Source organism: Glycine max, chromosome 16, assembly GCF_000004515.6.
Source record: "Glycine max cultivar Williams 82 chromosome 16, Glycine_max_v4.0, whole genome shotgun sequence".
Taxonomy (NCBI): domain Eukaryota; kingdom Viridiplantae; phylum Streptophyta; class Magnoliopsida; order Fabales; family Fabaceae; genus Glycine; species Glycine max.
Genome location: NC_038252.2, coordinates 28,302,605 through 28,372,636, shown reverse-complemented (window position 1 = coordinate 28,372,636; position 70,032 = coordinate 28,302,605). Strand labels below are relative to the sequence as shown.

At 31.8% G+C, this 70,032-nt stretch overlaps 5 protein-coding genes across 6 annotated transcripts; 1 reads left to right on the top strand and 4 right to left on the bottom strand.

Annotated features, from left to right (window-relative positions):
* Positions 1-25,134: 25,134 nt before the first annotated feature.
* On the bottom strand, positions 25,135-32,528 carry LOC100801613 (uncharacterized). 2 transcript variants are annotated; one of them, XM_003547895.5, is made up of 3 exons: positions 32,304-32,528; positions 29,760-30,616; positions 25,135-25,557 (listed from the first exon to the last, which is right to left on the bottom strand). In XM_003547895.5, exons 2-3 carry the CDS (start codon positions 30,611-30,613, stop codon positions 25,383-25,385), a joined length of 1,029 nt encoding a protein of 342 aa, XP_003547943.1. In that variant the 5' UTR covers positions 30,614-30,616; positions 32,304-32,528; the 3' UTR covers positions 25,135-25,382. The 2 variants fall into 2 exon arrangements, with proteins under 2 accessions (XP_003547943.1, XP_040866411.1); XM_041010477.1 differs by lacking the exon at positions 32,304-32,528 and having other exon boundaries at positions 29,760-30,622.
* A 14,052-nt stretch (positions 32,529-46,580) lies between these two features.
* LOC100812640 (endoglucanase 24) lies at positions 46,581-49,642 on the bottom strand. The gene is given in 6 exon segments (XM_041010475.1): positions 46,581-47,036; positions 47,308-47,474; positions 47,652-47,799; positions 48,115-48,269; positions 48,272-48,705; positions 48,892-49,642. Coding segments are annotated over 5 exon segments (1,134 nt in total). The 5' UTR covers positions 48,615-48,705; positions 48,892-49,642; the 3' UTR covers positions 46,581-46,715.
* Positions 49,643-51,955: 2,313 nt separating this feature from the next.
* Positions 51,956-55,324, top strand: LOC100801066 (uncharacterized). The gene is made up of 7 exons (XM_003547894.5): positions 51,956-52,309; positions 53,519-53,919; positions 54,020-54,047; positions 54,284-54,357; positions 54,462-54,637; positions 54,798-54,878; positions 55,044-55,324. The coding sequence occupies exons 1-7, from the start codon at positions 52,114-52,116 to the stop codon at positions 55,090-55,092; spliced, it is 1,005 nt and encodes a 334-aa protein (XP_003547942.1). The 5' UTR covers positions 51,956-52,113; the 3' UTR covers positions 55,093-55,324.
* Positions 55,325-56,059: 735 nt separating this feature from the next.
* On the bottom strand, positions 56,060-56,829 carry LOC100800524 (uncharacterized). The gene has a single exon (NM_001252756.3). It carries the CDS (start codon positions 56,798-56,800, stop codon positions 56,261-56,263), a length of 540 nt encoding a protein of 179 aa, NP_001239685.1. The 5' UTR covers positions 56,801-56,829; the 3' UTR covers positions 56,060-56,260.
* Positions 56,830-58,773: 1,944 nt separating this feature from the next.
* On the bottom strand, positions 58,774-60,922 carry LOC100799995 (uncharacterized). The gene is given in 3 exon segments (NM_001254683.2): positions 58,774-59,485; positions 59,939-60,381; positions 60,787-60,922. Coding segments are annotated over 3 exon segments (1,068 nt in total). The 5' UTR covers positions 60,863-60,922; the 3' UTR covers positions 58,774-58,936.
* Between the last annotated feature and the right edge of the window lie 9,110 nt (positions 60,923-70,032).

Below are 70,032 nucleotides of genomic sequence, written 5' to 3'. Positions count from 1 at the left end.
GACATTCAAAATTTTAAAATTGAAAAAAAAAACACATCATATTCTACACATAACTGTCCTGTGTGGGTTCTTTTTTTTTATGTGTGAAGAAATATTGTAAATAAAATTTATTGTGTGTTTCATTTATTTAAGGAGAGATGTATCATATTAATTAAGACCACAAGAAAAAGGTTAATTTGAAGGTTGAACGAGAACAAATAATAATAATTATTGTATTGAGATTTGCACGCTTAGCACGGGTGCTGAATCTTGTGTTTAGCGTCTACTTATCGCTTAGCGCCACTGTTTCCTTTCGCGTTAAGTGCGAGCTGATTTCTTCTTTTCTTCGTTATTTCTCCTGCTTTTTGTTTTTAATCCCTCCAATTTTTACATTTGCAGTCAGGATTTAGAAAAACATCAATTCTTAAACAGTCCGTACAAGTTTGAAAATCTTAAATATTTTTATTCATTAAAATATTGTTGATAATATTTTAATGTTCATATATGTCAAGGATTTTGTGTTGATTTTATGATGTTTTGAGAATATCTACATCTTGAATATATGAATTTATTGGCCCTGGAAAACAGATGATTGGAAATTTGTATAAAAGTAACTTGTTGGCCACCTAATATGATTTTTCTGGAAGAAAACAAAGGAAAACTTGAAAAAGACTCCAGTCATCGCATTATTTAAGATAATAATTATGGAAATTTTTATGAAGTGGCCCCTTTAGAAAAGACTCCAGTCATCGCAATATTATTTAAAATAATAAATGTGGAAATTTTTATAGAGTCGGTGGCTCCTTGTACGACTTTGTAGACAAAACACCAAAAAGCTAGTCTACGAAAATTCCGTCATCGCAATACATAAAACAATAAATTAAACTTTTTATCATGTGCGTTATTTGGTCAATAGTGGACATTACAAATATAAAAAAAAAATTATAAAATTTATGAGGATGAAGTGGTCGTTGTGGAAGGGTTGACTCAAGCTTTGACAACTGACAAACCACTTGGAGGAGTCGGGGTTGATTATCTTATATGTTGTTTCTGTATTTGAAACAACTTCAAGGCAGAAGAAATATGTTGTTCAAAATCATTTAATTTGTGTAATTGATTATGAAAGATTAATTAGGAAAAGAACTTGGTAATTTTTGTTTGTTTTTTTATTCTTTTTTGTGTTTTTTGCTTTATATATTTGAAGTGGAGGAGGAAGTAGTGGTAGGTTCTATATTTATAATTTGAAAAAATATTGTAGACTAAAAATTATCATAAATTAATTATTTTAAAATTTAAAACATAAAAAATGTTAATAATAAATTAATGAAAGGACTAAAATGGTTCACTCCTAAACATAAAACACTAAAATAAGACTTTTAAAAAAAAATCCAAAATGAAAAACACAAAAAACTTATTTACATCAATGTTTTCTGATCATATCATCAATCAATTATCTCTTTGTCTCTATTCTTATCACTCTCAGGATATGATATATACATCAAAGGGTGTTCAATAATATTGGTCAAATAAAAATGATACATATAGCTAGAATGTGAGAGCAGCATGTGCGTCTGATGAACATGTGTCTGCTACCAATAATTAAGTTATAGTCCTTCAATTTTTTATAATTTTCAGATCTGGATTTTTGTCACCGAATAAGTGGTTTTATTTTTATCAGTCGAGAGCTAGCCATGGTTGGGTGAGGAAGCCATTTCTAGCTGTTAAAAACTGCAAACATATCAACTTCATAAAATAATAATGGGAAAAATGACAGGTGGCAGTTTCACAGGACACCACTTCATCATATGACAGGAGCATAAAAGTCGTAACTAAACAAAATTTTGAGGAATTTGACAAGTTAAATATTTATTTAAGAACTAAAATCTAAAATTAAAAAAATTGAAGGACTATATCTTAATTATTCCTTAAAATTGTTAATTGAAGAAGCATACTTGCTTGTGAAGATGCTACCTTGAATTGTGAGAGCATAAAAATAACCTTGAATTGAGAGGAATCAAATTAAGAGAATGGGGTTAGGTTGATATAATTAAAAAGCAGATACCAATTAAAATTCAGCTGTGGAGAAGGCCTTTTTTATTAGTTTTATGTAATTCATTCTTTTGATCCCTTATATTAATAAGCTTTAATTCATTCAAAAATGGCCAATATTGGAGTTGATTAGTAAGTATTCTTGAGTTTTGAAACCACATGTTAGGTCAGTTGCTTAACTTTGAAATTGATCCCTTCGTGGTTGAATCTCTCTTGAAATGAGATTTCAAATATTCATTTATTACTGGGTATTACATCCATTTCCATCCAATTATGAGTGCATATTAGAATTGGCTGCCTTTGGAGCAAATTTGTTTCCAACAATGACGAAGGTGATTGTAGAAGATTGGTAGGAGGAGGTTGGGGTTTCCGTGTGTGCTATGTCCTACCATAAATCTGTAGGTATAAAAGAATCCAACCGATATAAAAAAAAATTATTCACAGTGGATCACTTATGAAAGTGGTTCACCCTTAGACGTCGTCTCTTTTACAAAGTGATCTTTAAAAATTAAATTTTGTATTCATCTTTGCATGTTGAATGTTCCTTCTTTCACAGTGGTCTTTAAACAATTTGATATTTTATAAACATTTGCTGCTTTTTTCTGTCAGTCACTAGAGACTTAGTATTGGAATTAAAGAATTTGGATGTGAAAGGAAGAAAAGTGCAACGTGAAAGTCGTTAATAGGTTGTTACACAGAAAAAAGAAATATTAAAGTTTAAAAAGCACAAACCCCGCGTGAAATGTTAACTTGCTTAATGGTTGGTTAGTGTGAAAATTTGAACTGACTAAAACTATTGTATACATCACTGTTTCAATAATAATAATAATAATATAAACATCCATCCCTCTTCATGATCGAATATTCACAAAGATTAATAATATATTTTTAAATTCTTTTAAGCAATCCTCCGCAAACTAGAGTTTCATATGCATATTTTTAAGTTTCATTAAACACTGGTTCAAATTTTTAATTGATTATGTTATTCAGTTAGGAATAAAGTTGCATGAAATGACCTAGTTCACAGATCCATAGTTAATAATATTCAGAATTTCTGTTTGATCTATTCAAATTTCCCCATCCTATTAATTTAACAGATTAGTTCAGGTTCCTAGCTAGTTTCTGAATGACATACCTTCATCTATGATTAGGTCAGGGATACATCTATCTTAGCATTAAATGAGTAGTCAGAATATTAACTTTTTACAACTATACTTGTTCAGGCATCTCCCCGCTCATAACACTTTAAAATGACCATAACGAGTCATGTGATGAGTTTGTTAGAAATACGTACTGCATTCTATCCTCAGGCTGTGTAACTTCAACATTTTCTTTGGGTTATGTTTTGATTGATGAAAAGGAGAAAAATATAATACTTATTAGTTCCATTGTGAAGGTCGAGCATTAGATTATGGGAGGTGAGGTTGCTGCAGCGAATTCCTTCCCATTGGCAGCAATCAGCAGTGGTCCAAGAAGAGAGCATGCCATAGCGATCCAGAAGGGAAGCCTTGAATTGGAGGAGTTCTTCCCTCTCCCTCTCAATGCACATTATTTCCTCTTCAGCACAAACAACCTGCAACGTACATCATCATCAAACACACCATAATTTTGTCCGAAAAAATAGCATACTTAATCTTTTTATATGTAGAATCAATAAATAGCTTTTTTATTTTTTGTTTTGTTATAAAAGAGTTATTTGAATGTAAATATTCTAAAGCAAAGCAGACTAATGAAGGGAAACAATTAAGAATACATATAGCTTACTCATTAGTTAATCTTGCCACAAAACTTTTACTAAAAGATAAAACTGAATATAGGCACAAATTTTGATGCACTAGTTCAATTATTTTGGGTAAATATTGATATGTCTAATCCTGAATAGGATAAACTCCACAAATATTTAACAAAGATTTTCAAGTGCTCAATATATTTAGTAGTAATTTGGTCAGTGAATTGAATACACATATAAATATTGGTACATTGAGTGTTGACTAGTCATACACTAACCTGCTCAATACAAGTTACAAGAAAATTAATAAATATTTGATGGAGATTTTGAAAAATTTGATATACTTAGTAATAATTTGATCGATGGATTGAATACAAGTATAAATATTAGTACATTGAGCATTGACTAGTTATACATTGATCTGTCTAATACAAGTTATGAGAAACTCAATAAATATCTGATGTAGATTTTGAATAACTCAATCTGCTTAATAATAATTTGATCTATGAATTGAATATAAGTATAAATGTTGGTATAGTGAACATTGACTAGTCATACATTGACCTATCTAGTATAAGTTACGAGAAACTCAATAAATATCTGATGGAGATTTCGAAAAACTTAATATACTTAGTAATAATTTGATTAACAAATATAAGTATAAATATTAGTTCACTTAGCATTGACTCGTCATATATTGACCTATCTAGTACAAGTTACGAGAAACTCAATAATTTTTTTATGTAGACTTTGAAGAACTCAATATACTTAATAATAATAATTTGATCAACGAATTAAATATAAACATAAATATTAGTACACTGAGCACTGACTTGTCTAGTCCAAGTTACGAGAAATTCAATAAATACATGATGAAGATTTCAAAGAACTCGATATACTTAGTAGTAATTTGATCAATGAATTGAATATCAAGCACACATTTTGATACATGGAGTTAACTAGTGATACACTAACCTATTTGGTTCAAGTTACAAGAAAGTCAATAAATACATAACAAAGATTCAAAGAACTAGGTATACTTAGTAGTGAATTGAATATAATTGCACAAATTGTGATGCTCTAAGCATTGGCTAGTCGTACATTGTCCTGATTGGTACAGATTAAGAGTATTTACAATGCATGATTGCTTAAAATGAGTTTTGTGAGTTCTACGGTGTCACCTAAGTTTAAAAATTTTACATAAAAATTTACTCTAATACTAAAGTTGTTAAAATGAGTGCTTAACTTGATTTATATTAAATTTTGTAGTTGAAAAATGATTCTTTAATTGATAATAATAAATCAAGCAACAGTTACCCTTAAGCAATGCACGGCCAAATTGTTCCAATGATAAAAACTTGTTTATAAAAGCTGTTAAAATGTTCTAAGTAAAGCTCAATAATACTCGAAGAAAATTCCAAAGAACTCATTATGCTTAACTAAAGGTAGATGAGTGAATTAAATATAAGGACAAACACATTGATTAAATATCTATCAGAAATTTTTAAAGAACTCAATGTACTTACCGAGATTTTGATAAGCAAATTCAATATAAGCATAACTTCCATCGCACTAAGCATTTACTGGTCATACAAGGAACACAATTGCCTAAAAAGAAAAAAAAAAGAAAAAAAAAGGAACACAATCATATTACAAGAAACTCCATTTACACTGTGAGCATATTACACGCAACTTAATTAATATAATAAGAACTCAATCTATATTTAGCAGAGAATTCAATAACTTTAGTTGGAAATTATTTTTGGAACGTAGCATAGTTCTAAACGCTCAATTTCATCTCCTGCCTTTATTTATTTTATTTTATTTTATTCTTTTTTATACAATCAAATCATTGGAATAATACATCAATAAATCATTACTTTGAGTGATATTTTGTTCAATCCTATCAAATAAGGTTTCAAATTTGAACATTGATAAAAAAAAAACATAATTAAAAGGTGAGAATTCTATTAAAGATGATCAGACAAATTTTTAAATGAAGATTAATGATTATCAACAAAATCCATAAATATTTCATATCAATAACATACTTGGAAAAAAAACATTGTTTAATAATTGCTTAATGTTTAATAATTACTGAATTTCATGATTTTCATCTGCCTTTTTGGCAAACCCACAACATGCCAAACCTCCACCTCTTTTTGGGCTATAGTACCATGCATTACAGGCCCAATCCGAGCCTCTCTCTCTAAATCGAACCCACGCACCCATACACCATTGTTGAGGGTGACTTTTGGGGGAGAGTGAGTGGGGGAGGGAAAGATGTTTCTGCGTGCGGTGGCACAACCGTTGATGGCAAAGGTGAAGTCGTCGACGGGGATTGTGGGGCTGGAGGTGGTGCCTCACGCAAGGGAGGTGCTGATTGGGCTGTATAGCAATTATTTTGAAAATTACAGTCCATGACCTTTATAGTAATTGTACTGTATTATACAAGCATTACTAAGGTAATGTTTGGTAAAGATGGATGAAAGTGTGAGGAACGAAAAGAGAGTGCAAAGAGAGTAGAAAGAGGAGTTGTTTGATTGAGATGAAAGAAAGTGTAAAAGAGACGAAAGATTTGAATTAAAAAGTAGTAGGTAAAGAATAAAAAGAAAAAGTTTAAAAAATAGAGATGGAGCAAATGTCCTTTTTACGCATAATGGGTCATGTTGCAAACCTCAGACCAACTTTATCTAATTTCTGAACGATTCAGTGGATACACAACTAATTATGTTAATAGGATAATCAATTATGTAGTCAACCTGACAACAAAATATTCCAATTCAGTGTCATACCTAATCGACTATGCTAGAAGCATAATTGATTATGTTGGAAATTCAAGAGCAACTCTATTGAATTCAAAAGTTCCAGTGGCTTATATAACCAATTATGTGAATATGATAAATGATTGTGTAGAGATCAAAATGTTCATTGGGACAATTTTGAAAGGATGTCACTTCTTCTCACCGGCCAACACAATGTACTCTCTTTCATCTCATTTTGGGGTGAAAGTTCCACCCCACTTTCACCCCATGTGACCCACTATTTTTTTAAAAAAAATTACATCATACATTCACCCCAAACAAATGATCATCTTACAACTTTCACCCCTAAAAACACTTCAAGTCAATTACATTTCAAATTCACCCCCTTAGACCAAACACACTCCTAACATGTAGGCCATCCAGTTTACGTATGTCAAACCTAGAATACCAAGGGAAAAGGGGTGACGATTCAAAGAATTCACAATATCAATTTAATACATTTTCAAGCTACATGATGTTCTAGAATCACTTCTAAGTTCTAACTATGCTGGGTTTCTCTTATTTTTCGGTGCCCATGAGAATTTTGTATTTTGTTTATATTATCAATGAGTAGTTACACTTACATCTTGTGGGAAACACGTATTCCTTTTTTTTATCCACAGTTCATTGCTATTATGCACAATATGTATAAATCTTTGCGCCATACCAAATTGATGAGTAATACTTAAATGCATAATATTGATACATTTTGAGTCTATTGTATATTATAGGGTTCGAGTATGAGATTTACAGCATTTTTTTTTAACCGTCATGCAACGCTAGCTGAATGAAAGAAAGTTGACAGAAAGAGAATCTTGTATCATTGTCAAATTCAAGAGGGAGGTAGTGACAATTGGAAGGAAAATTCTCTTACCTTTCATTCAGCCGATAATCTATGTTCCCTGGAAATTGCATTAAGTTTCATTACAGTTTGATAAATGAATAATTAGTTATTAATTGCAAAGGTTGAGTAAATTTGCATTAAGGAGAAAAAATACTCGGCAAATTATAGATTCATATGCATATTTTGAAGTTTTATCAGACATGGATACCAATTTTTAATTGATTATGTTGTTTACACTTTACAGAGTGGATGGATTAAATTTTTGTGTGGAACAAACTTATATGTACATTTCATCTTCTCATTTACTTATTCCATTGTGACATATTCTAGGGACACTAGATCCTCTGTTTTTGAATAATAAATTGTAACCTTTTTGGAATCTTTTTTTACAACATTGTTTTCACTTTTATTCAAATTTTTGAGAATACAACACAAAGTAACATTTTTGTAGTAAAAGTGAAAACAAAAAACTCTCACTTGCTCAGAACAAACTATCCTTTATTTGTCTTGCATTCTGCATTCATACAAATATTTATGAAAGACAATTGTTAAATGCATACCTTGGAATGTATTTGCATCAAATATTAGAAAATTTGTTAACATATGTTCAATGTATATTTTGGAGTGCAGAGTGGGATCGATCGTTGGGGTGTTCCCAAGCATGTTCCTCTCTCTACAGAATTTCACAAGACGCTAGAGGCACTAACATCTCAATCAGGGAATCATACCCCTGCTGCCAGCTCTAGTGAATCACCGTCTCACATTAGAGCTTTGGTTTCTCAATTTGAGTATATTTTTATTTTCCTTGTATTGAACTGTTTGCGTGAAGTAGTTTCAGACTCGAAGCAGTTTTTGTGGGATAAAACATGGGCTCCTAAGAATTTTTTGTTTCACTTTACAAGCACATATTATGCATGAAATGATTTAGTTCACAGATCCATAATTAATAATATTCAGAATTTCTGTTTGATCTATTCAAATTTCCCCATCCTATATAATTTAACACATTAGTTCAGGTTCCTAGTTTCTGAAGACGGACCTTCATCTATGATTAGCTCAGGGATACATCTATCATAACATCAAATGAGTGGTCAGAATATAAGCTTTTCACATACTTGTTCAGACATCTCCCCACTCTTAACACTTTAAAATGATCATAACAAGTCAAGTCAGGAGTTTGTTAGAGATCTTGTATTCTATCCTCAGGCTATGTAACTTCAACATTTTCTTTGGATTATATTTTGATTGATGAAAAGGAGCAAAATATAGTACTTAGTTCCATTGTGTTTTTTTTTAAATCACTAAGTTCCATTGCTAGACTAATGAAAGGGACATATTTGGCTTGCATCATAATGTTTTTAACTGGGTTATGAATAGTGCACTATAGTGATACAGAGTAGCTGTGTCCCGTTACAGAATTTGAATGTTGTTGTGTTATTGAATAGCGGTCATAATGGTGTCGGAATGTGAATTTTGGTAAAATCTACTTTTTCCCTTAAAATAACATCGTTTTAGGTGCAGGGGTTGCAATGTTGAGATTTTCCTTGGTTTTAAAATTAAAGACATTCCAAAATAGATATGGTTTTCCATGTTTCTATCTATTATGCAATGCATATACTATTTGACTCACAGTAACTCATCTTTGGCAATATTTTTTTCTACTCTGACCTCTAATTCGTTTTTGTACTGAACTCTGAACCTTCAACTTGCTCTACTTTTCATGTTCAACACTCATTTTATATTTGAATGTTTGAAATGTATGCATATTTGAAATGAGCATTCTTTTTTTAGTTTGAGCATTTATATGTATATAGTATAAGTTATTTAATCTCTATATAGAAGTTTAGAATAGTGATCATCCTGCATGTAAATTGATGCATCGGCATAAGCGTTTGTGGCTTCAGTGTAAATTGATGACCATAAAGAATTAAGTTTATCCAATTGGATATTTTATACAATATCTTGGTCCATCTCCACCATGTGTGGGTGGGTTTACACTGTGCCTTATGGCATCTACTTTTATCATGTATTTTGAAGAGACGTTTGTCTATGCTATGCAACCATATTTTGGTTCAAACATTCTCCAGGAAGTCTCTTCATATACATGACCCATTTATTTGTAAGATAAGAGAATCTTGATGCATATGTCATTTTTGTTGATGATTTCACTCAAAAGTTTGAATTTATTATTATTATAATTAGAGGAGAGAGACACTCCTAATCTTTTTACATATTTTAAATAAAAATAAAGAAAAGGAAAAGGAAAAGTTTAGATGTTAAAATAAAATAACTAACAACATGAGAATGGTGGATAGTTATTAGAAGAGAGTAATAGAAGTTTAAAAATTGATAAAAGATATAATTGTTTATAATTTGTGGAGCTAAAAATTAAGGGGTATTTCTTTTATTAATAACTAGCGGATAGATCGCGCCTCTCCAAATTTTAAATAACAAATAAAAAAACCAGAGGTTAAATACATTTAATAAAAAAAAGTGATAGAATAAAAAAGGTTAGCAATATGGAAGTAGTGGAAAGTTACAATAGGTTAGAAGAAAATTTTCAAAATTTAAGAAGTGATATCAAATGGAGATATTTTATTTATTATTAGTGTAGATTAATAATTAATAATATAGATTATTATTATTATTATTATTATTATTATTATTATTTCTTTCTTAAAATAAAAGGCATGCATAGTTTGGAAATTGGAGTGATCTCCATATAATTTAAGCATATGTGATCAAATTATTTTGTTCTAATTATGACAAAATTATGATGATATATAAATTCATTCATTCAAAATATGTGCATGCAATTTTATAATTTCCTTTATTCTTAAAAAAATTGAAAATGAGGCCCTTATCAAAATGCTTAACTCAACAATGTCTTTGTAAAACCGAAATTTTGATTACGAGAAAGATGCACGTAAATTATTGATATAATACATGGTAAGTTATATTTGATTACAAGCACAATGCTAATAAAATTAGAGTCTTCTTGAAATTATCAAAACATGATATAAGTATCTCAATTGACAGCTAAGAAATGTAAAGCAATCATAATTTCTAACTTATTGCCTTTTCCAAGCATTAGCAAGCTTAGACATTAGAGTCATCCAAGAGGGCTAGTGTCTTCAAGGGGCTGAAAATTATATAAAATAAAATAAAAATAGAACGTTAGATATCAAAATGTGTAAATGAAAATAAATAAAATTCTTATACCTATAAAAACAAATTTCTAGAAATTGAAGTAACCAGAATAATAACATCAAGTTAATGATAGATTAAAATCACAATAGTTTATAAGAAAAATATTTATGGTAATAATGAAGATCTTTAATATCTTAAGATTAAGTATTCAACATCGATAATTATGAGTTTAATGATCATGCAGCGGCAATGAAATTTTTATGGTTAATTAATCTTAATATTACTTTTGTAAAACTCCATGAATTTATCATATACATTGGAAATTATTAGATGTCAGTATAAAATAATTTTAGACATTTAGTGCATAGCTTATTTTCTCTAATTATATCTCTATTTTATTTTATTATGATGAAAACTTTTCATCCAAATTTTCAAAAGGTTCCATAGAACATAGTTTTATTAAAACAAAGTATTGTATGTTAACACCAAATCACCCAACCATTCAACCTTAACTAGTCTGCTGCATTTACACATTTAGTTATTCAAGGCTAATAAATCTCATATTTCTTTTATAATTTACTAAAGCAACTTAGTCATTAATTGTATCACAAAAATAATATCTCTTTCAATGTATAATTTTTTTATTTGAAATCGAAAAATAATATTAAACAATTTACGATGCTTATACATTTTCAATACATTTTAAATTATATATATATATATATATATATGATCTCTCAAATAAACTTAATTAGTTTAACTAATCTTACATATAACTTATGGATCTAACTTTCTAGAAGCTATTGACTTGAAATTATCTCATATCTCTTCAAAATTAATTATATTAAATATATATATATATATATATATATATATGGAAGGGCTACAATATTATTATCTGTTGAATAAGATTGAGTCAAACACCACCCAAAAGCTCATAACAAATCCAAATGTCATACTCATGTAAAATTCACAACTCAAAAGTGAATATTCATCCTCTTGAACTTCAATATTTGGTTCTTGTACTTGCCCCTTATCAATACACAATTTCTCAAGTGGCGGTCCACAAAGATCAAGATTATCTTCATAACTTTAGGCATTGAAACTCTGTAACTGTGTGTTGGTTGGAATTTTCCCAATTAGATGATTATGTGACAAATCTAACACGCTGAGTCCATAAATTGGAGCAAGAGACAGAGGAATTGAACCAACCAACTGGTTTCTTGACAAATCAAGAGATTCAAGTGATGTTAGCTAACCTTTGAACAACTTCAATCACTTTATTTTGAATAATAGTTGAATCCTATATGGTTAATGAAAACAAAAATTAAACTAATGTTAGTAACTAATTTATATATATGTACGAATGTATTAATATATGTTAAACAAAATCAAAATTACCTCATCTAATACCAGTTTTACAAGAGGTGTTGGTCATGCAATGAATGTTTGAAGGGTCTGTCTGACATACTAAATTTCTAACATCGACAACAGGACTTCAGCGTCACCATCAATAATTTTTTCAACACTAACCCTTACGATATCATCTGCATACACCAAGTTGTGTATGGTAAACCCTCCCTCATATATTTTTCCCAAGGCCACCAAGTGTGTAGAATGTTGACGTTGCATATACAACCCCATAGTCAGTATCACATGAGCAACATGTTCTTCCCCGGATGGGTTCACGACAGTTTCAACATTGCTCCCCTTTGTGCCTACACATGCACCTAACACATGTATATCTGGCACAATCGAGGGTGAGAACTGCGATCCCCTTTATGACATCTCAATTTTGATGGCCTCCTTCAACTCTTGTTTCAATTTCTCTAGACTTTGTTTGTTTTCTTCTCTAATCTCATTTCTGACTTCTTCCTTAATCTCATTCCTCCACTCTTCCTTAAGGCTTCCTATTATTTCAACCAGTTGTTGTTGGGTGATGGATGTGGATGAACTGTTGGAGGCACGTGATGCCCTCCCATAGTATTGAGTTATTGTGACACCAGACCCCACTACACGAACACGACCTCCATGATCCGGTTGCCCAATGGCAGTGTTAAGTATGTCGTCACGACCATGGGGAACAAACGTACCTTATGTAGTTTGTTCTTCTAACAAGTCTTTTATCGAGCACCACATGGACAACCATCAATTTAGGTCGTTGTTATTAATAAAAAAACAAGTAATTTTAGCTATATGTAAAACAAACTCACAATTTTATCACATATTTTTTGTGCCGCCTGAGATGTCATCTGCTCATACCGCTTTGTGTGTGTCAACTTCCACTTAACATGTCTTTCAATGGGAGATAGGGGGTCTTCAATCTGTGGTGCATTCTCAGTCATCATTGCCTCATGTTCTCTTTTCTTAATTTTCTTGTATAATAGTTTCTTTTCAAACAAATCATATCCCCCACGAGATAGTAAATGGGGACAGTCATTGTATTTTTGAATTTCATGCATCTTTTTCCTAATTCCCTATCACGTAGCATATATTATTCAAATAAAAACAACTCAAATGGCATGATAATGACAAATACACAGTTAAAGTCAAACATATGAACATCTAACCTGCCAGTTAAGGGTTTTATGGGTTGCAGCAAATTCCTCCCAAGTTTGTGGATCTAGACCATATTTTACCAAAGGATCATGTTTATGTTGCCCCTCAGAGTTAGCACAGACAAACTTGGTGGTGAAGGAAGATTTAAATTGCCTCCATCTAGTGGTCACAATTGACATGACCTTTTTCTTTGCATTTGGTGCTTTTGGGATATCAAATTTGGCCTGCATAACAGATTGTTTTGTAATAGTTGCATAATGTCAGAGCTTTCAACTTTTGTTACCAGGAAAAAAATACACCTCAATGTTAACTTGACTTACCAAAATGTCATCCCATACTAGGTCCTTTAGCGATTCCAATACATCTTTCCAATTGTTACGTAAAATTGGAATCTTTTCTCTAGCTACGACCCCCAGATAGTTGTGGAACTTCTCTTTATGGGGCCCAATCCTTGCCCAGTTGCAGCATCAACGTTAATCGTTGGTCTAGGCTGATCCAAGGTTCTTAAAGTCAAACTTCTTAGCCGTGTGGATTGTCTAGTCTTCCTAGACATAGCTTCTGGCTGAACATCAGACTGCGGAGGGGACCCTTGTGGTGTTCCCATGTGCCTGTGAAAATAAAACAAATTCATTAATCATAAGGACTTACAAATAGAATGCAGTTACGTTAGAATGTTCTCTCATAATCCTTCATCATGATCATTACAATTTGCGTCTACATCATCAACGTCGTGTGACTCATTTATAGAAGGCATTCTTATGGAAAAAGTGGGTGTCTCACAAATGTCAAGTGTTGAATCATCATGTGGGTGATTGAAACCACTTGGTCTTTCTTGTAGAACCACTGAAAATCTTGAATCGCGTGGATCTTAGACGTAAAACACTTATATGGCTTGTTCTGTCATAATGAAAGATTCATCCATGTAAGCCACCTTATTTAGGTCTACTAAAGTAAATCCCAATTGATCTTGATGAACACCGGTATTGGCATTGACCCACTTACACTTAAAAACAGGCACTCTAAATTCATTGTAATCAAGCTCTCAGATTTGTTCAATTACTCCAAAGTATGGCATGGATGCTCAAATCAGATTGTTGTCTAATGCACTGCAAAAGTGATCAAAATCAGCATCTACAGTCACCCCACTATTATGCACCGAACTTTTATCATCTTGTGACTTGGTGTAGAAGGAATAATTGTTGATATCATAACCTTTCCAAGTGGGTACATTGAGATTTGACCCAACAGCTAACAATCTTAATGTTTTGGAAGCACAATCATCAGCAAATATTGTTTCTCTAAACTAATTAATTAAAGTTCCATTGTGATCTTGCAAAACCCTCATCATGTTCATTTTTGGGTTCGTTGTTGTGAGTTTTTTTTGTGAATATCTATGTATGGAATCATCTCTGCTATGTTGTTTGATATATATATATATATATATATATATATATATATATATATATATATATATATGTGTGTGTGTGTGTGTGCGCTTGTGAGACCTCCTACCATGTCATTGTGATAACATTGTGTCCTCGTGTACCCTTACCCCTCCCCCATGTCAGGCCATGACGAGTTTCAGGAAGGCTGACAGATTTACCAGTTTCAATGTACTAAGAGCAAAACTCAATACATTCTTAAGCAACATACCTTTCGACTATCGAAGCTTTTGTTCGGTATTGATTCTTGGTATACCCCTTTAACACCTTCATGTACCACTAAACTGGATACATCCACCGTAAAAAAAAGGACCACACAACCGGATCTCCCTCACCAGATGAACAATTAAGTGAATCATTATGTCAAAAAATAATGGAGGAAAATACATCTCCATTTGACAAAGGACAATGGCAGACTCATTCTCCAATTCATCCAATTTTCTAGGGTCAATGACTTTGCTACAATAGCATTAAAAACAAAGTACAAACGAGTTATGACAACCCTAACTTTGTCAGGCAAGATACCCCGAATCGCTACAAGCAATAGTTATTGCATTAATACATGACAATCATGAGATTTCAAGCCAACCTATTAGAGATCATTGACGGATACAAAGCTCTTGATATTTGAAGAGTATCCTTATGGGACTTTTAGATTACACAAGCATTGACAAAAACTCTTCTTCTCTTTTTTTGACATTGTGTGACATGCTGAGGGTAGATACGTTCACGGACCTTGTGAGATTGGATGCAACTACTCTCGTATACCCATCTCAACCAAGTCTTGACGACACTTCAAATCATCCTTTGTTTTGCCTTTAATGTTAAGAAGGGTGTCAATTAGACTATCACGAACATTTTTCTCCATATGCATGACGTCTATACAGTGTCTAACATCAAGATCAGACCAGTATAGAAGATCAAAGAATATTGACCTTTTCTTCCATATGTTTGTCTCAGATGATGGTTTTTTTGTGTCTTCCCAAAGATAGTTATGATGTCACTTACCTAATCATAAACTTCTTTTCCATCTAATGGTTTCGGCACACTTTCATTTTCCTGAGATCCATTAAAAGCTTTCTTCAATTATCGATATGGATGATAATGTTTGAGAAATCTTTGATGCCTTGTATTTACTGTCTTCTTTTCATGTTTTAGTTGGAAGAAGCTCGTATTTTTCTCACATATAGGACATGCGTGATGACCTTTGACACTATAACCACATAAATTGTCATATGTTGGATAGTCATTAATGGTAAAAAAAAACCATTGCACGCAACCTAAAGGTCTGTTGCAGATTCCCATCCCACTCATCAACCCCGTCTTCCCACAATTTTTTCAAGTCTTCAATCAACGGAGTCAAATAGACGTCAATATCATTTTGTGGCCGCCTTGGACCCACTATCATCATACAAAGCATTATGTACTTTCGCTTGATGCACAACCAAGGAGGGAGGTTGTAAATCATCAGCAAAGCAAGCCATAAATTGTGGTTGGTGCTTAAGTTACCAAAAGGATTCATTCCATCTGAAGCAAGACCAAGCCTTAGATTTCTTGGCTCATCCCCAAAATTAGGATACAAATGATCGATTGCCTTCCATTCCAGACTATCAGTCAGATGTCGAAGCAATCCATCATTTGGAAGATACCAACACAACTTTGTTGGATAACTGTTGTTTATGGTTGCATCATCATTGCATTCGTCATTGTTGACCTTGTACCGTGATACACCACATGTGGGGCACTTACGCATTTCTGCAAAATGATTCTTATACAATATGCAATCATTTGGACATGCATGGATTTTCTGGTACTCCATTCCCACTTGACATAAAATCTTCTTCGCCTTGTATTGATTCTTCGGCAACGTGTTATCTTCATAAGCAATTTTTTCAATAACACAAGCAATTCAATGAAGCTTTTGTCACTCCAGCCAAATCGTGCCTTCAAGTTCACCAAAGCTAACATCGTTGACAACCTTGTGAAAGTTGTGCACCCATAATACAAAGGCTTCTTTGAATCATTTTCTATTTTCTCATACAATGGTGCATGTGTTTCCTGAAATTTGTCTTATCCAAGATCACAAATCATGTCTTCTATATGATCTCTGATGTCTTCATCAACCGACTCAGTGTGACAAACTGTTGGCATGTTTGGCAATTCCCCATGCCATATCCATTTTGTGTAATTCAGAATGATCTTGTAACATACAAGATATGGCCTTATTTCGTTTAGTAAGTGGTGTCTCCCATTCACACATTTAACACATGGACAGAAAAATTTTCCCCCCAAACTCTGTGCATTACATTCAGTAAATTGTAAGAAGTGTTCAACCCTATGCTGATATTCATCACTAGTGCGTGATGTTTTCATCCAACTTTGATCCATGTTTCCCCTTTGTTGTCACACTTCATTAAGTTATTTGTCATGCTTGATAATCTCACTTTTTTTCATTAAAGGTGTGACCCTATCCCATTCTGAAAGACATTTTTATAGTAGATTCATACATAAAGGTTTACTCTCTTTTGTTAGATCTGACGAAATTTCGGCAGCATTTCACATTGATCTCCAGGAACACAACATGAAAGCGGTAACATGTGCCACATCCATTGCAGTCAAGTATGCACCTAAAGAACAAAGTGAACTGCACTACACTAAAGTTTCTTCAAATCTTACAAAAGACAATTTACCTATATGTATGAATCAACTATAAAAATAAGTCTTCCCAAACTGTCTGAACGGACAATGCAAGACTCAATACATCGATTAATCCAAATTGTCCAATACTCAGTTATTCGCAAATTCCAACGGTAAAAGCATGTTTAGTTGAATCACGAACCTCATATCAAAATTTCATGAAAATCCAACGGTTAAAGAAATGGAGATCGTAGTTTTACTTAGACCGTTTTGGATTTCTGCGGGAAAAGAGAAAGCTACGGTGCGAAGGGTATTTCTCTTAGCTCTGACATGTTTTTACAATTCCTAATGGTGAGAATTCTAGGAATTGGGTTTCGAACATAGTTCTCAAATTTAACGACAATCCAACGGTGAATGAGTCCAAGATCATCGTTTTTCTGAGATAGGTTTGGTGGGCTGCGAAAAAAAAAAGGATTTGGAGAGGAGAAGAAAAAAAACAAAAAATGAGGGGAAGGAAAGACACTGTTAATGTGAAAACTAACCTAACGCTATTTATAGCTAGGTTTACTCTATTTATTTATTTCTTATTTTATAAAAATAAACTCTATTTTATTCTCTATCAAACAAATAAATAAAATATCCTTTTTATTTTCTCTCAAATCATTATTTTAGTTAATAATTATATCTTCTTATTTATTTATTTTTAAAATCTCATAGTTTTTCTAAAACTCTATTTATTTATAAATAATAATTATTTTTTAAATTAACTTAAAAAAAATGGAATGTTACATTTACCATCCCAGGTAAGGTTTTGCAGAATAGAGTCCATGTATTTTGCTTCTCTTGTGTTATTTTCAGGAGATCTAACTCGAGTATGAAATTGTAATTTCTTTAACTCTAGTTTCCTTCAGGGACATAGGTTATTATATTAGTTTATAAAATTAATGGTCCGATGTCCCACACGAAAATCTTATTTCTCTCACGAAGGGCTCCAATGGATCCTTTGAGTTTGCTCATTTGTTCACCCTCCTCTAGTCCTAATACCAGTATGATTATTTAACCATTTGTGGTGGTGAGGACACGCATGTTGTTCCGGATAAACAGAACATCAAAACTATCACTCAATTCCAAGGATTAGAGAACCCTTGCCTCACTACTATACTAACTTCTGACAATCTATCTTTCTCTGAAGTTCCTCTATTATCCTTTTTTTATTATGTTCTTCCCCACCCCTTCCCGTTTCCATCTAATCAATTCAGTTAGGGATTCTCACTAGTAACAGAAACTGACTCATTAACTTCACTGTTAGTAACAACTGATTCAGGTCCTACGTACCCTCTATGTTCAGTCCTATTTTGCCTAATATACACCTTATTAATTTGGAAGTTTGCTATTAGCTAACAATATTCCCCCTAGCCCCCAAACTTTCATCTTATAAGTTTTCTGGCAAGGCTTTTCTTTTTATGTTCTTGGTTACTAATTAGAACACTGAGGTATAATATGGGGCTCGAAGTTCAACTTGTTGTTAACAAAATATGTACAGGTTTGTAAAAGTTCCATGACTAAAGCTGTTGCTGTGATGGGAATTATTTTTTAAAGTTGAACCAATTTGAGATGCATCAGTGTGAACTATGAGGAAAAAATTATGAACTACCATGAAAATCACATTTAGTAAGCTAGTGTCCAAAGGTAGCCTTAAGAAGGGAAAGCATAATAAATTTGTAGATAGTTGAAACTTGAAAGCAATACAACCACACGAATAGCAGCTATATAGCTGGAGCGATGCAGTCACTGCAGTGGCTATTCAAAGTTATACATATTAGGTGAATCAACAGCCAAGAAAAGCTCTCAGTTGTACTCTGCTTTGGTAAACTATATTACTTTACCAAGTAGTTAAGAAAATCTTAAGAATCAAGTAATCAAATATAGCGAGAAATGAAACACACATGTATGTCCACACATATACACACATGATTTATATTCTAAGGTAAAAGGGTGAACCAAACGTTATTTGAGTTCGTTTTGTGATAGAGTTTGGAACCCTTGACTTGGGGTCAATGATTGAAGCTAAAGTAACAAAATTGGTACAACAATATTAGAGAAAATGAAAAGAAAGCCATAGTTAGATTTCAGTTCAGCTTTTTCAACATTTATACATATGGATTATATTATATATGAGCATTTTCCAATGATCTTTGCATATGGCAGATGTTGTAATATGCTGCTGGAAATTTATGTATCTATATCTTTAATTAAACTGCTTCGTTGGTGGGAAACAAAGACTAAAGAAGAGGGCACTTAATAAAACAGATCTAATTGCAACACAGATTCATTCCTTAGTATTGGAGGTAACAATCAAAACTCAAATTGTGAAGGGGGTTTTCTAACCCTAACAAAAATAGTTGAAAGAGGATGGCACAGCTCTCCTATCTTAGATAATTAAATTGCCAGTACTTTGTAATGAAAAGAGCTAGTAAGACACTCTTTTCTAATACTCCTATGTCCTAAGTTGTTTTGACCCAAAAACTCGAAGTAGATGTCATTTTCAAACTATTGAAATTTTCAAAGGAGAACCAAAGCTCGCAACCTTGTTTTAATGTTCTCTAATCCTGTTTTGAGACCTCTCAAATGATTGAGCCTTATACAAAGAATTTGGAGGAACAAAACATTTTCTAGAAACATGCTTTTTGCAAACTTGTGATTTATGCCATTTCAAACCAATGAGAGTTTTTGAGTTGAACCAAAACTCATGAGTTTGTTTTTTTATTTCAATATCATAAATCTGTTTTGGGGTTTTAAAATGAGAAGAAGACCGTGTGATATGGTTGCTTCCCATATTCATCTCTTAGAAAGTGTAGCTCAAAGATATTCTTAAGTGATCAACATATTATTGGCTTAGAAACGTATCTAGGGACTACAATTTTTTATGTTGTGTAGATTGAGTTGTGTCTTAGAGATGGCTATATGGCATAACTAGTAGCTTCGATGGATTTCTAGTGAATCACTCTATTTTAGTGATTTCAAACTTGAGGATAGATATTAACTATACCTTTAGGTTAGGAAGGATGTCAAGTTAGAAGCAAATTCCAGTAAGGAGAATATCTTTTTGTAGGGGTTGGATTAAAGAGGACACCTTACTTTAGAAATAAAATAAGACTAAGTTGAAAATGGATGAGTGTTACAAGAATAGATAAGTGTGCTTGTAATCTTGGTCCACCTTACTCTTAGCTTAATTTCAAGGGCGAAATTCCTAAAAGTGTGGGAGTATTGTAACATCCCGACTTTCATATCATGGAAAGTTTCTAATAAAAATAAATAATGTTTGAATAATAGTTAATGTTATAATGCTTTAAATAGTGAAATAATTGTTTCGTGTGTGTGTCATATCCTTGAATGAATAAGTGATCTAGAATCTTAATCCTAGGCTTAAAAAGATGTGTTTTAGACTTGAGAAGCCTTGATCAACATCCAATCAACCAATCAAGATGAATAAGTACTCTTACTACCTTGGGTTTAATTTTCCATTTAAAACCAGTTTCGACAAACAAGGAGAATGTTCCCAATGGGTTGAAATACATTAACACTTTATGAACTTCTACAAAGTTAAGAAAGCATGAAGTTTAACTTCTAAAACTGGACATTCAATAATAACATACGGCTAAGAATGAACCATCATTCTTAAGCCAATGCCTAGCAAACAAATGTTATGACCAACATTAAATTAATTAAGTCCAAGTGTACTTCTGTAGGCCATGCAAAGGACACATGTTGGACTCTTAGTAGTAGCTTAGCTTAGGACCATCATGAACACATTTAACATGAAGTTTTGTATGATGATGAAAATGAACTATTGACATACATACAGTAGCAAAGGCAGCTATAGTGGAAGAAGCATGTAAAAATACAAGAAGCCAACCCAAAATTGCAAGCAAAGTTAGCAAATAAGGCCCACAATCATTTCTTGTATCTTAAACATTTTATTTTTGTTATCTTTATCACAAATGTCATGACTGAGTAGGTCATTTAAGTTGTAAATTCATGCAAAATAGTCGAAATTTCAATTCTTTTTTATTTTCCTCTTCACCTCCCCCTAACATTAATCTTTCTCTTGTCTCCCTCACCTTAAGACGTTAATACCACCAAACATTAAGGATTTTTTTCTCTTTAACCAAAAATATACCACGAAACCCCTTCAACATGCAAATGGCAAACCCCTAAATGCAGTATGTCAAAAATAATAAAATATAGACTATAGAGTGCTAAAGCAAAAGCATTTTAGTTTGCAAAAAACTTGGGTTCATACCTTCAACGTCGTGGCATGGCAAAGGTGAAACCGACAGTTATGGCTCACACCTTGGCCGTTGACGGTGACACAACTTGCTAGCTAGCTGAATACCCACCAAAAATGAAATTTCAAATCAAACGAACGGGAAAATGAGATATTGACCTTGGACAATGACGACCGCAATTGAACGGCGGGCTGGCGTGAAAGTGTGAGTGACAAAGAGGGTGATTGGAGTGAGGGTAGCGCGTAGGGGGTGAAGGTAAGTGTATACACTAACTGAGGTCACGAGGCTGGTTACGTGACTAAATGAAGTGCAAACCACGACGGTTTTTCCAAAAACATCATGGTCGTGCATCATTCTACGACGATGCCAACCATCACCGTCTTTGTTTTCAAACGTCGTAATTACAAAAGTGTCACCGCGTATTATACTACAAGTGCAAACCACGACAGCTTTTCAAAAAACGTCGTGGACATCATCATACGCATCATTCTACGACGGTTTAGGAGAACCGATGTCATATGTGTGTCGTAAAAATACCTTTTTTTTAGTAGTGTAATCATGTGATTTGCAATTCACTGAACATATATTAACAAAATGTTTGGATTGAGAAGTAAAAAATATATCAAGTTTGGACTATGGCTATGTTTGGATTCATAGAGAGAGATGAAATGAAATGGATTAAAATGGAATGGGATGGAACAAAATAAAATTCTCATTCTATTGTTTGGATATATTATAGTGGAATGGAACAAAATTTTCACTCAATTGTTTAGAAAATAAAAAAAGTGTAAATAATTATTTCATTTTCATATTATCTTAATTTTATAAAAAAAAATTGAAATATTATCTTAATTTCCTTTAGCCATAGATGAAGAGAAGTTTTTATTTTTTAAAAGAAAAAAAAGCGTTAATTCTTCAAAATGTCATCTATTCATCTATAGTGTTTTCTGGAATCGCTCACTCTCAACATCATCTTTGATTGGGTGAAATCCATGTCAAGGTATCAAATTTTATTATTAAATCTATGTAACTTCCATGTATTTGAATGTTGAGAGTGTGTAAAGATAGAGAGGAATGAATGGGATGAAGAATAAGAATGCCCACTAAATAAAACACTGAAAATGTAACGGCCATGAATGAGAGGACAAGCAACAACGTGGAGCAAAACCATTATAACCATCATGTTGAGAGAGAAAATATCGTTTCATTGCATACACCCCAATTTGGTGGGAAAGGAAGTACACTAAATATGATGGGATTGCATGGAATGGGTTCCATCACTTCTCATTCTCTTCCATTGTTTATTTTTCAATACAAACAATGGAGGTTTTTTTTACCCATTTACACATTTTCTCTCCATAATATTCTCAAAGTATATTATTTTGCAATTTATTTCTCAAAATACATGAGTTTTGAGTTTTTTTTGAAAAGTCAAAATTTGGCACCTCGGGATTTGCCATCCAATGTTGGTTTTAATCTTTTTTAATTTAAATTTTATTTTTAAATTTGTTTTAATTTAAATTATTAAAATAATTTAAATTTGTTTGAGAAATTGATGTTATTAAGTATAATTCTTTTTCTTATATTAAATGACTTAGTTGATAATACACTTTGTTTAATAATATTTAATTTATAGAAGACTTTTTTTAAGTTAACATTTTAATTTTTTTAAATCTGAATTTTTTTAATATTATTTTTGCTTTAATAAAAAAATTAAAAATTTTAATATTATTATTTTACTAAATATAATTTATTTATTTGTGTCATTAAATTTTTTATAAAAATAATAATACTTTTTATTTAACAATTTATTTATAAAACAACATTACATTATAACTAAAATACTTTTTGATACGCTGCACAGTTTTGAACTTATGCATTGCCATACAACTATACAAGTTTTGACCACGTGAAAGAAAAAACCTACCCAACCCCCCCCCCCCCTTTCCCCCAAGAAAATTCCCCATAAACAATTATTTTAAATTTGTTTCGTGCTACTGTTGCACACTAATTAATGGAATGTAATATTGGATTCATCCCAAGTCCATATCCTCCAAGGTGTCTAATATGACACAGAAGCCTTGCTAAGAAGGTATTGTGGCATATAGTCGATGTCAAAGACCAAAGCTAAATGTTTGTGTGCTCCTGTGATGGCAACGAAATTGGCTTCTTTATTGTCTTTTTCTCAGTTGTTCCAGTACTATCCACTTAGTTTGTGTTAATATTTAATTTTATTAATATTTAATTTTGTGATTCAATTTTAAATTGTGTGATTTTCAAGAAGCAGCACGAGGACGGCTGGAAAAGGGACAGCAGAGAAGTCAGGTCCGATGGCAACATTGATTCTTCTACTATCCCCAGAGGAATCCAACAGCTCTCAATATGAAACGATCGTACCTATTTTATTATTATTATTATTATTGGGGAGTTCTAGAAAAATTAATGTTTTATATTAATTTTACTTAATGTAAATCACAACATTAGATTTATTATCATTGTTTTTTGTTGTAGAAATACACAGGCATTAAAATTGATTTCTAGTGTCTGATTCTCACAAAATACTTTTGTATTAGTGTGGTGAATCAGGATATCTTTGGCTAAGAGCTTGTGCATTAGTTTCAAAGTAAGTTAAAAAATTATGTGTAGTTAAAATAATATCATAATACAAATACTTCTAATATTACATCATCATCATTATTATTATTATATGCTTTAAGATGATTTTTTTTAAATATATTTATTAAATTTTTAAAGATATTTCAATGTTCAAACAAGCAGCAAAAGTGACCTTGCAAACAAATCCAGCAACAAGAGAGAGGGTGCTGTCACTAACAAAAAACGGTACACACAAGATTGGTCCTCATTGTCAATAACAGACACAACCATGGCCAATTTGATTTTTGCCTCTATCAAAGAACAAACACGTGATGCCATGTTACTCTTGTCGTCCAAAATCCTACACAAGACAAAAACCGGTAGACAACAAGGTCGCACAAACATCATCTTTTCATGAGGCCCTCATTGCAATCTTGTTATACCAATCAACACCTCTTAATCTCTCTCACGACCAACCAAAACGATCATGTCACCATCAGTTATGTAAAAATTCTTGCAATGTAAAGTACTTTATGTACACAGTTCATGTTATGTTTCTGACCATATGAAAGAATGTGTTAAATTTTAGTAACACTGCAGTTTATGTTGTGTGTCTGACCAGATGAACCCACAACATTCCCCTCAAGCTAGCAAGAGAAATTTTAAGTGATCCTGGAGCGAGAATACTTTTATATTATCATAAAATATGTCAGTGGCACTACAGATAGCATCAAGATGTAACAAAAGCAAAAGGCATGCCACGCTAAGGTGATACACATTCAATAGAATGAGAAATTCTGGGATGTTCTCCATACCGTTGAATCTATAGCATTTCAGTCTTGTGAGCCATTGATATCTCTTACTACAGTTTTAACGCCATTCTGAAACATAGCAAACTATTTCTTTTGTTACGAGGGAACCTAAGAATTTCCCAGAATAGAACAAGAGAAATCTTTTGCTGGTCTCAAAACAATTGATGGCTATATATATATATATATATATATATATATATATATAGGTGTGGGGTTTGATGATTCGGTCTCTGGTTTGCAACATGTACAGCGAAGAGACACATCTTGTTTTTCTCATTAAAGAGCACGCCAAGTTTACATTCTAAGGAAAATTATTTCCCGTGTTCAATCTTGAAAGAGGCATTAAAATGACAATCAGAAAATAAGATAAAGGCAATGATGATGTTTATGGAGCCCTCCATGGATGCTTCTTAATCCAGTAAAGCTTCACTATGAAGACTCCAGCTGTCAGCAAGGAAGAGCTAAGTAAGCAATCTGTAGAGTGCAATGGCATTTACATGTTTGAAGCGCTCAAGGCCATCATTTTACATTGTTCATTCAATGCTAGAAGTTGAGCCTCTTTCTTGTCAAGCAGAGCACTCAACCTCACATTCTCTTCCATAAGTTTCTGTACTTCAGCCTCTTTCTGCATTTTCTCACCTTCCAATTGGGTAGTCTTTCCAACTAACCTGCTCAAGACAAATGCATCTTTAGTTTTAAAAAAGAAATAAATAAACCAACTGCATGAGAATTAAAATTAAATATTAAACCCCATAGGCAAGAAAATGTGCAGATGTTAATGCCTATGTGTTACACATGCATATATGAATAGGGAGGGACACACAACACACAGAACACTCCATCCTACCCAAGTTACCATGGTGTATTAACATAATTTTGGATCTAAAACTCTTGCTTCAATTGACTTGGAAATAACAGTTATACTACTTCATCATTTTCAAAAAGTTTTTTTTTTGTCTTTTGTGTACCTATAGCCTGCCTCCATTGGTACTTGGTACACACCCTGATAAGAACTAGATCAGATTATTGATGGAAACCAGTTACACTCCAAGTATTCAAAGATTTCCAAATCCAAAGACAACAATTCTCCCTCTCAACCCTTCTTATTTACAGGCAACTCGTAACTAACTAACTAATTCCAATCTCCTAACTAACTAATGGGTATCTATCCCACCCCAAGAAAAAACCAACAAATATAAGGACAATTGACAAATATAATTATCACTTGAAAAGAAAAAGAACTTTAATATTTCTCTGAATTTTTAATACAAGCTCTAATCACCCTTTTATAGGGTAAATGACTAACCTATTAAGCGAAAAAGGGAAACATAAAAAGGAAGGTAGGTAAATAAATATCAAATATACAATGGGATATTTATCTATCCTAATAATATCAAAGATATTTTACTACATTATCTAAGTTCTAAAGAATGAGAGACGGTAGCCTGAACAAGGAGAGATACTTCAAAATCAAATATCATCCACAAAACCAGCATTTACGGTGATTAAAAAATATAAATTTTATGAAGTAGTACTAATAGCTGATGTCAATCATACAAAAGCTGTCCAAATTAATCTGTATTCACCCAAAGAAAAATAAAAAATCCATATTTTCAGCTTGCCACAGTGGAGAGTGGCAGGGAAACTGCATACTAAAACTATATATCCAAATTGACAAACACAATAGAACAGGCATATCAACAAACATAATAAACAACATGTGAACTTAAAATAAGGTGATATTTTAACTTATAAAACAAGTAACTCTTTAGGACTTTAGGATGACCTCTGTTGTACTTGTACAAATTACTAATTTTAGTAAGCAACCAGGACAAATTGAATGGGAGTTACTGTTTTAAAGTCGCCTTAAATGTGGTCACCCCCAAGGTTATCAAACTTGAGAGTGTACGTAAACTCGTGAGAGTTTCATAGACTCGACTCTGTGGAAGCAATGTCTTCCAAGATTATTTTGATGATGCCAAAGAATCAAGAGTTAAGCAAAGATTTAAGAATCAAGTTTCAAGATTCAAGATTCAAGAATCAAGATTTAAGAATCAAGATTCAAGAATAATCAAGATCAAGATTCAAAACTCAAGATTCAAGAATCAAGAGAAGACTCAATCAAGATAAGTATTAAAAATATTTTCAAAACATTGAGTAGCACAAGAAGTTTTCACAAAATCATTACCAAAGAGATTTACTCTCTGGTAATCGATTATCAGAAGATAGTAATCGATTACCAGTGTTTTGAAATGTTAAGATTTTCAAAATTCAAAATAAAGAGTCACATCTTTTGATGTGTAATCGATTACACCTTAATGGTAATCGATTACTAGTGACTGTTTTCGAAAAATTCATTTCCAAAAGTCACAATTCTTCAAGTGACTTGTTTCTGAAGATTCTTTCAAAAGTCATAACTTTTTAAGTAATTAGTTTTAAAGAAATTGTCAAGAGTTACAAGTTTTGACTTGAGTCATCAAGAAATTATAAATGTGACCTTGGCATAAAACAAGAAGAGAACAATTTTTTTATCTTTCAATCTATCTTTCAATATCTTCTTTCATCTCTTTCAACAAAACTTTCTGGTTCCATTTCTCTTCATCTTTCTAAAAAAATTTTATCAACACTTTCTCTTCCAAGAAAAGTTCTTTGTTCAAAAACTTGTTATTCATCTTTTTTATTCTCTTCTCCCTTTGCCAAAAGAACGAAGGACTAACCGCCTGAATTCTTTTGTGTCTCCCTTCTCCCTTTCCAAAAGAATTCAAAGGACCCCGCCTAAGAATTTTTTTGATTCTTCCTTTTCCCTTAAACAAAAGATCTCAAAGGACTAACCGTCTGAGATATCTTTTGTTTTCCTTTTACAAAGATTCAAAGGATTAACCGTGGATCTTTGGCTTGTAAAGGATTTTACAAGGTTGAAAGAAATCTCAAAAACCACAGGTTGTTTGGGGACTGGATGTAAGCACGGGTTGTTGCTGAACTAATATAAATTCTTGTGTTTATCTTTTTCTTCCCTACACTCTTTAATTTCCGCTGTGTACTTTTCTTTTACGCTTTACTTTTGTTTAAATTACATAACTTAGTAGTAAAGCCTAATTGAATCTAGTAACATTAAGAAGGATAAGATTTTAATTAGTCAAGGCACATTAATAATTAATTCAACCCCCCCTTCTTAATTATTCCGAGACCACTTGATTCAAGAGACTCATGGACTCAACCCATACACTCGTAAGAGTCCATTTCATATAAAAATAAAAATAAAAATATCTATAAATAACATACCAATTAAACATTTCAATAATATAACAAAACAAAATAGTAAATCATAAATTTCACAATACTTAAATAATCAAGTCTAGTAATGCATGACTACTAGATAATAACTTGCAGATGTTATAGTAGTCGTAGATCATTCCCATCAAGGGTTTGATGTTATTAAAGATGAGAATTTTTTTATTTGGGAATAACAAACTAAATGAAGGTATGTTGAACACTAAACAGACAAAAAATAACCCAAAATGACTTACATTTTGGTCTAATTTTTTTAACTTGATGACTTGTTGACTTGGTGGTAAACTCCAGAGTCTACCGAGTTTACTTAGAGTTTATAAAGTCTACCTAGGGTCTACTAAAAAGAGAGTTTATACAAAGTCAACTCATAGAGGGTAAGTGAATTTGTAAACTTGTAAGAGTTAATGAGTTAACTCGAGTGTTTGATAACCATGGTCACCCCTATCCCGCCTTAGTTGCAGCCTCTTTGTGGTTGCCTTAATTGCAGCCTTAAGGGTGGTGGTTTAGTCCCACATCTAGAGATATGGCTTCAATTGAGCTTATAAAGCTTAGACAGTCCTTACCTTACAAGTCGATTTTGTGTTGAGTTAGCCAATTAGACCCTAAGCCCAAATCCAAAGATGGTATAAGAACCTATCCTACATCCATTGTTGGGCCACTTACATTTGCCACACTTCAGGCTTGTCGCCCTAGGCATGACGGGGAGTGTTGGAAATCTACCTTAATTCCGGTATGCCCTAGCCCGCCTTAGTTGCGGCCTCTTTAGGGCTGCTTTAATTGCCCGCCTTAGTTGCGGCCTCTTTAGGGCTGCTTTAATTGCCAGCCGTAAGAGTGGTGGTTTAGTCCCATTTAACTCCAGATGTGGCTTAAATAAAGCTTATAAAGCTTGGTCAATCATCACCTTACAAATCGGTTTTGTGGGTTGAGTTAGGCCCTAAGCCTATTTTAAGAGTTACTCAATTAGAAGGTGGTAAAGGAACAAATCCTCGGTGGTTGGGGGAAGATTATGGGTCTGTTTGTTTAAACTTATTAGTTAAAAAAAGTGTTTTATTTAATAAAATAAGCACTTTTTTACTTTTCTAGTGTATTTGTTACTTTGTTTAAACTGCTTTTGCTTTAAAAAAAGCAGTTTTTTTTAAGAAGCAAATCCTATTTGCTTCTTGAAAAATCACTTTTTTAAATTTTAAACAAATGGGCCCTATAACCCATTAGAGAAGAAGCACTATGGCTGTTGGTTAACTACGACTGAGAGTCAAGTTAGCTCTCTTAAATGACAATTAAAAATAATTTTAAATTATTTTAGAATAACATGAGCCGTGCTCTTGATATGAAGGGGAGGATCCCTTACCCTGAAGTGTCAAAAAAGGATAGTTATTTGACACAGTAAAACACTAGTGTATGAAAAATCACCCAAGGGCATGCCATCAAGAATATATATACTAGAGAAAATTATATTTAAGCATAAAAAAGAAGCAGGAAGCATGCCATTGCATCTATGTCAAACACTTCGATGCAGGCCAAACACTAGATTATTATCAAGACATTTAATAGAAGCAATTGCATAACAATATATGTTTACCGCTCAAACAGCTTCTCAATAGTTTGGAATTGCTTCTCTGAAGAAAGTAAGGTTTCTCTAACTGTGATTAGACTACTAACATATGACTTTAGAGACTCAAACTCCCGTTTCACTCTAGAAAGCTCTTCTTCATTTTCAGCAGCACGCTGTCTCTGTCTAGTTGTTTCTTCCACCAAATCTGCAACTTTTTGCCGCATGTCATTCAAAATACCATTTGTACCCAAAGCAAAACGCTCCATCTCCTCCAATTTCATGGACATATTCTCTAACTGAGCAGACTTTCGCATAATTTCTTCCTGACCTAAACTCACTTTTTCCTTCTCAAAAGTAGTTTCTGATTCTGCCAATAAAACTCTTTTGACAAGGGCTTCCATCACATCCGTGACCATCTGAACAGACTTGAGTATCTCACCTATATAAACTGCATCTTGTTGGTCCAAGGAACCATGCTGACGGTTAATTCCAATCCAAGATTCTTCATCTGGATCATCAAAGGAACAAAGATCAACATTCCTAGACCAACCTGATAATGGAATCCCATCTTTGTCAACAAGCCCTACTCCATCTAACTTTTTTATGCCACAAGATGTATGGGCTAGATGAGGAACAGCCATGATTCTAGCTTTTGATTTTAAGTAGGTCAACAGGGTAGAAGTAGTCTTGACTCTTCGCCATAGAACCTCTAACTCCTTTTTCGCATCTTCCTCTGAGCCTTGTATTTGTGCCTTTACCTCCATTATCCTTGCCTGCAATACATCCACTTGAGATTGGCTTCTTTCCATCTCCTTCTTCCAAGTTTCATTTGATTGGCTCAGCTTAGACTTCAAAGCTGACATATCTTCATCTGCTGCCATGTCCTGTCCAATGTTCAATAGAAATGTGAGAAAATAATAACAAAGTCAAGTTGTAATAATGTAATCATAAAACATGTCCATTATGATAGAGATATCAGCCTCAGATTTCAAAATATGAAAATCCTTAACAACCCATTGTAACTAGAAATATAAGGTAAAACTCCATCTAAGAGTAAGCAAAAAGATATAAGGCATCTTAAACAGGGCTTCAATTGTAAGAATCAATGCCAGAACTGACTCTAAAAGGATGCAGACAAGCAAGGCAGCAAGCAGATGCCAAGTATTGATGTAAAACTAAAATGAAAGCACACTTCATAAGAAAATTCGACTAAATGTTAATCTTATTTAACATAGTTTGCCCCTTTCAAACTCATACCATAAATATTAAATATATCCAAGAAGTTATACAGCAGATTTATCAACGGCAGATTGCAGAAAATGATGGAAAGCTAATAATCCGCTATATCATATAGCAGATGGCGTCACAGGCAAATAGCGAAAATTAGATAGTGATACAAATATATGATATATATATTGATTATATATGTATAAAAAATTAAGTTGTATGCAAATGAAAATAAGATGCACAAAGATTGACATAATACCAACTCAAAAGTTCAATTGACTGGAGACTTGTTAGAGAAGACAAGAGGATGCAGGATGCTTGCACTACCACAACACATATAGTGGCCACAATAGATGGGGTCGCAATAATGGATTCAAGAAATGCCACTACACAAAAGTGCTATAGCAGCTATGTATAAACCCAAACATTATGTCTTTTATCAACAATAATATGTACATCACATATATTTTCACGTCCTGCATCTTTTTCAAACCAGAAACTAGGAAGTTTATAACATCCACCTATACCAAGACTAGAGAACTACTGCACCGATATTAGACAAATGGCACGGCATAGTTCATGTTCCCTAGATTTCAAATCTCATGCAACCAAGCACCTGAACTTCTAATCAAACCTAATCTAGCTAGCACTTGAAAACATTTTCATGTCACAGAACATACTATTGAATTGGCCCAAGCTATGCTGAGCCATTATCCTGCAAGGACTATTGACAAGAAAAACTACCTACTACTGTATGATAATACATACACAAGATAATATACCCTAAAAAATGCGTTTGCAAATACAAGGCAACCGAGAAAAACACAAATAAAATTAATTCCTTTACATTCTAATTCTTGTAAGCTATAGCCATCTAGAACAACCTTTGTTTTCTGCAACAGTTATTCTTTTCTCTTATTTTCCTTTTTTTTTGTTAAGTAATAAGAAAAACCCTCATGTTTAAGGCAATTGCATCTGCCAGTTCAAGATCAAAGCAATGCATCAAACGGCTATCACGAGAAAATGAGCTAAAACAACTCTAGAAAACATCAAGGTTGGGAACAGTAACAACTGAGATTCCCCCAATTTTATTCTTTTTTTTTTTAAATAACATTTTAAACTGATCTGGGAGAAGAAGGGAGGGAAATCAAAATTGAAGCGAAACCCAGAGTCGAATAGGAAAAGAGGAAACTGAAAAGCAACCAAAACGAAGGAAAAGATAAAAGACTGGCAGGCTTTAGATAACGAAATAACAAAAGGAAGAGACAAAAAAAGAGAATCGTAAGAGGAATATAGTAAAAGAGAAGCGCATAATGAAATAAGAGAGAGAGAGAGAGAGAGAACCTGGTTGGAAGAAAAGCGAGTTGAAGGAAGAAGAAGAAGAAGAAGACGAACACGATGATGAGTTGGATCAAGGTCTTACGGATATCTTTTTTCTTTCTCTTTCTCTTTCTTTCGAAGAAAAAGAAAAGAAAGGAAGCAAAAACCCATTTCTCAGATAAGCAGCAGTTGCTTTATTCATCGTCCCACCTTTTGCCACTTTCCCCTTTGCCTTTTTTTATTTTTATTTTTTGTTTTTCCTCCTTTCTTCAAGTTAAAAATTGCTCCAGAAGTTGGTTGTACAAAGAAATTGAGAATATTCCCTGTGGATCTGGAAGAAGGGTAACAATGCTTTTTTTTCTTTTTTCTAACACATTTTCTATCATCAGTTTTGTTCATTATTGTTATTGAAAAGTTAATAATAAACATTTTTAATTAAAAAAATACTATCTTTGTTTCTTTGTATAAGAAAAAAAAGGTCAGTATTTTTTTTCCTGATTACAAAAAGGAATATACTAAAAGTAAGAGATTTTCGTCAAAAGCGCATAGTGTGTAAAATCCCAACCGGGAGTTTTTTAATTATTCAATTAATTTTTGTTTTAAAAAATAGCTCACCGGTTCATTGTTATTTTCGTGCTATTCGTGCAAGAGGCTATTCGTGTTTAAATCGCAACACTTATAAAAATCATATATAACTATTTTCAAATGTGTTAATTGTTAGTAAATATTTGTTTTATAATTTAAAATTTAGAAAAATATATTACTTATATTTATTTTGTTTTCATAAAATAAAATATTTTAAAAAAAAATCTGTTAAGTAAAATTAAAATTCTTTTCTATCTTTTAGAATTTTACTTGTGGGTTAATTTGGTTTATTATATATGTTTGTTTTATTATTTTGTATAATATTTTCTTATAGTTTTACTTTGAGTTTTTTTATGTTGCTACTTAAATGGGTTGTACCTATATATTCTCTTTCTTTAGTGGATAGACACAATTAGAAAAATAATTTTAAATTTTCCTCTAAATTTTTCTCTTCTTGTTATTATGAAAAATTTACTTTCTTTTAGAGAAAGAGCATTGACTTAGAAGGTTCGGGATCATTTTGATGTACATTATGAAACCAACGAATTGTCTCATATCGTGGGAGAGAAGTACAATCAGATTCTCCTACAAATGTAATGAAGGTATTTTTTATTTAAGGATAATGTTTCCACACTTCAACCTAGGTTATTTAAATCTCCTTTAAAATTATTATTCTTTGTGCTTATGGTATGTTATATTACATTGTTAACTCATGTTTTGTCATATTTTGAAGTTGTATTGTCATTGTTGTTCTTTTATTTAGTTTGAGGTTTTGCATCTTCTTCTCATTTATTTATTTTATTTTATTTTCTAACCATCTTAGAGAGAAAATTTATATTTTCTTCTTGCATAGTCTGCATTCTATTTTATCAAAATGTCTACCAAGGATATGATTAAGTCCATTTCTAGTAAGCCTAAAAAATTTACAAGTGAACTTTTTTTTTTGGCAACAACAAATGAAATTTTGGCTTACTGAATTGGATTTATACTTTGTGGTTTCTAAAAAAGAAATAAAAACTTTAACTTCCTCTATTGATGTAGTTCAAACTAATGTTACCAAATCTTCCACCACTAAGCATGATGTTTCTAATAAAGATATTTTATGTCATGCACGCATTTTAAATGTTTTGGTTGATAACATATATAAAAAATTTTGTCATACTGAAACTTCTGTTGAGTTATGGAAAGCACTTGAATTGAAATATGAATATGCTAAAAAATGTTGTTTATGACATGAAATTGAACGAAATTGTTTTGCCTGACATTATGCTTATGGCTTTCATGATTTCAAAATTGCCTCCTTCTTAAAATGATTTTGCTTGAAGTCTAAAACATAAACATGAAGGTTTCACCTTTGATGATTTGCTTGTTTGTCTCCGCATTGCGAATAAACATCGTTCTTCTAAAAAACATTTGCAAAAATCCGATTCTCATTCTAAGGCCTATCTTGTTGAGAGCTCTAGTAAGCCTTTCTCTAAGTCTTTCAAGAAGCATGGGTTTAACCAAAATAAGTTTAGGAGAAAGTCTTTTTTTTTCTAAAAATAAGAACAATGCTTTTAACAACAACAATAAGCCTAAGGATACAAATCTAGGGAATGAAGTTTTTTGCTTTGTTTGTGGGCAAGCTAATCATTTGGCCAAGAATTGTTTTCAACACCATTGCCAACCTACATCTTTCCCTAAACCCCAGGCATGTTGTTCCTGTTGGAGATAAATATGTACGTCCAAGATTCAGTCCATCATGTTATCAATTTTAGTAAAGAATTATTTTTTATTTTATTATCATATTTATTGTTTTATTAAATTGTTAATTTGACAAGTCCTTGATTAAAATTAGAGACTTGTTATCATGATAGAGATTATGATAATGAGAAACAAGTCTTTTATAATTTTAATCTAAATTGTTCTTAATCATACGATTATTGTAAATAGAACATCAATAATCCAGATAGATCAATATATATGTAATGGTCTTTATTGGATAAAGATTAATAGATATCATTTATTAAATTGCATATATAAATAATGTATATGTAGATGTTATCATTGAACTCACTAAGTGAGAATTTCTATTAGTTAATATTATCTTGATATGTCAATAGAATGTTCTTAAGAAAAAATATAATAGTTTTCTTTGACCTGAGATTATCATAGTAATTAACAAGTTATTTGTTATATTTTAATTTCGGACACCTAATGTCTTAGGACACTAGTTGAATGAATATTAGATATGATTAAATACTTGTAGAATTAATGATTAATCAGGAAAGAATCCATCAACTCTAGGTAATGAGTTTGAGCTCTATGATAGAATTATGACATTGGCTATAAATGAAAGAAGAAAAGAGTTTATTAAGTCATTCATTGATTAAATGTGTTAACATGTTAGAGTTTGGCAATAATACTATACTTTAGAGTTAACCTTGAGCTATAAATGATGGAATGAAATATTACATGATTCTTCTACTGGTTCTTGAAGATAAAAGATATGTTAAGGAGTGTTGCTAGATGTTTACCTTGATTAGTAAATTAATTGTGATTGATTTACTACCAGTTTAGTATTGAACCTACGGGTATCAAATAAACGAGTGTTTTAATCTTTGAAAAAGAAAATAATTTATTTGATAATTAAATTAGAAATTTTAATTTAATCAAATAAACATTTTAGTGGAATATTATTATATTTTTTACTAGCACCAAGAATATGATTAATATAAAAAAGGGAGTATAATTTTATAAATGTGGAAGTTGTCCATAAAATAAGAATAATATTCTATTGTTGCATATCAAGATCAGATCGTGTGATTAGTTATTATAATTAGTCGTGCGATTAATTGTGAATTATCTTTGTCTTTATACCAAGAAGCTTCTTAAAATAAAAGATATGACATCATTTTTATTTTTACAAAGATAAAGTGATATGAAATTATTTTAAATAAAATCTTTCTTTTTTTCTTTGAAAAGAAGATTCAAATCCATATCTCTTTAACATTATAAATAAAAGCATATAAGTGAGACAAAATCCATCATACACAAATCATAAAAGTTCAAGCCTAGTTTTAGACCTGAAAAGTAAAAAAAGGATTTGCTCTTTAATATTGGTCTGAACGAGGATACACTATTGAAGAAAAAATTTATTGCTTCAAGAATGCACATCCGGGTATACACAGCTATTTTTCTCTATTTATTATTGTTGTATATTTTTTAATGCAAAATAAATCATAATTTTTTGTGCAAGTATTGGAAACACTTCTATGTAACTATTAGTTAACATTGGTGTTGCCTCTGATTCCCCATCTAAAAGGTACCATGTTACTGGCCCTGAGTTAAATTGTGTTTTTAACTCAAATGAATGGTTTATGGACTCTAGGGCTAATGTTCATGTGTGTGATGATAAAAAATTATTTTCTTTATATCACGAATCAAGCACACGTACTATGAGCATGAGGAATGAGAGTATGACACATGTGTTAGGAGAAGGTTAAGTGAAGCTAGAGCTATCTTCAAGAATTTTTCTTGTTTTAGATGGAGTTTATCATATTTTTAATATTAGGAAAAATTTATTAAGTACTTCTTTGTTAGTCCAACAAGGGTACAAGGTTGTTTTTGAGTCCAATAGAGTTTTTTATTACTAGACGTGGTGTTTCTGTTTAAGTCTTATGTCTCTTTATATTAATAAAATATCTAACATTTCTTCTTTTGTTGTAAATGTTAAATGTTTTGATATGTGGCATGCTAGGCTTGGACATGTGAATTTGAATTCTATCAGAAGAATGATGTCTCTTAATCTTATTCCTAAAGCTTCTATTGATTTAAAACAAAAATGTGAAACAATTATTTAAGCAAAACAACCTAGAAAGGGTTTTACTACATGTACTAAAAGAAAAACTAACTCGTTTGAATTGGTTCATAGTGATGTATGTGATAGTAATGACGTGTTAATACATGGCGGTAAGAGATACTTTATTATGTTCATTGATTATTTCTCCAAATATTGCTATATATATTCAATTAATTACAAAAGAGAGTTGTTTGATAAGTTCAAAGTATATAAAATAGAAGTAGAAAATCAATTAGAAAGAAAAATTAAAATTCTACGTTCTGATAGAGGTGAAAAATACACATATTTAGATATGAGTAATTTTTGTGAAATGCATAATATTATGCATGAAGTGACACCTTTGTATGCTCTTGAATCTAATGGTATTGCAAAAAGAAAGAATTGTACCTTGCTAGATATGGTGAATGTTATGCTTGTAAGTTCTAGTTTGTCTAAAAATATGTGGGGTGAATTTTATATTCTGCATGTCATATTCTTAATAAGGTTCCTTATAAAAATTTAGGGAAAATCCCTTGAGTTATGAAGAAAAAGAGAACCAAAATTGAAATATCTTAAGGTGTAGGGGTGTCTTGCAAAAGTTAACATCCCTATTAATAAGAAAAGAAAAATTGGACCCAAAACTGTTGATTGTGTTTTTGTTGGATATTCTTTGCATAGTAATACTTATAGATTCTTGGCTGTTAATTTTGAAGTGTCCAAAATTTCTAATAATACTATTATTGAATCTAAAGATGCCACTTTCTTTGAAAATGTTTTTCCTTTGACAAATAAATTGTCAAACCTGCTTGTGATACTTGTTCTAATTTACCATCTTGTAGTAATGTTAATAAGGACATTGTTTTGAACCTACAAAGAGTAAAATATCTTAAAAAGCTAAGGATTTTGGTTCTGAATTTTGTTCTTTTCTACTTGAAGATAATCTTAAAACTTACAATGAGGCCATGAGTTCTATTGATGCACCTTTTTGGAAAGAAACTATTATTGGTGAAATGAGTTCTCTTAAAACTAATAAAACTTGGTTTCTAACTTATCTCTGTTGGAACATGTGGCCTCGGAATAATTAAGAATGAGGGGTTGGATTAATTATGAATGTGTCTTGACTAATTAAAAATGTATCATTCTTAATGTTACTAGATTCAATTAGGCTTTACTACTAAGTTATGAGAAAGTAAAGAACATAAACAATAACTTAGACAAAAGTAAAGCGGAAATAAAAAGTGCACAGTGGAAAAGTAAAGTGCGTAGGGAAGAAGAAAACAAACACAAGTTTTATACTGGTTCGGCAACGACCCATGCCTACATCCAGTCCTCAAGCAACCTCTTGAGATTTCCTTTCCTTTTAAAAATCCTTTACAAGCAAAGAGCCACAAAGGATGTACTCTCCCTTGTTCTCTTCGAACAATTAAGTAGATGTACCCTCTACTTGAAGTGAACCACAAAGGATGTACCCTCCCTTGTGTTCACTATTACAACCAAGAAGTTACCCGCTTCTTACACAGAATTCTCAGATGGTTAGTTCTTTGAATTTAGTGTTTGGGCAAAGAATTCTCAAACGGTTAGTTCTTTGAATTCTTTGTTTAGGGAATCAAAAGAATTCTCAGACGGTTAGTTCTTTGAATTCTTTGTTTGGGGAATCAAAAGAATTCTTAGACGGTTAGTTATTTGAATTCTTTTGGCAAGAGGGAGAAGGAATGAAGAAAAAGAGAAAAACAGAAGGATAGCACAATTTTTGTTTTTGCAGAATTTTCCTTTCTTCAAGGAAAGATTGAACAAAAATTTTGAATGAATTTGGCAAAGGTTTTGCAAGAGAAAAGCATTGGAAAGTTCTGTGTAATCAGATGTGTTTTTCTGTGTTATTATATTTTTAAAATGCGTGTCAAGGTCTTATATTTATAGAACCTTGATACCTTTTGAGAAAACCATGTTAAGAGTTATAACTCTTAACATTTTCTTCAAAAACATTCACTGGTAATCGATTACCATAATTGTGTAATTGATTATACAATGTATTTTATGAAAAGTTGTAACTCTTCACAATTGGATTTGAATTCCAACATTCAGATTCACTTGTAATCGATTACTAATATAGTGTAATCGATTACACTATTTGAAAATCATTTTGAAACGTTGCAAAGCACTGAAACTAGTTTGAAAACCATCCTGGTCACTGGTAATCGATTACTACCAAATGGTAATCGATTACCAGAGAGTAAAAACTCTAGTAACTTAGAAGATTTCAGAAAATCCTTTTTAAAACAAAAAGTGTGCTATTTGATGTTTTTTTGAAAAATACTTTTTACTACCTACTTTGATTTGTCTTGATGCTTCTTGATTTCTTCATTTGATTCTTGAATCTTTGAGTGGAATCTTGAATGCTTGATTCTTTAATCTTGAAACAACTCTTTGAGCTTTGGCATCATCAAAACATCTTGGTGAATCATCATGGTAGCTTTGCTTCCACAATCTCCCCCTTGATTGTAAAAGTATAGGTTGTAAGTGGGTTTTTCGAAAGAAACTAAGAATTGATGGATCTATAGAAAAATTTAAGGCAAAACTTGTTGTGATTGGTTGTAAACAAGTAGAAGGTGTAGATTTCTTTGATACATATTCTCCTATTTCTAAAGTTACTACTATTAGAGTTTTAATTGTACTTGCTTGTGTTTTTAATTTGAAAAATCATCAAATGGATGTAAAAACTATTTTTTTTTAAATAGTGATTTAGGAAAAGAAATTTATATGAGCCAACCTGATGGTTTTGTAGAATCGGGTAAAGAAAAGAAAGTTTGCAAACTTGTTAAATCTTTATATGGTTTGAAACAAGCTCTAAAGTAATGGCGTGAAAAGTTTTATCAAGTTGGCCTTTCATATGGTATTCAAATCAATAATAGTTATAAATGTGTGTATGTGAAACAATTTGATGATAATAAATGTGTCATTTTATGTTTGTATGTGGATGATATATTGATATTTGGTAGTAATATGCATTTTATAAATGATGTGAAGTCTTTCTTATCTAGTAATTTTGATATGAAGGATCTTGGTCATATAGATGTGATTTAGGTATTAAGCTTATAAAGAAAGATGATGACATGGTTTTAACCCAATCACATTATGTTGAAAAGTTATTGAAGAAGTTTAATTATTTTGATGTGAAACTTGTTTCTACACCTTATGACTCATCCATTAAGTTAAAGAAAATTTTGAATAAAGGAATTTCTTCTCGTAAATATTCTCAAATTATTGATTCCTTGTTGCATTTGACAAATTTCTCTAGGCCTCACATTGCATATTCAATTGGTAAATTAGGAAGGTATACTAATAATCCTGACCATTGTCATTGGACTGCATTAAAAATGGTTTTTAGATACTTAAAAGGAATCATTAATTATGACATTCATTATACATGTTTTCTTACTGTAATTATGTCTTTACTTTAGCTACAGTATCATGAAAATCTGTTGAACAAACTATTATTTCACATTCTACCATGAAAGCATAAATTCTTGCTTTAGATACAACTACTAGTGAGGTTGAGTTTCTTAAAATTTTGTTATGTGATTTGCCATTGTTGAATAAGCCTATACCTCCAATTTCAATGCATTGTGATAGTCAAGTTGTTATATCTAATGTTACTAGCAGAAATTTTAATGAAAAAAGAAGACACTTAAGAGTAAGACCTAAGTCTATAAAAAAATTTGATTTCTCATGGTGTTATTTCTTTTGACTTTGTTAAGTCAGGAAAATAATATTGCGAATCCACTTACAAAAGGGTTGACGTGCCAACAAGTACTTGAGTCGTCGAGGGAAATGAAATTAAAGCTCATTATTTAGTCATAACAATAGACACACGTGTGATTGGTGATCCCATGAATGAAATTCAACCGTAACAACAAATTGTTTGTTGACTAAAGTGCACCAAAATAAAATTTTATGGAGTTCTTTCTTTTTTCATTCCTATGACGAGCTGTATTGTAAATTATGGCAATATTAAGGTTGAGGTATTTACATATGTGTATTTTTTTTGTCTAAAAAAATATACCTCTTAATGGATCTGATACAATTATTGTAGGGGTGGGAGTCACGAAGCATTCTTTGAGAATTCACCTAGTGAGTGTGGTGGTGGGGCCACTATTATGAGATATGGGTTAATTTTTAAGTGACACTTACAAAACAAGATATATGCACAAGGTTGTGTAACGTGCAACCGCTGGTTAGAACCTAAATGAACACTAATATTCTAGGGGTTGTGTACTAAAACCCAATTAAAGAAGGTGTAGTTCAAGACAATTAAGTCTCTATATTTTTCTCAGGTGGAAGTTCATAAGCACTAGTTCAAGACAATTAAGTCTCTATATTTTTGTTTGTTTTCAAAATTAATACACTAATTTCAATTGAACCTTTCTCTTTTATATTGGGATATGATTGATGTTTAATAGCTTTGTCACAGCTTAGAGGGCAATGTTGGTGCACTCACAAATTTTGAGGTCCTTGATTTCTTACTAGCTAAAGGAGCTTCAAAGGATCCAACAAGAGTTATTGCCAAAGTAGCACAGTCTGAACACAAGGTTAGATTTGATTTTTCTAATAAGTGGGAATACTTGTAAGTTTTATTGGTAGATGAATGTGTTGTATATCTAGCAGGTTTATGATTATTTGGTTGACACTGCTGCCTCTGTTCAAACAAGAGAGAACATCAATGAGTTCTTGACAGTGTTAAACAACATGACCTGGCAAAAGCTGAGGTTCTGAACATATCAAACATTGGGCCAGTTGCTGATTTTGAACTATACCCAGTAAGTATCAAAATTTTGATTTTCCCATTTATGTTACACCTAAGCATTTAGTTAGAAGTTTTTAGCTCTGCAATTTTTTTAGCTGTGACCACATTGTTTGCAATCCTTGAAGTATTTGAATTTCTTTAATTGTGCTACCTTTGTGAATTCATACTTACCACAAGCTTTGTTTATTTAAGGTAATAAGGGGCAACTAAAGCTTAACTATAAATCAATTTTCAAAGGATAATTCATTCTCCCTCACATTCACTGAGTAGGCATTGAAAAAAGTTTGTGGTTATAACCCAACTTTGTTCTTTAATCAGTTAAAAACCCAATGGTCCTTTTAAATGAGTTTGATATTTCTTGTTTTTATTGTTGAGGGGGCAGCTTACTTTTTTAGCTTTCATTATCAATAATGAACATTTTATTTTATTAGATAGAAATAAATTAAAGAGATGAAACTTTTGAAATTGAGGAGAAAATTATGGCAACAAATTATTTAAATAAATACGTATGATCTGTATGTCTATCAAATTGATATAATGTATCAAATTTTAAAATTCAAATTTAAATTGAGATAGACTAAATTTAAACAATAAGGAGAAATAAAAAATTTAAAAATAAATTAGTGTGACATACTTGATACAGAAGAAGTTATGTAGCTTATCATAAAAGAGAGTGAGTAGTTCCTAATATTCTCTTGTTCAAGAGTGAATACTTTTATAATGGTGAATTTATGCATCAAAATATAACATGTTGGTCCCGAGTAAAATTTTAAAGTGAAGCTTCATCATCTTTGCATTCCAACATGGAAACAGTTGGGCTGACCCATGCATTCCAGCTTTAATAGATGTACATGTGTGATATTATGAAGTTGGAAAGCCTACACTACCCCTCTAAATCTACCCCAAAGTAACTTTTTTAATAAAAATATTTATTTTTTATTTTAATATTATTTGTTAATTAATAGTATTACAAATAGCTACTTTGTTTCATTGAACTTGATTTACATCATGGAGGAGGATAAAAGCAATGCATATATAAAGTTAACCTACACTTCTTTTTAAGTTGTCAATTAATTAAAAATCCCTTTTTATATAGCTTTTAAAATGTTTATTATTTCCTATTAAAAATATTTATTATTAAAATTAAAAAATCAATATTTATCATAATTTATGATTTAATAATAATAATAAAATATACTCCCAGTATATATATATTATTTTCTATTACTTTTTTAATGCAAAGCTATATAAAAAGGCATAGATATTGTATTAGTTGGTACTTAGTATTTATATTGTTGTCTCACTTGACCAAATTTTATATATTGTTCACCAAAAAAGTAAAGTAAATTATATCTTCCCCCACTATTGTTGGTTTGTATTCAACGATGGTAGGTGATATATTACCAAACAGTTTTTGACAAGTCCACTTCTAACCTCTTTGTGGCTTCTGTAAGTTATCTATCCCATCAAATTTGTTATGACGATCCACCACATGATCTTTAGTCATTTTTACTCACAACCTTCTGCTTGTTTTGTTTTTGTTAGGATCAAGCTGGTAAGGTTCCTCTCTATTGAGGAATCACAACTGATGGATACATAGCATTTGTTGATGATGTAGATTTGCTTAAAGGTTCTTGTGGCAAGTCACTTGCTTCTTTCCCTCAAGGTGAGTTTCTTTTTGTTCCAGCATATCACAATCCTCAACATTTTGGCAACTATTTGTTCCAAGTGATCCCAGATTGGATCATTTCCTCCCTTCCCTTCAAGATGATGATAATTCATAATATGAGGATTTTTACATTGACGTTGTCTATGTTCTATTTCTTTTTTGTTCCGTAGAATTGTAAGTATTCCCTCACTATTGACATTGTTATTATGTAAATTGTACAAGATGTTTCTACTCTACAGCAGTTGGAGGATTGAGATGCTAGGAGAATCCAAAGAATAAGATTACTGCAGTACCTGCCGAGGAAGAGGAAATCCGGGGTGCATTCTTCAAGGTAACGAGATGACATGAGTTTAAATATAATTATTGGTGTTGCTCTCAGTTCTCTTTGCAGAATATTCTTTTCATCTGTTTAGAAGAGAATCAATGATCAGTCCCAACAGTAATATAAGGTTAATGTCAGTTGAGACTGCATTAGGTACAAAGGGAAAATATGAGGTTAGAGACAATAAAATAGGAGTTCATAAAAAGCCCACGCATACAACGAAATTTAACTGAACGGAAGGTGTAGTGTCCAAAATGAATGGATTAGACTAATTTAAACTTAAATCTTCATATCACTTTTGAAGGTAATCTTAGAGCTTAAGAAGTTAGAGTTGAATATCCATTATGTAACTACGATTGCTAGTTGCAACTAATTTTCACCGAGGTAATAACATTGTAAGTTCCTAAGAGCAAAATTATAATCTAAGCAAGTTTGGTTAGGCTCTCAAGTGGTTGACAAGTCTCGTTTAGGTGGTCTTTTTGGCCTTGGTTAACAAGAAAATCAAGTGTTAGATACAAAAATTGGAAAGCTCCACTACATATAATAGTGGTATTATTTATTTCAATATTTGTTTTTGCATTCATGGTTAGTATGCTTATTTTGTCGGTGTGGCTCTCTCCATTTATGAACTTTGAGACTTATATTTTATGATATATTTTTTCTATTTGATGCAATGAACTATCAGGTGGAAGGGTCAGCAGTCCTTGCAGGCCTAGAGTAAAAGATCCATTTTCAAATAGAGTACCGTGTGATACATTAATGGAGTAATGTGTTTATGTGCTTGTGACGGTAAGGCTTGCATGCGGGGCCATGTAAATACCTTTAATGATAACTATGAGAAAAGTGTGACTGGTAGTAGAGTTTATTATGGTGTTCATTAGCTAGGATTTTCTTTGTTTCTCTTGTACAGTTGCGTTTTCTAATGTAATAAAAGATATGCTTCTAGCTTGAGATTCTCTAATATTGATTCTATGCAAAATGTGTCCGTATAAGATGATTGGTATGCTTTCTAGTAATAATTTAAGGAAAAATAGTACTTGGACACTCATGTTATAGCAAGGCAAGGTTGAGGAAGGCAGATTGCAATGCCAAGGTGCATCCCTAGTTACCAAACATGTCATAGCCTTTCTAGTTAGGGTCTCAAATTGACACCCTAAAATTGTCTTCTTATTAGAGGTGTTCATGTTAAGCATATTTACCTACAGTTGAAGATGATAGGTACATATTAAAGACTTTTATCTACAATTAGGATATGTAAGTAGAAGTTAATGACTTTTACCTACACAATATACATAGTAGGTAAAACCTATAGTGACAGACAATTAGCCGTCATTATACGTCCCCTCAAAGTTGACGAAAGAAACGTCCGTAGGACAAAGTCTATCATACATTTACCTACGGATTTTTTATTTATAGTGACGGTTTTTATCTGTAGGTATAGATCATTTTTTTCTTGTAGTGAACACGAAAGTTTCCTTATACTGGAATACAATACAATGTCACATGCTTTTTTTTTATGTTTCTATACAAACCATATATAACTATTTTCAAATGTGTTAATTGCTAAAAAAAAATTATATTTCTAATTTATTGTAAAGTCTATTATTGAGATATAATTCGTTTCCACGTAGGTGAATACATTATTTAATTCTTAACAATATACTAGTAAGGCATATTCACTAATTTATGAGTAGTATTATTATATCTAACTATCACTTAAACGAATTGTTTCCATAGATATTTTTGGAGTAAAATTTTGAATTTATGACTATATAAAATAAAATAAACCAATTGATCTTAATGAATTAAATATTTGTGTCTTATTAGAAGAAAAGTAGTGTTTGTTCTTCTAGTAAATGCTTAAATCTTGATTTACTACGTGTTTCATTTGGTTATATCTAAACCCTATTGATAATTTAACGCTTAATATAAAAATATCATTTTTATTGAAAGATAGATTACATATTGATCATATAAAATAGTTTTATATTATTATTTAAAAATTAAAATTAAAATTGATCTAAAGTAAAAATTCAAACCTATAAAAAGAAAGCTAAAAATTAAATCAAACCAATATTATTTTTATTTATTTTGATAATTTTGTGCTCAAATTGATCCATTCATTTCCGTTTGTAATTTGTTTTTGGAACCCATCCAAATTTAATCATATTGCATATGATTATAAAGTTGTGTTGCTTTTTATTTGTTAGTGGCTCTGTAAAACACTCGTGTACGTGTTTTAGTACTCATCCTTTTACATAACTTTAGTATTTAGTATTTGGTTTGAGTGTCCTATAGAACCTCTAAGAACAAAAAACTACAACTTTACAATCATATACGTGGTTTGGTTTGGATTGATTCCAAAGGGATGAATCACAAAATAATCTCAATAGAAGCAATCGATTTAAGTATAAAATCATCTAAATAAATTTAATTAAAAAATATTGGTTTGATTTAGTTGTTAATCTTTTTGGGTGATTTTATTTTTTTTGTTATTGATTTGAATTTAAACATTTCTAGGTAATAATATAAAATTATTTTGCACAATCCATACATAATTTATTTTTAAAATAAAAAATTATAATATTTTTATATTAAGCATTAAATTATCAATAGGATTTAGATATAACAGATTGAAAGAATGAAAACTAAGATTCAAATATTTACTGGTTGAAAAAATATTAAGCATTAAATTTGACATTAAAATATTTTATTTATTAAATCTGAGTTAACTGTTAACAACTTAAATAAAAGTGAAATTTATTTTATTTCATCTGATATGTGAACAACCCATTTATTAACTGTTTTAAAAGAGATATTTTATAAAATTAATGATCATTGCATGAACCAATCAGAGACGAATTTAAACAAAGACTTATATATTTATTTAAATTTTATTTATTTTTCTTAAAATATGAATTTAGGTCTAATTCAATCTTACAAAAATAATTTATAAAAAAGAATTACTCTCACTTCTATACATTTAATTGACCATATATCTAGATAAGGTGGGATCTTCAAGTTTTCTTAACTGGATACCTAAGTATAAAAAAAATAAAACAAAACTGTAAATCAATATATTATTATAAAATATTATTAGGATACATAATTTATAAAAAAATTACCTAAGGGGTTTTTCCAAAACTATTGCTATCTGGGAAGTTAATATACATTAGGAGGGGTCTTTACATATGCCACCACAAAATTGGATCATGCATAAAAATTCTAGAAGGACCATGCTACGGAGGAACTAGCAACCAAGCCAGATAAGAGAGCAACCAAGAGGTGCCATTATAAGTGGTTGGTTCAGACTGCATTGAGTTGTTCCTGAAATCATTATATGTCTCATTAAAGAAAGGACCACCTACTAGTGCCCCAAATGCTACATTTGGATTAGGGTGAGGTGACTCAAACCACTTGAATCCATCTTTGCAACCAGTTGTAGCATTAACTGCAATGGAAGACCCTCTGTGATGTAAATATTTGGGGTATTGAGTTCCATATCCCACAAGATAACTCATCTTCATAGGATTTTCACCTAAAACATAATCTGCCTGAAACTGTTCAAGCATAAATGAAATACAGAATCACATGACTGCATTATGAAGCACCCAATATGAATGTATAATTTTTTTTTATCTATAAGAATTGAAGATAGGTACCAGGTTTACAACAACTTACACACACTGCTTAACTTATTGAGCTAGACCCCTTTCATATATACAAATGTATAAATTCTGATTGACTACGAAATTTTGAAGTTAAACACAGTGATGATTATAAGGATGAAAAATGTTCATATCATTTTATAAGACTTGCATGCATGCTTACCTGAGAAATGGAAAATTTGCGAAGATCTACTGGCTTATACAATTTCCCACTACAATATAGTATTTCAGTTTGAGATGTCAGCATGTAGTCCCTATAAAGAACAGCTAAGAATACAGAAGCCACTGACAGTTGCAAAGAGTTCCATGGTACCACCCATATCAGCCCACCTGTTACATAATGATAGTTTGTTCATCCAAAGGGATATTAATATTAGATATCTTTTTTTTATCATCTTTAGCATTATTAACTTAAAATGCTAGCTACCCTTATGCTTGAATTAATGAAAAAGAATAGACAGACACAGGTTATGCAAATACTGATTAGAGGGAAGAAATCAATCCTACTTTCAGTTCTGTTGGTGGTGGCTGTTGGTGAATCAGGTAGAAGCATGCACATGAGGATTTCAGCAGTTTCTCTGTACATCTGAAGGTCGAGATTCTCCGCATCCGGGATGTTACTTGCACCAAAGAAATTCACTCTAGACAAAAGAACCTAGTTGAACATCACAAAATGCATAAGGAGAAGATCTACCACAAAAAATATTATGCCTAATTCATTCAAGAGCTACCATGGAAAGGTTAAAAAAAAAGATTTAATTTCTGTGTACACCATTAGTGTAAAAAGTTGTGCACCATCAATCAATTAGAAATTATATTAAATATGACTTTTAAGTAATTATTATAAAACTCAATAAAACTTATTATATATAATAATTTTTTATTTGATGACAATGGTACATTGACGATGGTGTAAAAATCAATACAAAAGCTATTTACTCATAATGAGACACTGCATCATAAGTGGTACCTGAGTTGCAGCATGTTTATCATCCCAACTAAGAATTTCTAAATTGCCAAATGCTTTCTCATTCTGCTCTGTCACACAATTTAGATATGATGGATCCTTAGTTGCATGATAGAGCCAGGTACCTGCCCATAAGAGTTCATCCCCAAAACCAGATGAGGGATGCCGACACTGTAGGAAACTCTATATGTATCGGCAAAAATAAACGGCTGTTGAGCATGTTGTAGGAGAATCCTAGAGTAAGCAAAATCGATCTCATTAAAAACAAGAGATGCTGAGGCCAATGCAGCTGCAGTTTCTGCCGCAACTTCTGTTCCTGGAAAAGATGAGTTAACTTGAGTAAGTGGTCTTTTTTCTTTCATATCTTCAGGCCTTTCCCAGAGGGCGAGCCCTGGTGCAGCGGTAAAGTTGTGCCTTGGTGACTTGTTGGTCATGGGTTCGAATCCGGAAACAACCTCTTTGCATATGCAAGGGTAAGGCTGCGTACAACATCCCTCCCCCATACCTTCGCATAGCCAAGAGCCTCTGGACAATGGGGTACGAAGTTTTTTATCTTCAGGCCTTTCCCAGCAATTATGATCCAACTCAAGATCCCTGTTAGAAAAATGACAAGAACAACAAATTTATATCTGATTTAGTTTATTTCCTTTTATTTGTCTAATAAGAAAACTAGGGAAAACCATGATACAAAACCAATAAATGATAATTGGAGAGCACAAGTTATAAAGACGCACTGAAATTTCATACTTCTTGCATGAAACTCAAAGTTGCATATCTTACAATTAGATCCTAATATTCCATCACAATTAGCATCCCCGCATCCACGCGGGTTTGCCCTTTCACTTGCTAGTCAGAGTGATTGCCAGTGGCAGTGCACCATGTATGCCGCTCGCTTATAACTGAGAGAGATGGTAAAAAGTTCTGATACTAATTGATAAGAACCTTAGAAGAATCACACCATAAAACTAGTCATTATAATTGGAAAGCTCAAAACCTTGTAAAACCGGCTGCTTGTCTGCAACTAAGACATAGTAAAAAGCTCTGATATCAAATGATACGAATTTTACAAGAATCACACCACAAAACTAGTCATTGAAATTGCAAAGCTCGATCAAGACTTCCAACACGAGAATAAAGTCTCCTATCTTGCAATTGGATCCTAAGAGCTTCTTTAAAAAAAGAAAAGAGCTATTAATTCTCAAAAATTAAACTGAAAGCAGTAGCATAGCACAAAGTTGAAGCAAATAATTGACCTGAATGTAGAGCACTTCTGGAAAAGGGTGTGCGTTAACAAGATTATCCGTGATCCACTTCAGCGAGTCAAGTGCATAGTGTAGCTGCTTCACCGCATCCATGCGATCTCCATATTCAAGAATCGCCCAAGAGAACATGGTTGCAGTGAAAGCCAAAGGGAACCCAAATTTCATGTGGTCACCAGCATCATACATTCCTTTCGATAAATCCAAATTCTCTTCACTCCCATCACGTAGCCCCGAATCCCCTCTCCACCAAACCCTCTTTTTCTCCAGCTTACCAGCTACAACCACGTTATTTTTCAATAAAAAAACAACTTAGTTTTTCACAAAAAACAACAACATAGTTATATGCAAATCATATTAATCATAATATAATGTCCTCACTACATAGTATATGTATATGTATTATTAGATTACATTTGGACCATAGTGGTTTTTTTCGGTTCCTATAAGATTGTCTCTTAGTGTGGAGAATATACTGGTCTATACCAAAAAAGAGAAACAATTACATTTCTGAACGTCAAAAAATTGCAAGTCCAATTCAAGAGCTGAAGCATATTTCTGAATGACGTAGGTGGGGTGGTGAGAAGTGACTTCAGGTGAATTAGAGTGACCAAACCCATGCTTGGTTATTAGAGAAAGAACACCAGCATCTACTACGAGGACAGCAATGATGGACACTGTTAACCACCAACGCAGTGCTATTTGTTGGGTTCTTTTTCTTTAACCTTGTGTTCCATTCAATTGAAAATAGTAGGCAATTATGTTGGTTTTTTAGTTAGTGTCATGGCGATCATTTAAACTACTACGGTTTTTTGAAGGTTGAGGAGAGTGTGGAGAATGAGACAAGCAGAGGGTATTATTCTTCTTTGATGTTGTAAGAATGATAGTGAAGCCACAAAAATTATTACTAAATAGAGTATGAAAAATGAATATCCAAGAAGTAACCTTAATGGGTGATTGTGCTACCGGAGAATGGTGCCACATAGAAGATCCAGACAAAGATTTGAGGTTCTGCTACTGAACAATTCGTAGGTTTGGTAAGCTGAAAATATGTAACTCTTTTAGGCAAAATATTTATCCATTTTAAATTCTTTCTTAATTATTTAAAATTTTGATTAAGTCAAATAAATTTAATTAATAAATTATGCATGTTAATTACTAATGATCCAATAAAGAAGAGTCGAACACATTTGAAATGTTTTTTTTTTTTGGAAATATTACATGTTTCTAGTTTCTACTTTCTACCCATAATAGTTTTAATTCCTCAACAAGTTGTTATATATGCGCATCAATTACGTACATTTCCAGATGATCACAATCTAGGAATAAGTAACGATATTATACAAAACTTTCTGTCTCCAAGTGTAAGTTTGATTGATAATTATATATTGCTAACACCACGAGTCATGTGCTATATATGTGATAGGCTAATTATGGTCCTAAATGGATTAACCCTGTGTTTGGTGTTGTGTTATAACCACAAAATGTGGATCCAAAACGTGAAAATTGGAAGCTAATATATTTTAGAGTTGTGAATGGAGACTTGTGCGAAGTTTTGCGCCATTGTCTCGTGTTTTCCTTGTTTGCCGCTGGTTTTTGAGTGTGGTGTGGCATAGCCAACAGTGACAATGATGCAACCGGAGGTTTTTGGTTTTGGTTTTTGTCCCTTGGTTTACCTTCACTTCATATAAGACCTTACAAACCGCAATTTCTCTCTCAAGTTTTTCTTTATCACTTGAGTATGACAAAAATGTTCTTTTTTCTCTAAATTACTCTTAAGTAGGGATTTTTTTGGATTTAGTCCTTTATATTTTTCTTTTTTATTTTCGTCCCTATACTTTGTTTTGTTTGTCATTCATATATAAGACTCTTTTTACAGTTAGATTTTTTTTGTTAGGAGTACTCATGGGTCAACTATAGTTTACTCCTTCCGAAAATTCAAATGCTTGCACCTTTTCGTATTTTTGATTTGTTATATAAAAGAAATCCCCACACTATCTTCAACCATTAATTGATTTAATGTAACTCACTAGGGTTTGCCTAATATTCATTAAGTCTTAAGTTTTATCTTCAATGTACTATTAGTATTTGAGGTGACTATTATATATAGTTTTATCTTCTGTTGTGTATAAATGCTCAATGAAATCAAGCTTTCATCATATCATCAAATCATAAAAAAAATGATTAAGAGCTCACCTTAGACTTAATGAGAGGCAAAACTATGAAAAAAATGGGAGCCGAGAAGAAATGCGAGGTCGAAAAGAAAAAGGGCGATGAAAACTAATCAAGCCAGGGAAAGGTGAGGTTGGGGTTTGTGGCTCTCGAAGAAGGGAAGGGGGTGTGACGGAGATGGAAAAGGGTAGTAGGGGTGGGGTGCTTGTAAAAATGTCTAGGGTTTAAATATGGAAAAAGGGTATTTAGGTCTTATCATTAAAATTAGAGGTCTCAATAGTAATTAGGGAGTGTGAATAATAGAACCCGTATTAATGTGATTAAACCATACTTTGGGTTTCTAATTTCTGATCAAAGCAATGATGGAGGCCCACTGGGTGTGATGCATACTTATAAATGTTACCAAAGTATATTTTGTTTTCCACACGAGTAAACTGGCACATATCTTCCCTTTTCCTTCCTTCCTCTCCCAAAATCAAAACCCCTCTCCTGTGTTGTTGTGAGAGAAAAACACAGAGACAGAGACAGAGGGTAGTAGTTGAGTTGAGCGAGTGGGGGGAAGTAGCGAAGAATGAGTATGTTGAAAGGAGGTGAAATGGGTGGAGAAGGAGGGAGAGAAGGGGATTGGGAGTGCAGCAGTTGCAACAACAGGAACTACGCCTTCAGATCATTCTGCAACAGATGCAAGCAACCCCGCCTCCTCGTCGATTCCAAAACCCCCGCTGATTCCAAGTGGCTCCCCCGTATCGGCGATTGGATCTGCACCGGTTAGTTTTGCCCCCCCAACCACCACTTCTTCTTCCAACTAATCATTCAATCAAAATCTTTTCTTTTTCATTTTTTTATTTATGAATTGGGCTTTGGGTCCTGTTTTGTGTAATGGGTAGCGTGGTTTTTCAAGTTCCAAAGAGGCCCTTGTTTAGGAACCTGTTTTATATATTTATTTAGTGTTAAGTTGGTATGGATGAAAGATGTAGGAATTAAATGGAATTAGGAAATTGTTAGCCTTTAGTTTAGTCTTCTGTTCCCGTATGATATGGCCTAGTGTTGTTGTTTCCTTTTGGCTCATATATGGAACACTCACTAAGCATTCTTTTGCAAAGTGGATAGATACTATTTAGGCTTATTTAAATTTTATTTGTTTTTAATCATTAGTTCAGTACATGTAACAAAAACTGTGAATTTTTAGTCTGTCACCAAGGACTAGATAGATGCGCATGGCTTTTGTAATTAAGGACTAAAATTGAATAAAATTTAAATAGGGATCTATTTCAGAAAACAGTGTATTTTCACCATCAAGAACATATTTAGGCTTACTAGTTACTAGGGCATGCTTCTGAGACGACCCAGTTTCGCATGCTCTATGTGGGGTGTAGGGGGACCTTATTTCGACTTAGGCCTAGTTTCAATAAACTTCTAAGTAAATACTTATATGAAAAGGAAACAAGAAGGTGAAATGAAATAAACTTCTTCCGTAAGTTAATATTAATTTATGCACATCAACTTTATAGAAGTTTGTTCGTCTTAATTTCTCCAAAAACTGAGGTAGATAAATTTAATTTGAAGTTATGGAAAAAGTTCGATTCATTTTGTTTTCTATTTTGTTCTTCTATAAGTGTTTATTGAAAAGCATATTCAGATTGGTTCATAGTGAATTTTTTGATGCTGTAATTTCATTAGTATTTCCAGTTTTATGTGTTCTATTTATTTCATACACATTTGGGTTTTCCCACCTGATTGATGTTAAAAAGATGCTCGACTTTAGTATGGTTTTTGATTTTGGTTTGTGATCTCCTGTTTCACATTGAGATGAAGAACTTGCTATCACCTAGGTTGAGATGTTTGTGCTTTTTGAATATTTATTTTGTGTGGGATGGACGGGTTGGTGTGCGTGGGACGTGTTGGTGTGCGTATGCTTGGCTTCCTTTCCCTCTGGCTGCTTTGTGGGGCTGGGTTTGTATGCATTGGAACAATAGGTTGCACTAACAACAATTATGCATCAAGAGAGAAGTGCAAGAAGTGCGGACAACCAAAGGAGGTAGCAGCCATGCCAGCAATTGCGATGACCGGAGCATCTTTCCCCACTTATTCACACTATTTTTCCAGGGCCCCAGGAGTACCAGAACAAAAGATGAATATTGGATTGCTTGGCAATGGTGCACCATCACAGTCACTGCATTTAAACTCCAATTGGCCTGTTCCTGGAGCAGATAAGTACGGTGTCCAGCCACTTTCCATATGGCTACCTGGTGGAAATTATGGCACTGTGCATCATCATGAAAATTCTACCAACCAGAACCTATCTGTTCCAAAGGGATGGCGCAATGGGGACTGGATCTGTAACTGTGGCTTCCACAATTACTCATCCCGCTCTCAGGTATGTCTTGAATTCTACTTGAAAATGATGTTGAGCTATATAGTATACAAGAGTTGAACTATTCATTGTTTTTCTGATTCAATATTGAAATTATTTGCAGTGTAAAAAGTGCAATGCTTTTCCTCCTGGTATGGCTTCTCCCTTGTTGGTGCAAAATGCATAAGTTGTGTCTTCTACCATTAGATACTAGTGCACAAGTCTTGGAACATGCCCTCTTATAATGCTCTGTTGTCCTATAGATAATCTTCCTGGGGCTCATTGCACTCATAAGAATATTTTTGGTTATTTAATATCAAGAATGATTTTCAATTTGTAGCAATATTAACGTTAAACTAAACGTTGTTTCCACTTTATTGGTGTGAAGCACTTGGGACAAAGCGGTTAGCTTCAGAAGAGTTGGTTTATGATTGGGACAACAAGAGATTGAATATAGGAACTGTAAGGACTTCGTGTTTTGGTTAATTTCTGATCCACTGATGTGGTTTTAAAATTCACTTTTGATAATTTTAGAATCCTCTTTCAATCTTTCACTTATTTTACAGACAAATGATCAGCATCAAATATATACAAGTTTAGAGCAAGTGGTAGGGACAGGTGCAGATCCAAAACCTGGACTCTTCCCCTCTTATCCCAGCATGAACTCAACTACAGCTCCAAGTTTGCCATTGGCCACATGGCTTCCACCTCAAGCTTCTGCACCTGCCCTCCTTGGAAAAGGGTAACTAAATCCTCACCCTGCGATTTGTGTAATATTATTGGAGTGAAGACATGTATATATTTTTTTGTATTTGTACATCTAAACTCTTTAAAGATGCTATCATACTTTCCTAGGCTCACAATTTAATTTTTTTTTTCTTTTTACCTATTGTATCTGTTAGAGCAAGGCAATGGCGAAGTGGAGATTGGATGTGCTCAAATTGCAACAATCATAATTATGCTTCAAGACTACAGTGTAACAGGTCATTCTCTCATTCATATGATTTTCTATGTTTAGGGCAAGCAAATTTAAATCCCTTAAAGTGAAGACATATGCCCATTTTTAACTTATTATGAAGCCATCACACCACACGTTTACATTTTCTGTTGCACGCTTCACTGATAAACCAATGCCTCATCATTTGCAGGTGCAAAACTCAAAGAATGGCTCCCATGCAACCTGTTAATGTTGTGTAATGATGAATTCATTAGTTAAATTGACGTCATGTGCCCTAGTTTGGCTGAGTTTTGTTTTGATTTTCTAGCGTGTATTTTGCCAGCAAAACATAGTTGATATTCTCATCAGGCTCATTATATATGCGTAACAACGTAAGACATAAGTGGTTTATGCTTAGTGGCATCGTATTTTTCAGTTTCTGAAAGGTGTATTGCTTACTATAAATAGAGCATTGTGGGTGAGTTGTGAGTATACCTTTGCCTATGGCTTATTTGTTCTTTCTCTTTTTCTCCTCAAATTTCAGTTATTTTGTTTGAAGTTATAGCCTTTGAGTTCAGAAGTGTATTCGTGGTACATTTTTCTTGCCTCTGTCAGTAACTGCAAGCTGGAGAATTAGCATATCTCATAAAATTCGCAAAACTTTTCCAACTTTTCTGTGCATGTAACCAGGGCTTTACTTGGGTACTAAGTACTATCAGTGTTTTACTTCACAAGTAGCAGTATTTATAAGTTGTAAAATATGGAGTAAAACATTACATTAATTTCTAAGATTGTAAGTCGATTACTTTAGCCTTTAACTTCTTAAAATTCTCGTTTAATATGTAATTTCATAAAAAGTCATTCACTTGAATTTTTAGTGTTACGGGAAAATGATATGAAAGAATATTAAATTTTTGTTTTTTACTTAGTCAAGAACTAAAAAAGAATTTAAAATGTCAAGAATTAAACTGGTCTTACAATTTCATAGATTAATAAACGAATTTACTTGAAAAGGTATTGATCATTAGTTGTTACTTAGTAGGCTCCTCAATTCGACATAAAAAAATGTTGATATACACCAATAACAACAAGCTTATCCCACTAAACAAAGTTGATTATATGGGTCATTCATACCATTAGGTTTGGATAGAAATCAAATTCTCTGCTTTGTTTAGGGTTGATTTCTAATGTAATACTCATCTATACTTCAAACACGAAAAAAAGGCCTGTATACTAAAAAAAAAAAAAGATGCTGCAGTGACATTACAACTCTCTCTTTAACAAAAATGATTGGTTTTTGCTCTCCTGGAATTTTACATATAATATCTGTGATACACTATAGTACCAAGTGACATAATTGGAGAGCATCATCTGAGCTCAGAAGCTAAAGAGTGAATATTGATCAAACTCAAAATCTTTAGATGAAGATCACTTGAAGACATCAGAAGGGGAGAGCAGAGGACCATCAAGCTGGTAAAGGTTGAATGCAGGGCCCACAAACCTGAACACTATCCATCCCCCAATCATGATGAAGATTGAAGCATATGCAAACTTGTTGAGCCAGAAGAGAGCACCCTTCTCTCCCACATACAGTTCCACTGCTTTCTCACTCAGACTCATGTCCTCCCACTTCTTGGGGGGAGTCTCAACCCTCCCCTTAGTTGTGGATTGCATGCCATCGTTCTCTCGCAGTCGTTTGGCTTGCCTTCTCGATCTTCTCCGGAAGCTTATTTCTACGGGATTAGTTGGTGTTGCCATTGGTGCTTGAACTTGAACTGAGTTTGCATCATCATTGGTTGTGTTGTTGTTACTAGTATTGTTATTGTTATTATCAGTGGTGGTGCATCTGATGGTGTTGAAAGTGAGAGAACCGTGACGCTGTGGCAGGAAGATTGGCTTGTGCCTGGTTGATGGTCTAGTGAGAATGATGAGGGAAGATGAGTTTCGAGAGATGGAGAAGGTTTCCATGGCTTCCTACTAGAATATAACGTGTGGTTATATTTTGCTTATCCACTTCCCTTTTATGATCTTCTCTTAGTCTTTTATTGGGTTTGGACTTCACTTCAGAATTGAAATGGGCTATGGTTTAGGACCCAACGACAGAGAAGACATAAGGATAGAGTAGTTTTTTTAGTGCTTCTAAGGATAGAGTAGTTGAAAGTATTTATTGTTTTCATAACAAATTTTAGACTTAAATATATTTTTATAATGTAATATATTTCTTTTTTAATTTACTATGTTTTTTTTACTATGGGAAACTTGTCAACTTTTGTTTTTAGCATCTGTATTTTAGTTTTGATGTGTTAAGTGATGATGATATGAAAATAGTATTATATATTATCGATTAAAGATTTAAGTGATAATGTAATAGACTATTAAGATATTATATCCATTTAATTGATTGAGACTAATGACAAATAGTTTGAAAATCTCAAATAGTAAAATAAAAAAAATAATATTTTTTAGATAATAATTGGAAAAAAATTATAAGTATGAAAAACATATTTAAACACAGTTTTTATTTTTTTTTTTCTTTACAAAATAATTTAACTTTTGGTTTTCGAAGGCAAATGTTGTATAAAAAAAAAAGTCTTTTTTATTAAGGATTTGAGAGCGTTTTCAATTTGCAGCGCTTATTAATCAATGTTCTTAGGAACTCATTAATCCGTTACTATTTTTGTTGGTATTTTCTATAAAGAAAATATAAAACTATTTTTGTTTTTAAAATATTAAATATTTTTATATAATTTTAAAGTATTTTAATGCTTTATTATTTTTGTTGGTATTTGCTATCAAGAAAATATTAAACTATTTTTTTTTTAAAATATTAAATATTTTTATATAATTTAAAATATATTTTTTAAATATTTTAGAAGTAAAAATAATTTAACATTTTCTTTATTTGATAATTAAAAAGATATTATGAAAATATTATAGAGATATTTAAAACTATTCCTTCTATTAAAGTAAAATAGTATGAGAAACTCTTAAGTAGACACAAGCCTAACACATCATTTTTAGACACAATCAATAAGAATTTTACAACTAATAAAATAAAATAAATGAGAATGTCAAGTAAAAATAAATTTGATATTGTTTCAGTTTTCTTTCCTAATCTTCTTCCTAATGTTTTGCCATATCAGTGAAACTTCTTGAATAAAATAAATTAAACCAACAAATTTTTTTATTTATAATAAAATTTTACCAATATAATAATATGCCAAAAATATTTTATAAAGTGTGTTAGTAATATTTATTTTTATGATAAGAAAAAGTCTAATCACGTGCACAAACAATATGATAAAAAATACACAATTCAAAGTATAATGACAATAAATTAAAATAAAAAATTTCTCAAAAATTATTTTTTTAATATATAATGTTCATGTTATCTATTAATGTTGAAGGTAGGTCAAATTTTTCAAAGAAGTTTAATTTTATAAAGTGCATAAATATATGTGTAGGAGTTTCAGAAGTGAAGTGAGACTTCATTTTATTTATAATTAAATACTCTACAGTTTTACACCACCAAATTATATTATTTATAATCTTGTATATATTTCAATTTTAGTGCAATTTAGCAAAAAATAGGAAGACAATTGTAAAAAAAAACCAGAAAGAATGTCAAAATTTAATTTTATGACATTCTGATTTTTATTTTATTTTATTAGTTGTAATAATAAAGAATTTTAAAATATTGATTCAAAAAATTAAACTAAATTATCTGTATAAACTATTTGAAAAAGATGTTGATAGTTTGGATAAATATTGAATTGAAAGTAACGTTATTATGTTAGCTTTATAATAAAATCATCAAAACAAAATTCATTTCATGGATGTGTAATAGTTATTTGAATAATGGAGCACGTCATGGCTGAATGAAGAAAGAAAATGTACGTGCGCGCTATAAGGGAAAGAATGCAAGAAGGCAGAGCAAATTATGTTTAAACAAGCAATGGTTTATTTATTATTGATAAAGAAAAATAACAATGGTTGTGTTTATTGGAGCAGCAATTTAGCTTCCCCAATCACACCATTAACCAAAACAGTGGTGTCAAGAAAGACAATACCAAACCAAACCGCAGCAGCACCAATTATCAAAAATCACAAGTCAGAGGAATTTTCTTCCTCCTGAGGAAAGCGAAGGTGCTTTCCTTTGGGTGTTGGCAAACCCTTCAAACGCATCACATCAGACTCAGCACAACATTCTATCACTTTCTCCACAATCTCATCCTCACTATCGTACACAAACCTCGTGTGCTTCCCACAACCCTTGTTCTCATTCACACTAATGTTATTCATCCCAGCACATAGCTCTTCAAGTGACAACCCTCCAACATAATCATAACACTCTTCAGCATCCTCGCAATAATCTTCTTCTTCTTCTTCTTCCTCTTCACCCATTTCCTCATCGTCCTCATCTTCGTCATGCGTGCTCGCATTCACCTGAATGGACCAAATGGAAGCACCATCATCCTCGGTGGACCCACGGCTACCAACACTTCCTTGTGTCACTTCCTGATATGTCACCTCAGAAGAGCATTCTGAAACCTCGGATTTGTCCGAGAAGTCCAACAGCAAGGACCTGGTTATCACACTCTTCTCACATTCAGCATTCTCGTTCTTCTTCCCTTCAAATATTTCATTCACCACCTGCCATAAAAAAAGAAGCAGCAAAAAGCCCTTTACTCTTAGCATTCAAACAATACCTACCCATATGAAATTAACACCTTTAATATCTTTGAAATATAGAAAACGTTTAATTTGATGCTTTTTCCTTTACCACCCATATGAATATAGAAAACATTTAATTTGATGCTTTTTCCTTTAGTAATCAAGATTTACACTCTATTTAGCATAAAGAAAATAAAACTAAAGAAAAAATTGAGTTTGTTTTATTTTTAAAAACAAAAAATATCCTAAACATATCCTAAACAAAAAATAAAAATCAATCCTTTTCTTATCTATCTATCTATCTACTCTCTTTCCTCATACCAAACATAAAATATTAATTTCATGATAAAAAACAATATTAATTTTCTTGAAAGCAAAAATGGGCAACAAGAAAACAAGACCAAAAATACGATTATAACCAAGATTACTAACCCGAGAGATCAATTGTTCTTCAACCACACTAGAAGGTGGAGACACCAAAGCCACTTCAGAAAGATTGGGGACTTGTGGTGTGTTTGCGGGAGTGGGCGCAAGAAGCGACATTGGAGAAGAATTCGCAAGTTTCAGAAAGGGTGCAACAATTTCCATCGATAGCTTCGAAATCACAGCCTCTTCCTCCACCCTCTGCAAGAGGGTCTTCACCTGGCCCCTCAGCAGAGCCTCTCCCGACCCCGGAGTCTTCATCGTCTTCTTCACCCTCTTCTTCTTCGCCATCGACGACAACGGCGTCTCAATGATGTCCTTCCCGTTCGCCAGCCCCGCGATCGGTGAATCGTTCGATATGTCGACCAGCGCACACCGTTCCTGCTGTTGCACGCTGCTTCTCTGCCGCGTTTTTGAAACGCTCTTTTCTGAGCAGTCCTCGTTCTTTTTTCCTGTGAAAAGAAACAAAAGATCATGAATTTTGAGAAAGACCATTGGTGTGTTTTTGGTTTACCGCTGGGAGATCCCAAACAGCTGTTTAATCAAAAGTTACGAATTTCTACTTCTCACAATGCACAAAACGTGCATGGAAATATATGCTTGTTCAACCCAACTTTAAACCAAACACACACTTGGTGAATCAAAAGTTACGAATTCCTACTTCTCACAAAACGTGCATGGAAATGTATGCTGGTTCAACCCAACTTTAAACCAAACACACACTTGGTGAATCAAAAGTTACAAATTCCTACTTCTCATAAAACGTGCATAGAAATGTATGCTCGTTCAATCCAACTTTAAACCAAACACACACAAACTTGGTGGGATTTGAAGAGAAATTAAGAGGAATCGCTTACTTGAAACGGGGATGTTGTTGTTGGAGGCGATTTGGGATCTTGTGATTCTTCTTGCTGTGGATGATGGAGTCTCCATTGTAGTGAGAGAGATTAGAGAGAACAAGATTCAAAGGAATTGAATGAATGAAGAATATTTGCGTTTTGGACTAAAACATGCGGGGTTTATAAAACGGTGGTGGTGGCATCGAAATCTGACCGTTGGCGCGTGCGATTATTTGCTTATTAGCTAAAATAAAACAACACACAATCAACTAGCCGTTAGGTTCCAAGTTTTTGAATTTTGGGTTTGTTTTGAGTCTCGGCCCGTTGGTTTTGGTTTAGGTTTAGATTATGGGCTTTTAAAGCGGGCCTGTTTGTTTGATAAGCCCATTGGTGATGTATTGCTCCGTAGCTAATTACTACACACTTCCATTTTCAGAAAGAAGGCCTATTAAAATATATTAGGAAATTTTGGGGTGCGTTAAGTAACTACTTTCTCGACAATGAACTAGCATTAGAATCCGCACAGGCCATCATTTTAGAATGATTAATCACATAATGATATGAATTTGGATATGTATGTCAACCTCATGTTGACCTACATTAGACCTATTAAAATATATTTTCCTTTGAATTATTATAACAACTAATCAAAAGTAATGTAAATTCACCTTATCAATTTAGATATTAATGTAATTTTAAGTAAATTATTTATCTCCGTGAATTAAGCTAAAATTTTCCTATCTGATTTTGTGAAAGAAAAAATTCATTCCCATTTTTATATTTTTTTTATTTCCATGAATTAAGTTAAATTTTTCTACTTACTTTTATGAAAAAAACTTATTCACACGTGTTGTATTTTTCATTTTTTTTTTGTAAAATCTATATTAAATTATTATAACATTAATGAAAAAATTTAAAAATTATAATAAAGCATATTTGCTTCCCATAAGATAAATAGTTTATCCTGTAAGTTAAGTCTAAATTTCTCTTCATACTTAAACAGATTTTTTTTTTCATTTTCGTTGGTTATATTTTTCAAAATAATTAGATGTTAACGTGAATTTAGGTAAATTGTTCATAGTATTAGAACTCGGGTCATTGTTTTGGAATCATTAATCACATAACGATATGAATTTAGATGAAATAATTTGGATACGAAGCTCAACCTCATGTTCACCTACATTAGACCCATAAAAATAGTATTGTAAAACCAACACATCGTCTATGCAAATAGTTTGCAATTATATCAGCAACATATGCTATTGTCTATGGTAAAGCAAAAAATCCTTAAGATTTGGAATGGTAGAAAAGTTGTTTAGGGAAACACGGAAACAAACACAGTTTATTAATAAGTATTATAAATATTATATTAATATATGATTAATTATTATTAACATGAGTATTATAACCCATGTCATGTTATTGTATTTTAAATTTTGAAGTTAATATTTCAATTCACACTTGAAATAAAGTTTAAAAATCAAATGTAACATTTCCTATTAAAATATCCCAACAAATTCATAAAAGTTAATTGTAATGCTTTTACACCTGGCTTCTATTACTCCATTATATACTTTGATAGTTGAAATAAAATTTAACTTTGATTAGTAACTCTCAAATTTGTATGGACTGTCTACCATAAAATTCTTCATTGTATAAACTTTTCCTTCATGCAAAAACGTATCACTCAAATAGAGTTATATGATCCTTCCTTATAATAGCATGAATTTTAGTGGACTGCATAAAAAATAATTATTTTTTTTACAGCAGATAAAATATATAAGAATTTTTAAAAATATATATATATGCTTTATGCATTTTAAGCTCTCAACTTGTCATACAATCAAATCAAACTATTGAGTTGGCTTTTGTTATTGAAATTAGTATTCAATCATAGTCGGATGAATTGAACTAAAATTTATACTTGATCCTCTCAAGCTTCTAAATTTTCTTGTTTTGTGAAATAATTCTCTCTCAAGCTTGTTTACAAATATATATATATATATATATATATATATATATATATATATATATATATATATATATATATATATATATATCTTTGTAAAAGGAAAGGAAAAAATGTGAAGATGAAAAAAGTGAAAAACTTATTTAAAAAAATTTAAACCCACCTCATACTAATGATGGAACACAGTTTATTTCTTCTGTTATGCTTTATGTATATTTTTATACACACTAATTTATATATAGATTTTAATTTAAAAATAATGAAAGAAAAATAACTTATTTGCATATTTTTAAAATTTTAAATATGATATAAAAAATTGAAACAAAATTTTGAATTGAATTTATTTTCTTTCATTTAATTAAACGTATTTTAGTTGCATGAGAGCAAATTAAATTTGATTAGACAAAAAATATTTATTAAATTAATTAAGTCAAAATATAATAAGCATCATGGAAATAAATTTACATTAAAATATTTGAATAATAGTTTTTTTTAAATTATCCCCGTGAATTAAGTAAAAATTTCCTATTTGCTTTTATGAAAGAAAAACTCATATGTTATATTTTGTTTATTCCTGTGAAGTAAGTGAATATTTTCCTACTTGATTTTATGGGGAAAAAATAATCCGCATGTGTTGTATTTTATAGTTTATATAATCTATACTAAATTATTACAACAATAATTAAAAATATAAAAATTTATAATAGAGTATATTTTCTTCCATAATTTGAATTTTAAGGTGATTTAAAGTAAAAAGTTTATCCTATAAGTTAAGTCAAATTTTATCTTCATGCTAAAATGAAAATTTTTCATTCCCATTGATTATATTTTTCATAATAGTTGGATCTTAATGTGAAATTAGTAAATTGTTCATACCAATGAAATTACACGATGAATAATTTATATCATTTACTAATTTCAACGCACGGGTCTTTTTTTAATTAATACTACTATTTACTAATTAATGATAATATGTATTAACTTTGTAAGAAATCAATTATTGGTATGATGTATATAAGTAGAGTGTTAATAATATAATTTTGTGTTAAATATTAGTAAGAGTAAAATTAAAATAATTGTTAAAAGCAGTTTGATGTCAAATAGCTAATTGAACATTGTATGAAATTTTTAAACGAGTATTATATATAATATATTAATGATACATAGTGGTATATTTAGTATATAATTTTTATTTTATAATTTGAAAGAAAAAAAAATTCATACTTGCTTTTATATATCAATAAATAAAATTAAAGAAATTTAAATTCGTCCAGGTGAAAGAAAATTTTAAATAATTTATTTAATTAAAATTAATTTTCAACACTAACTTTTCATGAAGAAGTTAATGATAATAATTACATTGATTTAAATATTTTTTGTTATGTAATTAAATGAAATATATATTAATTAGATAAAAGAAACTTTAATTTTGATAGAAATAAAACCATTAATAAAAAGTTCATCCCCGTGAATTAAATATATTCTCATAAATTAAGTACAATTTTTCCTGTTTGCTTTTTAAAAAAATGTTTGTCTCTGTTTTATTTTGAATATATTTTTTTAATAAATAAACATAAAACAGTAAATAAAATTTTGTTTAGGTTAAAAAAAATCTTGAATAATTTATTTAAAGAAAAAAAAAATTTAACATCATATCGGAGAGTTGTAAAATAGGACACTTCTGATTGTCTCATGAAAATACCACGCATTTTTTTTAAAAGAAAAAGCATGAAAATATTCTTTAACTTTTATTTTTTTTTCTCACCTCTGGTTATTCTTCTCCAACATTTATTTTTCTCTGCCATTTCAACTTTCACCGGATTTGCCAACAGTCACTTAATATAAGAATTAGGAACTAAAACGTTGCATTCAAGGAAAGAAGAAAGTTTGACTACTTATATCTAAAGTTATAATTACATGCACTCTCATTTTTTGTACCTGCGTTTTTAACCATCCCTTGGGCAAATGCTCTAGGCGTGAACATATCCAATCCTTGGAGGCATCAAAATAGGCCAAGGTTGTTGGTTTTAGGAACCTTTATAGTTATGTGTGGCCTTAAGCTTAAATTGATTGATAAATTGTGGAGGTAACCATGTTGACATTGTCCACTACCAAGTGTCTTTTTATACATTACTTTTCATTTGTAAATGAAAGTGATCTAAAAAATACCTATTCTGACATAGTGTAGAAGACGAGACTTTAGACACGTTTATAATAAAAAAACATGAACACGAGGACATGACAAACACCTATATATATATGTAAAATATGATCAATATGAACATGACCAAAATTTAAATATGATTAAATATGACAATAAAATTTATATACTCATGATAATTTAAGAAAAAGTACTAACTACTAAGAGACATCAAGAGATATGTCAGATGTCTTATAAAAAGTACTAATACTAAAAAGCATCAAGTCTAACAAAAAAAAATTAAATAATAGTCTATGAAAACCCTTGGTCATCTTCATTGAAAAAGATAGTTTTTAAAACTGGTTCATCAAGAGATAAATTGACTAGTTCAAGGATTTCATCATCATCAAGTGAAAACCTATTTCCTGCAATATCTCACATTATAGTTTCCTCTTCATTGTAGTTTGAGGAATTTCTTGAAATGAGATGAAAATTGTTATCAACATATACAAGATCTTCCGCTATTTTAGGTGTCATCTTATTTCTTTTCAAACTATGTATGAAATTGTAGATGATCTAATTCCTTTCACACCAAGAAGATGAAGACAGTTGCCCAACTAGCTTAAGGGCAATCTTTTGAAGTGTTGGTGCATGAGCACCATGAACAAGTCACTAAGATTTTGCATCCAATTCACCTATGTCCCTTAAAGAGTCAACATCATGAAAGTCTTTTCTTTCACCAGAAAAAATTGCAAACTCCAAATTAACTTGTCTCCTTACATCCACATCATCAAAGTATCTTCTAAAGCATTTCTTCATTTCATCAATAAGTTCCACATATTGATGTGGGGGAACTCTTGATGGATCTTCACTTATCCATTCATTACTATAATATCTACAACATTGAAAAAATATAAACATAAATTAATATAACCCACAAAGAAATGCATGCAAAAAAATATAATCATAAATTAATTTAAGGACATAAAACCTTGGGTTTAAAGAACGTGTTAGACAATGAAGAGGTGTGTTACTCTTAGTCCAACAGTCCATTAAAATTTTGTGCACTATGTCATAAAAAGGTGATTGTGTATTTCTTTCATGTCGGTATATGACTTGTCTCACTTTTTCAATCATTGAATCCCACATATCATATACGAAGCGAAGACAAGCCATATCATTATCTATCTTTGTAAGAACATCATAAATAGGAGTAGTGAAAGAAAGTATGTAATCAACCTTGTCCCACCAAATATCATCCAACAAAGTTTCTTTCACTTGTTTTGCCTTTCCAACATCATCATCCTTGTAATTAGACCATTCACAACTCATAACCATCTTTTGGAGTCCTTCTTTCAAACTTCTAAACCTCTTGGCCATCACAATAGTTGAAGCAAATCCTGATGGAGCAACAGAAAACAACTTTAATGAGTTGAAGTTGTTGTACATTGATAATCTCATAGAGTATCCCATGATAAAAAATTTAATCAAATTAGTCTCATCTACAATTTGTGTGATCCAATAACATTGTTCATAAGTAACATGTTTTTCTTAGCATCCTTGGCTGCACAAATATTTTTCAATGCAAGTTTCAAGGTGTGCAGTGCACAACACAAGAAGTCCAATAAATGGCAGGAAACTAGTTCTCTATGATTATACCTGCTACCTTACATACAGTTGCATTATCATTCACAATTTATACCACATTTGATGACCCAACCTCCATAATTGCATCTTTAATGTGTTGAGCAATGAAATCCTTGTCCTTTATATCACCAGAGCAATTTATTGCCTTTAAGGTAGCAGGTATGAAGTTGATAAGAGGTCTTCTTTGAGAATCACTCTACCCATCACTAACAATGGTCACACCTTTCTGATCCTATAAATTTCTTATTGGTTGCAAGAGGTTCTCCACATGACTTCTCTATGTTGTAAGAAAGGTAGTTCTCAACTTATTGTGACCTGGAGGCTTATATCCACTGAGATTAAGAGTATTGGCATAATAAGAAAATGTCTTCCTATAATAAGAATTTCTTGATAAATGAAATGGTAGCCCTAAACAGAAAAACACCCTTGCAATTCTGGCATTAAGACCATCCCTGCCTTGCAAATTGAAACCTTTTTCTATAAGACCTGGGACTTTTGGAGGAGCACCATCTTGTGTCTATTTTCCTTCACCGGGTAGAGAGACATTTTTTTCTTTGAATTTTGTATGTTCAAAGTTGCTTCATTGTTCTTTTTTTTTTTTTTTAATTTGGTAAGTTTTGAAGGAGTCACCTTTGAACAAGGTCTAACTCCTTCTCTTGAGATTATTAGTAGGTGAGTCCTTACTCGAGTGTAAGACCCAATGAATGAGATTTCACACAAATGGCATTTGATCATGGCATTTCCGCATCACGAGTCCTTCTTAATTTCATGACATAAGGGTTTGATTTGATCCTCTTTCTCCATAGCTTTGTTAGCACTACTCATCTCTACAATACAAAAAATGGATACAATAAGAATTAATAAAAATAAAACATTGAGCAAAACCTACATATGTATGAACAAGCACATGACCAGTTAAGGAAAAAAAAACTTTGATTAAATAAAAAGTTCATAGTCACTTTCTCTATTTTTGAATCAGCCAAACAAAAAAAAAATTATTTATAACAAACCCACCCAAAATTTTATATTATGAAACAAGAAAAATAAAACATAGAAAAGAGAAAGAAACCCAAAATTTTATATTATAAGATAGGAAAAATAAAACATAAAAAAGAGAGAAAAAACACCATAATTTTATATATTTTGCAGATTTAATATACCCATAATTTATGTACCCTGGCAATGCCCAAAGATTGAAAACAACTTTATAACCAGACACTATATTCAGATCCTATTATTCAGTTTTACATTTCAAAAAAAAAATATTGGGATCCAATTAATAATTTTTATCAAAGGATAAAACAAACAAAAAGCAATATTAGTAATATACTCTTCTTTAACATTTTTCTTATTATTGGCTAATTTTGATGTGAATTCAGTATAAAATTCAATATAAAAAGCAATATACCATGTGAAACATGACGGTATAAAATTCAATACAAAAAGTAATATACCAGCAATATACATTGTGTACTACATAAAAGGAAAAAAGAGAAATAGGAGAGCAATCAAGCATATTAGAAAAGAGAAAAATAGGGGAGTGAGCTACTTGCGTGGGGCAACAGAGGCAATGGCATGTGGTGACAAAGGTGTTTGGTTTGCTTGTGAGAAACATGAAGGAGAAGAAAAAGGTGCATGGGAATGAGAACTAGTTTGTATTTAATAAGATTTTTTTAATAAATAATAAAAAATAAAAATAGGTGATGTGTTCGTGCCCGGATGGTAGGCCGCCTCTATTGCATCCCAATCGTGTTTGACGAGTCGTATTTTTAAGACGATTTTTCCCAAAAAATCGTCCCAGAAGCATTCATCTGTTTTTTTTTTAAAAAAAAAATTAAGACGCTTTGAGAATCGTCGTGGAAAGTCAAGACTTTCCAAAATACGATTGAAAATTATCGTAAAATGCCCCTGAGAACCTTTGTGGAAAGCATTTTTCTTAGTAGTGTTTGAATCATAGTTCAGAAACCCAATCCGACCGAGACCCAGTGTCAGAATCGGGCCAGTTTGATTATTGGACCGACTGTGCATCTAACCCGATATGACCCGATCAGACTCAGCTGGTTTTGTGCAAAGCTAGTGACCCGACCAATTTTTAAAACCCCTATTGGGTTTTTGCATAAAAAAATACAAAATCGTCAAAATGATGCCATTTAGAGAAAACCTAAAAAAATCTCACCCTTCTCTGATTTCTCTTATTTCTCTCCCCTAGTTGTAGCTGCAAGAAGCCCCAACCAGAAGCTCATCTAACACGTTTGTTACTTTTTTGTCAAACAAGGTTAGCTACACAACTAGTTTTGCTTTTTCTTTTCAATAGTTCCATGGTTTCGACATTTCTTGATGTATATAATTTTCTCTTCGATAGTTCCATGGTTTCCCCATATTGGGTCTATGACTATTCTCTCTTTGCATTTAAAGAGGTTTTTGGACTTGCCCCATCATGCTTTTGTGGTTTAGGTATTAAATTTGAATGTTAAGTTGCTTTCATGAAGTGTGGCATTGGGCGAATCTTATTATGTTCTTAAATTAATTACTACTTTTCCTTAGTGGATATAACACCTTCTTAATTATGTATCTAACAAGCATAAGTAGTGAAGTTGGTTTGATATACATTGTCTTACTATTCACTAAAGTAAAACAATTTGAATAGCAAATATCTACATTTTGTTTCAATGCTTCAAGTTTTGCTTTTTACATTGAAATTGATACTTGGACACATAATATAAAAAAGAAATTTTAGCATTTAGTTTTGGGTTAAGGCTAGATGCTTGCAAATATTAGATATTTAGAATTATCTAATATTAGTAGCATGAGTTTTCTTTTTTAGCATTCAGTTTTGGGTTTTTTTAGCATTCGGTAAGTCTCTATTTAACATTTAGTTTTTTTTAGCATTCAGTTTTCAGTATAATCAGTATTGGATTTTTAGAATTATCTCATTGCTGTTTGAACTTTGAAATGATTTCAACATCATTTTTTGTCAATTGTTGGACCTCTTCACCGATTGTAAAATGGCATTTTTTGTCTGCATCCTGCAAACATAAGAGCCTAAAATTGGATACAAGATCTTAAATGTCTTTGAAATATTAAAAGCCTAGCCTATTAGATACTGCCGTGATTGTGAAGCTCTAGAGTTTTAAATTTTAAACTCTTCCAAGTTTATTATACTAGGACAAATAGAGACTTAATCGCTTCTAAACTCATTTTTTTGTCAATTAGCTACTTAATAACTGCATTTTCTTTTGCAGCTATTACGCAAACATTGAGGGGTAAGTGTAAATCAGGGTGTCCTAGGCCAAGAAGAGGTACATAATTTGCATTTGACATATGTATCAATTAGCCTGTAACCACACAATTTCAGCCTCAGTAGAAGATTTAGAAACACGATCCTGCTTCTTACATTTCCAAGAAATGAGGGCACCGCCAAGAAACATACACCCAACTTGTAGTAGACCGACGGGTATCCGGACACCTTACCCAATCAGCATCGCTATATGCCATAAGTTGTAAAGGT

Bases quoted from the DNA above. Each gene is read 5' to 3' on its own strand.
- LOC100801613 (XM_003547895.5), bottom strand. From the start codon at position 30,613: ATGGCAGCAGATGAAGATATGTCAGCTTTGAAGTCTAAGCTGAGCCAA. The intron at 25,558-29,759 runs GTAAACATATAT...TGTCTTGAGCAG, and splicing joins ATTGAGAAGCTGTTTGAGCG to GTTAGTTGGAAAGACTACCC.
- LOC100801066 (XM_003547894.5), top strand. From the start codon at position 52,114: ATGAGTATGTTGAAAGGAGGTGAAATGGGTGGAGAAGGAGGGAGAGAA. The intron at 54,638-54,797 runs GTAACTAAATCC...TGTATCTGTTAG, and splicing joins CCTGCCCTCCTTGGAAAAGG to AGCAAGGCAATGGCGAAGTG. The intron at 54,879-55,043 runs GTCATTCTCTCA...CATCATTTGCAG, and splicing joins TCAAGACTACAGTGTAACAG to GTGCAAAACTCAAAGAATGG.
- LOC100800524 (NM_001252756.3), bottom strand. From the start codon at position 56,800: ATGGAAACCTTCTCCATCTCTCGAAACTCATCTTCCCTCATCATTCTC.